This window comes from Myotis nattereri (assembly GCF_964212035.1).
Source record: "Myotis nattereri genome assembly, chromosome: 10".
In the NCBI taxonomy this organism is placed as follows: domain Eukaryota; kingdom Metazoa; phylum Chordata; class Mammalia; order Chiroptera; family Vespertilionidae; genus Myotis; species Myotis nattereri.
In genome coordinates this window covers 65,516,305-65,588,393 of record NC_138085.1, presented here as the reverse complement: position 1 = coordinate 65,588,393, position 72,089 = coordinate 65,516,305, and the positions used below count along the sequence as shown (strand labels likewise).

The following is a 72,089-nucleotide window of genomic DNA, read 5'->3' as shown; positions in this document are numbered from 1 at the left end:
CATTATTTGTGAGGGTGTATTTTTTTTTTTTTCACCCCTGTATCTGACTGGTTACTTCACTATTGTTTTGGTGTTAGAGGCAATTTTTAATTTTAAGTAGATTGCTTGGTTTTGCTGAATGTAGACACTTGGAGGAAAAGCTGACGAATGGGCCTGCAGAATCACGGGGGTGGGTGTTGACAGATTTGACTGACATTTGCATGGCATTTCCCAGTATCCTTTTCCCCAACCCCGCACCCTAGTGGCAATAGCTTAATGGTACAAAGGTCCTGGAAAATAGCATTTCTTAACAAATTTCTTTCAAAGTGAAACCCATAGAGAAAGGAGTCATTTTATCTGAGCAAATAACAAATTCTTACAGGAGCTTGTAATCGCTGTCAACTCTTCCTCCTCTATCCCCCAAAATAGACTTTGTGGTGTGAAATGAGGACAGCAAATGATTCATATGTAAGTGAGTTTATAATTCATTTTAGAAATAAAGCTGAACTCATAAAGTAGAATCCAGGAAAAATAAGAAAGAATGAATAGGCTTAAGGGCACATCAGGCTACTTAGGACCAAAATAAAAATATTTGGTATAACTTAAAATAAGTCTCTATTTATTTTGTGAAAAGGTTAGGTGCAGTTAAAGTTTCCTCTGTCTATTGAACAGTCACTTGAAAATAGTTTTGTAACATTCATATAGTGACTTCCAACTTATGGAGGGACTGTGCGCCTTGAACTCGTCAATGGTTCCGTGGCAGTGGTTCTCAGCCTTCCTAATGCCGCGACCCTTGAATACAGTTCCTCATGTTGTGGTGACCCCCAACCATAAAATTATTTTCGTTGCTACTGCATAACTGTAATTTTTCTACTGTTATGAATCGTAATGTAAATATCTGATATGCTATATGTGTTTTCCGATGGTTGTGACCCACAGGTTGGGAACCGCTGTGTGAAGGTTTCTCATGTAACGTTGTTGACAGATAACAAAACAGGCTGAGAGGTTTTATCACTTTCCTAAGGTCACATGGATCGTAAGTGACAGAACCAGGCGTTGAACTTGGATATTCTTGGCTACTCTAGCTCTAAAGCTCATTCTTGTTCCATTAAATTGTTCTGAATCTCACTGTCCAGTGCTTTGTAACTATGGTAGCCATGAGCCTGCTCACCTATACTCTGGGTGATGGAAAGAGTTTTGGATTTAGAAGTAGGAGAGCTAGCTAAATTAGAATCTTACCTGATATTACTTAGCTGAGTGACTTGAAACACATCACTAAAACTCTCCATGCCTCAATGTTATCATCTGTAAATTCGGGGGAGATATTTCTCTACAAGGTTGTTGTGAATGCAGAAATTCTTCAAAGATGGTGACGTGCTCTACAAAGGCATGCTCTTGTTATTTATTAAGTACCGACTATATATCTAGCAATAGGCCAGGAGCTATGAGAAATTCAGAAGGCTTTTTATAGTCTGTTCTAACAACCTGTCCTTCCTTCTTTCCCACCCATTCTAGAGGCTCCATGCTCTAGTCACAGTGAACTTTTTAGTTTTTCCACATATAACATGCCTTTCCTATCTCTGTGCCTTTACATATTTTAGTCTTCCTGTCTGGAATGCCCTTTGCCTAAGAACTCTTATGCATGCTACAGAGGCCTTTTCCAACTCTCTTGGGTAGAGTTAATTTTTCCTCTTTTGGGCTCCCATACACTGTGTTCACACCTCTATTAGGGTACTATAATTCATCTGTTTATATATCTACTTCTGCCCCTTCCTAAGCCATGAGCTCCTTGAGAGCAGCTGCTGCCATCTGTATTAACCGTGCGTGTCTGGCACATGAGAAACACCCAAAGACTTGGTTGCTGGATAATTAGACGTGTAAGAATTACTGTCCTGACTGGCAGATACATCATAACCTAATTTAGGAGCAAGACAAAGACTTGGAACACTAGAAAGGTATGAGCAGCACATAAATTCAGATGATAGCAAGATCACTGAAAGCCAAAGTAACTAGACAAGTAAGTGTGTGGAATTAGTTAATAATAAGAAATGAGTAAGGAAAACATTAAATCCACCAGAATTTATCTAGGAGGGATTCCTATTGGTTTGGAAGCCCTCCTGTGATAGATACTAAAGACTGGTAAGTACTCAAGGGATCTGCTTAGGGACAGAACTGTTGGGTAAGAGGAAGGGGGTTTATCTAATGTCCTAGGGAGATAAGGAATGAGGAAGAGGATTAAGGGTGGTTGAAGACCACATGCCCAACCAATCCTAATGAAGTTGCCTAAATCCTGAAGATATTAAACTGAGTAGATGTTCCTTGGTGGTTTGTTTTTTAATGGAAGCAATGAGTAGACTTACACCAGAGACATTCTATGTGAATACTGGAGCAGGGAGGCAAAGAGATAAGCTAGGCACAGGCACTCCTAGAGAGAATGGAAAGAACCCTTCTGAGGGTCCAAAGAGCTAGATTAGGGTTTGGGCCAATTTTAACCAAATCTCTAAGGCAAGCATGTCAAACTCGAGGCCTGCGGGCCGCGTGTGGCCCACAACGAATATTTTTGTGGCCCAGCCAATATGGTATGTAAAAAATGTTTTAATAAAAATTTCGTAACTTAATTTTTACAATATCCTGTTATACATAATTATTAATAACAAACTACAATGTTCGCCAATGACTGATTACTATAAACGTGTTGCATTCATTTCCCTTATGTGCAGGCACACCATTTCTCTCCACTAATACTAGCAGCAAATATTTTAGCAGCTGATTGCCATGTCATTAGTCTTGAACTGACTTATTTGGTGTGCGCAACAGGAAATAATTTCGCTTTTGGAGAATAAGAAAAGTAGGTTTATTTGCATTACGCTTATTAATTTGTGATCTTCATAATGCTAAATTCATTAAAGAACTGTCTTTGTTTTGAAATCATATTTTTGCACATCGTTTTGTTATAAATGTCCTTTCTTTTATGAATTGATGGTTTCTTTTTTTCATCCTTACCTGGCAAAGTTAAAATGTGTCAATTTTGAATATAGTCAATAATATTCTAATAACTATGTATGCTGTCAGATGGGGGTGAGATTTATTGGGATGATCATTTAGTAAGTTATGTCATGTCTAATCACCAGGGTGTATAAAACCAATACATTTATGTATGTCAACTATAATTGAAAATTAAAAAATTTAAATGTGTCAATTTTATGTCCATCTCCTACATTTCTTGGGATTTTCACTGGCTTATAAAATCCAAAAGTCTAGGAACCGCCTCTTCATGTGACCACAGTATGATTTCAATTAGCTGGTTTTTCTTAGGTGAAAAGGAAGGAAGAAGACCTAGTTTTAGTTGCTAAATCCACTGTTTCTGGTCTTGGTGGGTGTTGTTTATGGCAATGCCTTTTTGATTCACATCATCCATTGCCTCTTCAAATTAAAATTTGTGAGTGGAAGAATTGCCCTGGGGCCCCACTGAAGACCGTTTGCATATGGATAGGGTTTGGTTCTGTAATCAATATGCTATTCAGCAAAGTAAATCCTGCTCCTAGTATAAACAATACCTTGCATTGTGTTATTACAAAGCAGTGTTTATGTCGTGATTACATATTTTCACTTACATAATTATGAAATGCACAATTATTATGCTGTACAGTAATTGACCACAAATGGCACTCATTTCATATACATGGCTGCAATTCCTGTGACTGTCTGTATCAGGGCCAGCTTCCTGCTCATGCAACCTGTGCAGTCCCCCAGGACCCCACGCTCAGGAGGGCCTACACTTGGTTTAATGCTCTGCAGTTGCTGTCTTGAAATTACTTATAGTTTTTGAACAAGGGGCCCCACATTTTCCCTTTCCACTGAACCCTTCAAATTATGTTGCTGGTCCTCTTCTTTATTATTATTATTATTATTATTATTATTATTTATTTATTTACTTATTTATTTTAATTAAATCTTTATTGTTCAGATTATTACATTTGTTCCTCTTTTTCCCCCCCATAACTCCCCTCCTCCCAGTTCCCGCCTCACCCTCCGCCCTCACTCCCCACCCACTGTCCTCATCCATAGGTGCACGATTTTTGTCCAGTCTCTTCCCACATCTCCCACACCACTTTCCCCCCCAAGAATAGTCAGTCCATTCCCTTTCTATGTCCCTGATTCTATTATGATCACCAGATTATTTATTCACTTGATTCTTAGATTCACTTGTTGATAGATGCATGTTTGTTGTTCATAATTTGTATCTTTACCTTTTTCTTCTTCTTCCTCTTCTTAAAGGATACCGTTCAGCATTTCATATAATACTGGTTTGATGGTGGTGAACTCCTTTAGCTTTTCCTTATCTGTGAAGCTCTCTATCTGACCTTCAGTTCTGAATGATAGCTTTGCTGGATAAAGTAATCTTGGTTGTAGGTTCTTGGTATTCATCACTTTGAATATTTCTTGCCATTCCCTTCTGGCCTGCAAAGTTTCTGTTGAGAAATCAGCTGACAGTCGTATGGGTATTCCCTTGTAGGTAACTGAGTTTCTTTCTCTTGCTGCTTTTAGGATTTTCTCTTTGTCTTTTGCTCTTGGCATTTTAATTATGATGTGTCTTGGTGTGGTCCTCTTTGGATTCCTTTTGTTTGGGGTTCTCTGCGCTTCCTGGACCTGTAAGTCTATTTCTTTCACCAGGTGGGGGAAGTTTTCTGTCATTATTTCTTCAAATAGGTTTTCAATATCTTGCTCTCTCTCATCTTCTGGCACCCCTATAATTCTGATGTTGGTACGCTTGAAGCTGTCCCAGAGGCTCCTTACACTATCTTCGTATTTTCGGATTCTTTTTTCATTTTGCTTTTCTGGTTGGGTGTTTTATGCTTCTTCGCATTTCAAATCTTTGCCTTGATTCTTGCGCTCCTCTGGTCTGCTGTTGGGAGTCTGTATAGTATTCTTTATTTCAGTCTGTGTATGCTTAATTTCTAGTTGGTTCTTTATCATAACATCGAGGGTCTCATTAGATTTCTTGAGGATCTCACTACATTTATCGGCGGCTTCTAGACAGTTCTTAAGAGACCTTAAAAGTGTGGTTCTGAACTCAATATCCTCCATTGACAGTTTTTCCCTGTTTCTTTGTCTCCGCATTTTTTATGCTTTCTTGGTGCACCCCCTAGTGGTCTTTGTGCGCAGTCTTGTTGTAGTTAAGCCTTGATTGGTGTCGGCAATACCGGGTGTGATTTGACCTCCAGGCTAACTGGCTATGAGAGTCCGCTGTGTCTGCAGTGGGAGAGCTTCTGTGCTGGATCTCTAGGGCGGCGCTAATCTAGCCTTTGCCTGAGGCTATCTGGCAAATGGCTCTGCGCAGGGCTTGGGTGGGGCGGGTCCCTGGGGATCTACAGGGCGGGCCGGAGCGAGCAGTTATGGCTGCTCTCAGTTCCATCCCTAGGGGCTCTGCCTCACAGAGTCCCAGCAACCGCTGCAAACCTCGGAGAGAAAGCTGCCTTCGAGTTCCGACCGAAGCCAGACAGTCCTGCTTCTCCCGTTTGAGTCTGGGTCCCTAGAGACTCGCCTGGATCTGGAGCTCAGAGTCTGAAACTCCCTCCCGATTGAAAACAACAACCGCGCCCTCCGCCTCCAGCCCGCTTTGCGTGCACTCCGCACTTTAGTATTTCACTTCAGCACTGCGCCGCCTCTGAGTCTGGGTATGATATTCTCTTTCCTCCTAGTTGTAGAATTTCCACTCAGCCAGCCCTCCTGTGCTTCTGGATGATGTCCGTTCCATCTTTTAGTTGTTTTTGGAAGTGGTTGTTTGAGGCAGCAATCTCCGGCGTTAACCTATGCCGCCATCTTGATTTCTCCTGGTCCTCTTCTTATATCCATCTGCGCTTGTGAGGATGCCAGTCAGGCTGGGAGATAGCAATAGAGAGAAGAGGCAGAGAGAGAAGGAGTGAGATTTGTTCTCCACAGCTCCCTGGATTTTCCTGCCTGCACAGGAGCTCTGCCTCCAATCTAGCCCCTGAGCCCCTGGACACAAAGTATAAGGAGGCCTGGGGAAGGAAATGCCCCAAAGAAAATCCTTCTCCACACTTATCTCTCTCTGGCACAGGCCTCTGCCTTATTCTAAAGGCCGGGCTCAGTTGGCTTTAAGTTCTTTTGAGGATAACTAGCGGAGAGAGGGGCAGAAGAGTCTCTAGGCTGTCTGATTTTTTTGCAGAAAGATTAAGGCCCTAACTATCTCCTCATGGCCTAACATTTCATCTGACAGAGAGCATTTAGGTTAATGCAGACCAATCACCTTGGAAGGTCAGGGGGTGGGGCAGGGGACTCCTCTTCAAATCCTTCTTTGGTGTAACCCTTGCACTGTAGGTGTCTGCAGCAGGAAGTGAGCTCTGCTGGAAGAAGAGCAGAGAGAATAATTTGCACTGGTCAGGTAGCCAAGAAAGAGCCTTCAGGAGAATAGAAGTACTTAATGGGGTAAATTGCTGCTGTAAGATATGCAGCATAACCTGCCTCGCTCTCCCCCACTAGTTTAGAACACGTTCAGTAGACATGATGTTTCTCCTTATGTGTTGTTTTTTTAAAATCAGTTTTTACTTTCTTTTTTTTTTTAAAAAAAATATTTTTATTGATTTCAGAAAGGGAGGGAGAGGAAGAGATAGAAGCATCAATGATGAGAATCATTGATAGGTTGCCTCCTGCACATCCCCTACTGGAAATTGAGCCTGCAACCCGAGCATGTGCCCTTGACTGGAATTGAACCCAGGACCCTTCAGTCTGCAGGCTGATGTTCTATCTACTGAGCCAAACCAGCTAGGGCTGCTCCGTATGGTTTTGTGTTAGTGGATTTCTTTGGGGAACTCAAAAAAGTGCCAAGTTCTAAATTCAAGTTGATTCAACATGAAAATAAGGATTATACATATGGGCTCAGGAACCAAAGACTAGAGGAAGAGTGAGCAACTGCCCTCTGGTTGGTGTGGCCTCTGTGAGAATTTCAGTTCTGCCATGATCTTTCTGGTGAGGTCCTGAGAATGTGGGTATTTGGCCCTGAACTGTGGTGGGGATGGCGGGCATTCTTGTGAGCAGAGTGTAGCCTGTGCAAGTTGTGAACTTGTCAGTTTTGGGGATCAGTCATCTTTGCCCAAATTCTTTACAAAATTGTTGCACCTGTTAGGCTGAGGTTTTGTTTAACTCATATAGTGGACTTCAGATATTATTGAAAATAGTACTTTTGTTACCAGAGAGCTGCCCACGTCTGAGGGGGCTTGGCTTTCCCCTCCTCAGATCATGTCACACTCAAGAGAAAGAATTCAGACAAATGACAGAAAGCAGTGTTGAAGCAAAGCAAGCAGATTTATTAAGGAAGCAAAACAAGTGAATTTATTAAGAATACCCTTGGCATAAAGCACAAGTGGGCAACTCAGCTAGTCTGAGTGTACAGCCTGGTGGGGTTCAAGGGTTTTATACTCACCCAATAAGTTTCAAGGTTCCCCTTATACGTTATTGCTACTTTTCCCAGAATTTATGAGAACATCTGGTGATTTTATTTTGGCTAGTCTCCAGACAGCTGACCTCTTTGTTCAGTGCATGAGATAAACTACCCCTTTCCTCCCCTTCCCCTCTTCCTGCCCTAGCAGCTATTTATCCTGCCACATTCCCCCCTCAGGTGATACTATCCAAATGCTTTTGGGTTTTTGTTATTTGTCCCCGAGACTCCATCTATCCTTGGCTTTGGCTGGCACAAATGGCATTAATTGGATCTTCGTGCTTTATTTTCCCAAGTGAGGGTGATATACTAGTAAGCTATGTATTCTGTGGTTAGGGAGGAGAGGTATAAACCATTTTCTCTCAAATGTCCTTGGTTGGGGAAGATAAGGTCTTGTGATTCACAAGCAGGCTGCAAGCTGCCAAAACTGTTTGGCTTGTTTAATTTTCTTGTCTCAGTTTCCCCATTCCATTTGCCTAGGAATTTTCCTAGCTTCTTACTATCCTGCCACACTTTTGTCATTATGCTGCCTTTTAAGTTTTTCCAAGTTTCTTATATTTTCTTTCCTTTTCTCTCTCTCCTTTTCTCCTCCCCCCCGCTTTTTATTTCTGTACACTTAAAGCTTTACTGATGCCATAAGGTTTATTTAGGACAGTGTATGTTGCCAGCCACAGGTAAGGTCAGAACACTGGTTAGGCTGCAGGAAAGAGATATTTTGGTTGCAATAGAGCTTAGGAAATATATATATATATATATATATATATATATATCCATCCATCCATAGATTACAGTAAATATTGACAAATTCATTTTCATGTGGGTATTCAGATTTTGAGTGAAAGCAATCTCATGCACAGATATTTACTTTGAATATGTTCTCCAGTTTTCAGTAACCATGACTAATTCCCCTTTTCACAGAGAGTAGAGAGCAAGTTGGCTCTCATTCTAGCAACAGACACACACAGAAACACTCAAAAACAAAAAATAATTTACTGTGCACATGCTGGTAGTTAGGCATGCATTTAGAATGCAGAAGTAAGAAAACAAATGCAAACCCTAAAATCATAGTGCCAATTAAAAATGAACTAAGTATCATTGCTAAAGGGGCTGAATCACCATTCCACCAATTCTTAACTCTGGCTTTTGCTAGGAAGGCAAAGAATTGGTAAACTCGGAGTTTGATATAGCTAAAGAACCACATCAAATAAAGACATTTATTGAGTGCTGTTATCGATACCCTGAGAGATGTGAGGATAATATGACAAGACCCTTGCCTTCAAGGAACTTATATTTGTAAAGAAAATATATCAACCAAGTTAAGTAACCATATAAGATGTGAATTGCACTTGAAGGTAACAATAGAAGAGAGGCAGAGATGATCAATTTATAAATGGAATGTATGGAATTGTCTCAAAGAGGTAAATGACTCTGAGGCTGGCAGGAAAGGAAAATCTCCCTGGAAGAGGTAGGTAGATTTGAATATTTAAAAGGGGGCATTCCAGGCAGAAGAAGGTATGAACGGAATCACAGAGGTGGTGAGAGATCCGTGTGCACGGGAGTGAGTTGAGTAAGCCAATCTGGCTGAAATGAAGTTTCGGGATGATGAATAATTGGAGATAGCACTGGAAATAGCTAGTGTATTGGATTAGACAGGGCCTTGACCCTTGGGGGCAGGAGGGTCAACATGCACCACGAGAGACTTGTTCTGACAAGGTAACCATCTCTGAATTTGCCTTTCCTTCAGAGCCATCTCTGCCTGCTTTCCCTTTCTGCTTTCACCTGGAAGCCAAGTGTCCACTCCCACTGGGTAGACCTGCCTTTCCTGGCTCCATTGATCCAAGTCTGACACAAGTCTAGGCCTGGCAGGTAGGTGTGCAAGACTATGCGAAGACTTCCTAAAGCTCATTACTCTTCCAACTTGGACAGGGCCAGTTTTGAAAATGGGGCACTGAAGTCTTCTTGCCTCCGGATGTGGGGAAACACCGTCTGCGTGCACAATGGAAACACAGATGGCTTCCCCCACTCACTGCTCCCAGAACCCACTCATCTGGCCTCCGACCCAAGAACCTGAGAAGTAGGTGTAAAATTGGGCGTTTGCTCAAAGGGCAAGCATTGCATAAAATTTCATCTCCAACCTGAGCAAGCCTCTGTGACTGCAGACCTGATCAGGCATTATTATGAGAAAATGAAAAGCCCAGACTTTGTGGTGTGCCTTCCGAGCTGAGTAATTCTGGGGAGTAATTATGAAGCGGGAGAATGATTATACAAACTGCAGACTAAACATTGAAACCCTGTGTGGGGGGCCGGCTGACAAGCAGAGGTAATTAATAGGCAGTTACCACGTGGAAGATTCTGGAAAATAGGGTTTTGTCGTCTGAAATTCACAGTCTCTGACAGAAGAATATTAGTAAGATGAATGTAGTTGGCTCAAGTAAAATGGAGAGGAAAGGCATTCTCAAGTCACTGTTGGGAAAACTCCCTGGTGGTGTAGGGTTCCCTCTGTCCCCTTATGAAAGAGCCTTCTCCTTGAGTGTTACAGTTGGCGAGCGTCCGGGCAAAGGATGTCACAAGCAAGCGCTACAGCTGTACAAGCAAGCCACTGGGAAGATTAGACACTTGTTAGTTTTTATAAAGTTAGGTGTCTGGTCTCTGTTTCTTTGCCTTCCAAAGGCACTTCCTGGCGGAGAGTTACAACAGTGCCTCACAGAAAACCCAGATCGGCAGCATCTGCTCCATAGCTTGGCAGACTACAGCTGGCCCTGAGCATGGCCGGCTAATTTTCTGGATCGGGTGGGCTTCAGCCAAATAGGACCCTCTAATCCCGGGCCCCTTCTCCTGTCCCAGAGGCACTGAGTATTAGAAGGTGTGACAGGGATTCCTGCCTTCCTTTGTGTCAGGGAAAAAGGAGGGAGCACCATGGGCTTTTTGGAGAGCCAGGAGCCCAATCTCCAGAGCTGGTTTTCCGGAACACTTTGAAGCTTCACTTTTATGATCTCCAACTTTTTTTTCCTCCCATATTCTTTTTGGGGTCCTTTCCTCAGCACCACCGTATCCTCACTACTGACAGATCCCCTTGTTCTTGTCCCTAAATGCCTAATTTAATCTTCCTTTGGAATGCCACCTATGTCTTCTTTCATTACTGTATGTATCCCATGTTCCAAAATGATCTGAACCCCCACCTTTTCAGAGTGTCCATTTCCTTGGGGTGACTCCCAGAACAAGTAAATAGATTGATTAATTCCAACTAAGATGTGAATGACTGGTGCCCTTGGGGAGTTAGAAAATTAAGGTAGTTATTCTGTATAGAAGGTTGTTTGAAGCCAACTGGTTAAGAATATTTTATATCTATCCTTTCACATATATTATCTTGTATATTCCTGTGAAGCAGATAATCTTATTATTTCAATGTTACAGAAGTGGAAAATTGAGGTTCAAAAAATGTAAGTAGCCTATTTAAATAAATAGTCTATGCAGGGCTTAAACCCAGATCTCTGGTTCCAAGAGGCCTTGCTCATTGCCTCACACTCCACTGCATGAACAACAGATGAAAATGTATTTGGATAGTTGATTGTTCTAAACTTTTAGGACAACTAATAGGTTAATCTCTAAAAACCAACTATCTGCTTAAGGCAATGCAGTGGACTAAATCTCCACCAAATCCAAGGTGAAGCCCTAACCAATGTGATGGTATTTGGAGGGGGGGCTTTTGGGAGATAGTTTTAGATAAGGTAACAAGGGTGGGGACCAAATGATGGGATTAGTGCCCTTATAATAACAGACACTAGGTAGCTTACTCTCTATCTCCTTCCTGGCCAAAGCAAGCAAGAAGAGTTCTCACCAGAATCTAATAATGACGGCACCCTGATCTCAGATTTCCAGCCCACAAAACTATGAGAAATAAATTTCTGTTGTTTAAACTATGAAGTCTATGGTATTTTTTTTTATGGTAACCCAAGCTGTCTAATATAGGATAATACAGAGAAAGCTGGGACCATTGTGCCAATGTGTAGCCATATCTGTTTACTTACCAGATGCCCAAATGATGACTCCCAAGAAACCAGAGAAGAACTAGGAAAACACCGAAAAGCAAAAACTGAACCAGAGAAGTCTGCTGCTCCTTTTTCATAAGGTTTCCTAAAATTATGTTTTGCTGCAGAACCTTGAATACAGGCCTATAAGATAGTCCATAATTTCTCTCAGCCCAGTAACAGAAGCTTGAAGTTTTCCTCCAGTCCCCACCCACCCAAATTGGGCACAATGTTCCCAATTGTATTAGTTATAAAAAATAAATGCAGTCCTGGCCGGTGGCTCAGTTGGTTGTGGGTTCAATTCCTGGTCAGGGCACATACCTAGGCAGCCAATTGGTGTTTCACTCTCACATGAATATTTCTCTCTCTCCTTTCCTCTCTCTCTCTCTCAAATCAAGTAAAAGAACACACAGATATATCCTTGGGTGAGGATCAAGAAAAGAAGTAAATGTAGAACCGTGCCTAGTCATTTTAAGTCATTCTCTTTTTGACTTAGTTGGTTCCATCTGGTGTTCCGGATGAAAGAAGTGCCCTTGAAAGAGCTTTATTTAGTCTTTGGAAGTTACTTTCTATGATATCAAAGCTACACATCTGGTGAGTGGCAGACTGTAAAGTTTCTCTTGGGATAAGCCAAGTGGGATGATTCGCATCACCCAAGGGTGATGTCATAGTCCAAGATCAACTAAAATGTGCTTAGGCAAAGGAGGAATTCATTATCTCTCATAACCAAACCATGAGAGAATTTGGGGAGATTTTAGGGGTAATGCAGATGAGAACTCAATCATCATAAGCCTCTGTCAACCCACCACTGGCCTCTGCTGTTCTCTACTCTGTTGCATTCTATCTAACAAACATTTCCCCAACAGCTGGAAATAAGACCAGCAAACAACTCTTGCAGCTCACAGCTGGGCTCCTTTTCTCATCCCCAAGACCAGTTGACATTGATGATAGCAGTTTTAAACTACAGGAATGGAGTGGGGAAAGGGATCGTCTCCCAAAGATAAAAAATTGCAGGAAGGGACAGCATAGATTCCAAATAAACAATACCATAAATGGTTATCGGAATCAATGGATGATGATAAAGCCCATTATTTATGCATTACATGTATTCTTGAAATGTAGGTTTTAAAGAAAAACTTGATTTGTAACATCTAAAATTCCCACTATCTATAATAATAAAAGTGTAATATGCTAATTACACTGGACAGCTGAACGACCTTCTGGGTGTCATTCCAGACATCCTTCTGGACGACCATCCCGATGAAGCTACAGTGGCGGGGGCCGAGGCAGAGGTGGTTAGGGACTATCAGGCAGACAGGCAAGTGGTTAGGGGTGATTAGGCAGGCAGGCAGGCAGGCAGGCAGGCGAGCAGTTAGGACCAGTGATCCTGAATTGTGAGAGGGATGTCTGACTGCCACAGGGATTGGGCCTAAGCCGGCAGTCAGACATCTCCTGAGGGGTCCCGGATTGCAAGAGAGTGCAGGCTGGACTGAGAGACACCCTCTCCCACCCCCCGTGCATGAATTTTGTGCACCGGGCCTCTAGTTTTATAATATTACTGAAATAGAATTATAAATGAATGGAAAATTTCATTTTAAATACATGGTAAAGCTATACTTGACCAACACCAGCTCCTTCTGACTCACATATTTCAAAGACAATGACAGTTTCAGATGAAAAGTAACTCTAAAAGGGCTTTGAAAAATAATGAGAAAGAGAAAGAATTCAAGTAATGAGACATTTATTCACCCATTATTTTACCTTAAGTATGTATACTGTAACTGGAAAATAATGATACCAAAAAATTTAAAAAGTGGCAGACACACCAAAGCCTTAAGCCAACAATTTTAAAATGTAGTCATTTCATTGATATAATAACAGCTAACACTATTGGAATATTTACTAAGTACAGGTAACTATTATAAAACTTTTATTGGCATTTTCTGAATTAATACTCAAACTCATAGTCCAACTAATCAGGCCTGTGGCCAACTCCAGCCCACCATCTGTTTTCATATGAAGTTTTATTGGAACCACAGCAACGCCCATTCTTTTATGCATTGTCTATAGCTACTTTCACACCATAGTATTAACTAGTTGCAACAGAGACTGTATGGAATTTATTATCTGGTCCTTTATATAAAAAGTTAGCTGATCCCTGCAAAACAATCCTATGAAGTAAGGACATACTTATCTGTACTTGATCCCAAGGTTACATACTGGCATTGAGAGGGTGGTGAGTCAAACCCAAGTCTGTCTGAAAATAAAGTCTATAATATTTTTATATATTTTTTCACAACGGGGAACACGGGTCAAGAGCCAGACTGTATGGGTTCAAATCAGACTCCACCACTTAGAAGCTGTGTATGGGACATTTTTCTTAATTTCCCCATGTCTCAGATTTCTCCACAACTCTTCCAGTTAGTACTTAATGTTGTTGGTCATCCTTGACATCAGTACAGCCTTTGGACCCAAGGGTATCTGTCCCAGGCCCTACATCTCAGGGCCTCCCACATTTTGAAGTACCTTCCTTAAACATTTCAAAGTTCCCTCATGTACCTGGGAACAACTGGAGTGGCAGGCTTATCTAGGTAGGGTCCCAGGACCAATATCCTTGGGGACCCTGGTTCCCATTTCTCTCCTTTGGGGTATTCTTTGCTCTCTACTCCCTATCTACCAGTGGGGGTCAACCAGATGTCCCCCAAAACTCCAGGACTCATATCTATGGGATCATTCTGGGGCCCTTGGCCTGGCCTTGATTCCAGGAGGGTGGCCTGACCAGCAATTGCTCCCCAATACAGCCCAGTCATTCCTTGTTGAGATTTCAGGAGATTGAGCCACCTTACCGGTGCAGACACACTGATTTTGATGATTCTTAGGTAGGAGACACAAGTTCGGAGTTCTGGGGTACCCATAGCCCACTGCCAACCCTCACTCTGCCACATGTTGGGTCCATGTGTCAGCTATCACCCCTCCATGTTCCATTATATGGTAGTCCCTGGCCTATAGCACCCCAAGGCAGCAAAAGTGGCATCAAACACCCTTTATCCTACTCACCATCCATCACTGGCACCAGAATGGTCAAACCCCCTACCTAAGCAGTCCTCCAGAGGTGGTCATACACTTCTCCTCAGAGAGCTTTTGAGCATGACTCTGTGAATGCCAGCAGACCCTTCTGACTGATGCTTTGTGTAGGTGCCAATCTATGTGTTGACACTGAACTCCATGTTTAAGACATGTGGGTGAGAGATGGACATTCCTTGCATAATGGGGCCACTCTTCTTTGTTTGCACCCCTCCCTGTGGTGGGGTGTGTGGAAGGCAGAGGTGCTGTCAGTGTTGAAAGAAATCACATTCTAGGAATTCAGTGGTTACCCAAAGGAGTTCTACAGAAGATATGGTTGGAAAATGTGCTGTTCTGTGTTTATTCTCCAAAATTTCAGACAGTGCATTTCACATAATCAGAAAGTGAATTAATATTCACTTTTCCCTTCATGCTCTGGGTAAGGCTTGACTTTCTGACCATCATCCATGATGCCAGTAACAAGCCTGGAGAGAGTCATTGGAAGCTGGGACTCATGGTGGCAGGATGGATAATGAGGCATCATGAGCGATGATATAACCAACATTAAGTAAATGGTGTTAGGAAAACGCTGAGGCAAGGTCTATGTTGTTTCAATATACAAATATTCTGAAGAGCCATAGTGTTGTGAGTGTTCATTATAGTGTTGTCATCTGTTTCTCGCAGTGGGAAAGGTGAAATTGACAATCTAACAGTAGAAAACACAGATGGTTTTGACACCTGCACAGGAAACGATGGTGCCTAGACACTATGAAGAATCTTCACGTACACTGATTGGACAATGAACAAATATGAAAATACTTCTTCCCTACTTATTATCCTAAATCTTCATTAATAAATCATTATGCCTCATGTAGGCCAATAAATTTTGTAAAACATTTGTTTATATTGTCAGGGGCCCTGCAAAAAATATTTGCCCAGTACACACCCCAGGGACAGTCCTACTTGTGGTCATCTTGTTTTCTTTCCTCGTAAGTTACTCTTACTTTCATTTGTAGTTTCTCCTATCTGCTTTCAGGTTTTACTTCCCCGTACATTTTCCACTCATTTAGGTTGCTCTTTGTTGTCTCCTTTTCAAAAGTCAATATATGCTTTGTAATATTGTGTACTCCTATTCAAGCAGATAATTGCCATGCTTTCTCTCTGTCTCTTTGATCATCTGCCTGTCTTAGTCAGCCAGGCATTCTCTCTCTCTCTCTCTCTCTCTCTCTCTCTCTCTCTCTCTCTCTCTTTCTCTCTCTCTCTCTTTCTCTCTCTCTCTCTCTCTCTCTCTCTCTCTCTCTCTCTCTCTCTCACACACACACACACACACACACACATCACTATGCACGCATACACACAACCAATGCACATAATGTCTTAATATATAGGCAACATGTTGGCATAGAATTTGTTCCTTGCTTTAGGACCTATGAAACTCATGATATAAAGAGCCCCATACTTAACACAGAAAAGAGAGTCAGGATCATTCTCAGACCTGGCATCTGGACAATCAGGTCATAGTATGCTGAGAATGCCAAGATGCCCAGGATGGCACAAGTGGAAATTCTTTGAGATGTCCTGTTGTGTGCGCTCCTGTCTGTGGTTAGAACTTGGCTCTTTAAATCTTTGGTTGCCTGTTGGATCAAGTGTCCTGAGACTGGTGACAGCTGCCGTGTTGGATGAGATAATGGGGTGTTATGTGTAACTCATGCCTATGTGTCTATATTTTTACCATAGAAAGCTAGTAAAGTAAAATCACATTTAAAAATATTTGGATAGCCTAAGATGCAATTTTTGCCTTCAACCAGGAGCCAGTTATAGGCAATTTTTATGTGTTGTTCCTCTTTGTTATTATGAATAATTTACATGTCATTATTCCTGATACTATTTGGCTATCCTAGAAGTGACCAATGCCACCATTTAGGACATAAAATCAGTTGCTGCCAACGTACTGCCTTCGTGTGTGTTCTTGTAGCAGCGGGGTAGGGCGTTTGAAACACATTTGGTTTAGCTCATTTAGATAATGTCTGGTAAAGGTGACAGGCTTGGGTGTTGTTGTTATTTTTGTTTTTTTGCCAACTTTTACATTAGTGTCTCTTAAGTGGCAGATTAAAAATTTCATAAAGCACTAACGCTGATTAAAAATGTGTGTTTAGGCTTGTTCAGGACTCTAAGTGCTTACAGGCTCCAAAGCACATTCTTGTCCTTTATTAAACCAACAGCATTTTTAAAGCTGTCATGGCTCTACCTTATTTAGCAAACAATAATACGTTCCTACAGGGCTATATTCTTTTATAAGGCAAATAACAAAACGTGTAAACACGAAAAGCAATCAGACCCATGGAAACATTTGCAAGTATATACATGTATATATTTAAAAGGATTCGGTCTTATTAGTCTCAATATCCGTTCAGTACATTGGAGACATGCTTTGTACCTTGTTTTCTTTTCCTCAAAAATTCTTTCTCAGCATTTATGGCATCTCTTGCATCTGGTCAAGGCTCCTGAGATGTCTTATCTTCTTGTGGACTTAATATGTTGTGGGCCAATAAAGCAATTCTTTGGTGAGTATTAATTTTATTTTATTTTTTATTTTTATTTATTTATTTATTTAAAAAATATATATTTTATTGATTTTTTACAGAGAGGAAGGGAGAGGGCTAGAGAGTTAAAAACATCGATGAGAGAGAAACATCGATCAGCTGCCTCCTGCACACCTCCTACTGGGGATGTGCCTGCAACCAAGGTACATGCCCTTGACTGGAATCGAACCCGGGACCCTTGAGTCCGAACCGACGCTCCCAGCCGTGGGCAAACTATGGCCCGTGGGCCGGATCCGGCCCGTTTGAAATGAATAAAACTAAAAAAAGGAGACCGTACCCTTTTATGTAATGATGTTTACTTTGAATTTATATTAGTTCACACAAACACTCCATCCATGCTTTTGCTCCGGCCCTCCAGTCCATTTTAAGAACCCATTGTGGCCCTCGAGTCAAAAAGTTTGCCCACCCCTTATCCACTGACTCAAACCGGTTAGGGCGTGAGTATTAATTTTAGTGTCTACTCTTTATCCATTGATTCATTCTTTCATCCCTTCCTTCATTCAACAACAACTCTGCCTGGCTGAGAGCCGAGTGTGAGGACTGTGCTGTGGCATTAGGAGGGTGGACGCGGTTGTAACACCATGGGACAGTCACTGTGTCAAGTGTGTTGGGGCCAAAAAGGAGATAACAACTGATTCAAATGCAGGCTTCCCAGAGGAGACAGTAGTGGGTTCGGAATAGAGAAGCTCCTGCAGAGACATACAGAGAACTGGAGACAGTGTAAACTACTCTGTCAAGGTTGAGCGTGGGCCAGGGGTTCGAGGCAGAGCTCGATGGGTTTCAGTGGGAGAGACTGGAGCGTGTTCTCCACCCCACGTTCTCCAATAGTCGCTGACATTGATAGACTGTTTTAGCCACGGTGGTCAGAGGCCAAGTCACAGCTCTGCCCTTCCTGTCCAATGGAAGATTTTGGCCACTTTGTTATTTCTTAACTCATTAGGTGGCTCCTGGGCCTCCCAGGCTCCCTGTCCTGGGTGTGCCTCCTGCCCACTGTCACAAGTGATGGGTTTTCCCTGCCCTGCGGCTGCTGCCACCACTGCCACATGGCACTCAGGCCTCGCCTGGTGGGTATCACTTTCTCCAAAGGAATCCTTTTCTCCTTCACCCATTTGTGTCACATTGGGTTGCAGGCCTCTGGGTCCTATGAAGACCGCGGGAGGGTCCCATAAATGTTAGGGGGCCAGTGAGATGATGAGTGTTCTGGGTGCGACTTCCCACAATGCAATGGTTGGACATTGAATGCCTAAAAAGGGCCTTGAGGTATTGAACCCTTGGCCCTGGGGGCGGGTAGGTGGGGCCATGTCAGCCATAACAGCCCTTTCATTTCCCCAGGTGTCCTCCAAATATCTCTCTTCCCTTCGGCTGGCTCCGCCTTCAGCACCCTGGCTGCTCCTGGGACGCAGTGAGCCCTCTGGCCTCTTCTTTGATTTGCCCTCCGCATCCTGGGCAGGTGGTTTCACTGTGCCCGGCACTGGTGTGGGAAGGGACACTTCTGGGGCAAAAGCTGCAGAAGAATATCCCCCGCTACCGCCCAGGGCCCCAGCAGTCTTCGCGGCTTTCCTCTGGTTGCTATCTGGATGACAGGGCTAATCCGGCCCCTGCCCACATCAAATGCTGCCCGGGGCTGGAAACAAGCCTCAAAACATGTTTTAAGTTTTTTATTTCCCTCCATCTCCCCCAAGGTGGCCCACCACGGACACACTTGACTTGCATTACACCAGCAACAATCAGTTGTGAGTGACAGTGACAGGTCAGCCTGGAGGGAGCCGACTCAGCTCCCACGGGCTAAGGTATCACACCTGTGTCTGATTAGACACTGCATTGCCCGCTTTGAACATGAGGCACATGGAAGCCGCTCTCTCTTGTGCACTTGTAGGGGGCGCTTTCTGGAAAAGCTACTGCAGGGCTAGACGTTGCTCCTGCCTGCAATGTTCTCTCCTACCTCAACACCAGCCAGAGCACCCCTGAATCAGTGTCAACTCCTCATCTAACAGGGAAGGCTGAGGTCCAGGGAGGTGGACCATCCTGGTCTTATCTCCTTAAAGAACCCAACTCTTAAAGGAGGTGTTCTTAATGAACTCTCTGTATTGGCCTGCTGGAGCTGCCATAACAAAATACCACAGGCTGGCTGGCACCTTCGTGCTGTGTACTCATGGCCTTTTCTCTGTGTATGTGGAGAGAGAGAGAGAGAGAGAGAGAGAGAGAGAAAGAGAAAGAGAAAAAGAGAGATTGTTCTCTTTCTCTTCTTTTAAGGTCCCCAGTCCTACTGGATTAGGGTCTACTCTTATGATCTGATCTTATTTAACCTTAATTACATCTTTAAAGGCCCTGTCTCCAGATACAGTCACACTGGGGGTTGTCTTCAACAGATGAATAGAACATAAGGAGAACATAATTCAACCCATAGCATTTTCCATCCTTAAAATATTCCATTTTTTCTGATTTCTCTCCATTCTCTCCAATGCTTAGGTATTGCATTAGTTTCTTATGGCTGCTTTAACAAATGCCTACAAATTTGGTGGCTTAAAAGAACAGGAATTTATTCTCTCACAGTTCTAAGGCCAGAAGCCCCAAGTCAGCTGATGTCAGGCTGTCAACAGGGTCACACTCCCTCTGGAAGCTCTAAGCGCTAAGGGAGAATCTATCTGTTCCTTCTGTCTTTCAGCATGACCTGTGGCCACATCACAGCAACTTCTGCCTCTGCAGTTTGTTTCCTCCTCTTCTGTGTGTCGACTTTTTCTTTACCTCTCTTGTAAGGACAACTGCCATTGCATTTAAGGACCACGCAGATAATCCAGAATAACTCCCCATCTCAGGGTCCTTAATTATGTCTGTAAAGATACTTTTTCCCAAATCACGTAACATGTTTAAATTCCAGGGATCAGGACCTGATAGTTTTGGAGATCATGATACAGCCTATCGCAGGTACACTGTTCAAATGCTATCATACAGTGCTATAATAGTGACCCCAAACTTTGAGAGGAGCCCTTGTTGGAAGGGCAAGAGACCCAGAGGAGTCTTTCCTGGTCATGTCCAGGCAGGATCATACCCTCCAAGCCATTCTCCAGATGGGCTGGCTCCTTCCTCTCCCATGACCTTCTCCTAGGACTTGCAGGGAGGAGTGAGGGCTGGGAAGCCAAGGAGTCTCCTGGGGAGGAGACACTCAGATGGTCAGGGACAGGAAGAAAGGAGAGTGTCTCTATGCATTCCTATTTGGTGGCTGGTTAGAGGGCTGGGTACCTCACTCCTGAAAGCCATTTCACTGGCACTCCTTTGAGCAACATCCAGGAGTGGGGTCTTGGAGAGGAAAACTTGCATCCCCTTCTCTCATACAATAAGCCTGACCCTCGCTGTGTTCTCTTATCATGACACAATCTTTTCTCTCAGCTACCTAGAACACCTAATCAATTTTAATGTGCTTATGAAGTCCAGAGAGTCAACTGTGTTGAAAATGAGCAACTTAAACCAACAGTGAAACCACCACTTGAAGAAGAAGAAGAAGTTACTGCAGAGTGAATCTTCACAAGCAGTGCTTTATTAGGTCAGAGAGGCCGTGGTCCGCTTCGAGAACGGGAGAACTTTATTGGATCCTAATCTAATATCTCAGATTGTGTTCGTCTGCTCTTCCTTCTTGCCATTTATGGTGGAAAATGTGAGGCCAGAGCACCATAAAGTGTTTTGCTTCTCATTTCTAGTCCCATCCCAATTTTATTTACGTGCCATGAGAGTAGAGTTTAAGAGATAATTAGCCAATTTCTTCTCCCACAGTGAGCGACGCCTCTGCTTACTTTACAAAGATAGGCCTGAACATTACTGCTTACCCTAAAAGACTCAATATGTAGTATTAACGCTGTCTCAGGCTTTTCAAAGTTTCATGTGTTTCTGGGACACGGTTATTTACCTTAGAATGCAGAAAAAATTATTAGAAAAATGACTTCAGGATAAAGTCATAATCTCTTCAAGGAAACGGTGTCACTCAGATACCGCTGTTAAGGGGTGGGGTGGGGGAGCTGGAGGGAAGGTTAGACAGAGATTTAAAAATTCCAGCACTTGGCATGGAGCCATGCTTAATGCCTTGAATACCTTGTGGCCTGAAGGGAGAGTGGAATCAAGTCAATCACTGAGGGTTGGACATTAACCCTCTCCTGTACTATCTAATTGGTGTTGATGCAAAAGTAGATTTGATTTCACTGGTTGCATGGACTCCTCTGGCACCAGGAAGACCAGCCAACTACAACCTTTCTTATCTCCTCTGGTGAAGGCCAGCTTTGGTGACAGGTAAATCTCCTAGCAAAGCCTTTCTTCCCACCCCCTCTTATTTTGGGTCCCTGGCAAAATTTGGCATGAAGTGAATGCACTCTTCAAGCTCTTCCTGGTCTCTCTTACTCTCTGTGCCTCCCTCGTTCCAGTCCCCTAGCTAGAGGCTGTGCTCTCAGAGTAGACATCTGGTGAGTTCACATTCTGTTGTTGATGGCTTTAAGATGCTGCTACTCCCGGGAGTATTCTAAGGGGACTCCATCCAAAGGAGCCCACCTCTGAGGGTGGGTTTTTGGCTCGGGGGCAGCTACACAGAGAAAAAGCTGTTCTCAGCAGGTTTGTTTTTTTAGGGTCCCAGTTCTTTCAGACCTGGAACCGAGGCGCTGCCTACTTCACTTGTAAATAGGGCTGTGCACGATATGGGACATCCTTTGGGGGTTTTAAGGTGCATTTATTGTGACTCATATTAACCACAGAATTTTCCATGGAAGTGGTACCTCAAGGAAGTCTTTGTTCAAGGCCCAAATGTAATGAAAGGACCTTCCCACTTCTCGCGGTGGGTATTTGCAGTGTAAATGTTGGGGACTCTGTGCCTTTGTGCTGAATGACCGTTTTCCTGATGTCCTTGTAGGGTTAGGGCTCAGCCTAAGAGTGAACGTGGTCTTCCCTGAAGGGTGAGTGGCCCAGAAGTCACCCCTGGGAGGAGGCAGATCCTCATAGAGGAAACCGGACCCTGGAAGGGGGGTGGGGGGCTTCTAAATCTCTCTGGGCTCTTGCTTTGTGAGTTTGGACTTTAAGGAGTTTGAGAGAATGTCAGGGGCTCTTTGCTTCTACTTCACTGAGTCAGTTTTCCTGAGATTCATCTGTGACATTTTGACTTTCTTTTCTGTGTCCTAGGGTGCTTTCTCCTTTAATCCTGGGAATGCTCAGTCAGAAATTACAACCCAGCCTGGGGTTTAGGTAGGGGAGTGGTTTGAGAGGGCGTGTGAGGAAACCACTGGTAGGACAGCTGTCCAAGGGTGTTCAGTCCGGACTGTAATATGAACTTGTTTCATCCAGGGCTGTTTCAGGAGATACCTGTCCCTCTCACTTCTTTCATCATCATAAATGACTGTCCCCGCACACCCCCCAGCCTCACTGCTGCAGTGTCCCCAGTCTGCCTTCAGGCTACACTGCAGGCACCATTGAATAGGCATGAGCCTTCACAACATGGTGGCTTATTGTATACCCATCTCTAACCTGGGAACCACCAATTGAGCAGCCTCAGATTCCAGTCTCTTACTCCACTGAGAGAGCCTTCTCAGGCATGGGCCCAATTCTTTCAGACCTGGAACCCAGCCTTTTCTACTTTAATTCCTGTTCCCAGACAATTTTGAGTAGAAACCCTACTAGGATGCAATGTAATCTTCTTCCCCCTGAGTATGCCCCTCTCCCTAAAAGAATTTTACCTCACCAGCCCTCTGAGCTCCCTGTTGGGTCCTCCTCTTTCATGAAGCCACCCCAAATCTTTCCCTCCCCAGAACGAAAAGCACTCCCTCCCCCACCCCCGATGAATTTTTGGTAATGAATCACACATGCCTCATGACTTACTCCAATAATCATTTCATGGTGAGGGTAATACCCACTTCACTTAGCCTTTCGGGGCAGAAATCTCTGTCTGAAGATAAGTGTCTGGAATATTAATTCTATTCTGTAGAGTGGCTTTGACTTGGGCAGATATTTTTATCTATCTATCACCCATGTCAAATGCTTCCCATGAGGCAATCTGGCTGACCTTCAAAGGATGGAGAGTACAGACCTCCCTTGGAAGCCAATGGAAGTGAATTCACTATCAGATTTTTTTAAAGTAAAAATGGGAGATAATTAAATACAGTGTAGTTGTAAAACATATTTCATTGTGTTCTACATCACTTCATAAAATAAGCATAGTTCCTATTCTTCCATATGAATTTGTAACATTTTTGACTCCCTGATAACTCAAGTAAGAATGTTCAGGCCGACTTCTTAATAAGCACTTGTTCTAAGAATAAGGTAAAAATGAAACTCCCTCAGATGAAAGGCTGATTGGATGAAATGCTGTGCCATCAGAATAAAGCATGTGACACTCCAGGTACCATCAGATGAAACAAACATGCAAAAAAATCTGTCAGGGAGACCATCTTCTCTTTGAGAAAACAGATGCATTGCCTGCCCAGAACCAGCAAGTTAGTGTGTGAATATAGTTTTGAATATTGTGGCATTATTGAGTCCTGTACAACCAAACAAACCAGAAGTCTATGCATCTGAATAGATGGTAGCTTATCATTTGGTATCTGGAAAATTCTTACTTTGCTGAATCTGATCCCAAAGTATGGGAGGAGACACAGGGCAGCACCCAATAACCCTATTTATATAGCTTATTGACTTATCTAAGTAAAAACAAGCCGTTATTCATTCATATTAGTCTGGACTAATTCTAAAATCTGAGGATTTTGTTTATTAGAACTATTATATTTGGAACAAGGCTGGTAATATAATTTCCAAAAGAGAAACTCTTATTGGAGAGAAATAGAATGCATCATGTTTATGCATTCTATCGTTTATATAATTTATAGTAAAAATGATTGTCTCTCTAGGTTCCGTATTAGGAGCATCAGAACCATCACCTAATAGGTAATTTTATTTTGTCTGATTTAAAGTATTTATCAAGTTAATTCACAGACTGATGGACTTCCTCCACTCCATGTGTTTCATGGGGAGACTTGAGAAAAAAATGGTACATTTCAGCTACATAAAAAAGGAATAGACTGTGATTCCAGAGCCCTGGGTTCTCTTTTCAGTTCAACCAGGTGGTCTTTTGTGTTGACAGTGACTTTCTGATGCACTAAAATGTGATCATTAATGACACCGTATTTGTGAAGAGCAACGTACTCTGATGTCTTTATCTTTTTAAGCAGATGATTTTAGCTGGAACATGAAGGGTCTCGACTTACACAAATTGCATGGTCTCTTTCCTGGTCACTGGGTCACAGGTGGCTTGCCATTTTGAGTTTGCAAATAAAGTGCATCTTGATAAATTAGGTTAAAAGTAGACTGCAGGCTGAGAGCACCAATTCACCTCTCAGCAGGTGCCAGGCAAGAGTGCCCTTTGGCAGGAGAAAGCCACCAGTTCTGCACCTGCTCCCCGAAGAGGAACCAGGTATTTGAAAGGCTGCCATAGAACTGACTCAACAAAATCGTTCATAAACCGGATGTGGCTTTGTTTCCTCTCTGTTAGGGGCGTGTACGTTGCCATCTCAACTGTACCTAACCTAACAGTAGAGACTGTATGTGAAAGGGCTCAGCGGAGCCCTTCTTAATGGCCAAGTACCTGAAAGGATGCATGATTGCTTGAATTCTATCAAGCAGACCCAATGCTGGCAGGACTGTTCTCCATATGTCACAGAGGGAGCAGAGGAAATGCAGACATCCCTCATCATTTTACCTAATAGTTTAATCTTTTCCTTGAGGTAATGCTGCACTTGAGAAGTAAAATGAGAGAATGACTATAATCAATCATAATTAAGATGGGACATGTTGAGAGTCTGGCTAAAAATTATGAGATACATCAGACTCTTCCTCATTCACAAAATTGAGACATGGCTGGGAAGTCTATTTGGAACTGGGAACTGTGAGTGGGGTGTGGTCGACAGAAGAACACTGAAAATCATGGGACAGAAATACAACTGGGAAATTAAGGCAGGCACTCAGTGCACTAAACGAACAGGTTTCCTCTTCTCCTTAGTCATCCTGCTGTGGTTGGCCTGCAGTGCAAAGATTCTTTCCGATGATCAGATGATAGAATTGCAACAACTCCAAACCCTGAGAATTACTGAAGGATTTGGGAGAGGAAGTGATTTCAGGATTAGAAATGCAAGTTATTGTGTGCAAGGGTTGGTCTTTGAAGGGGAAAGGTTGGTTAACAAAGGGACCGGAATTGGTGTGTGGATTTCCTGTTCTTACTTCCTTAAGTGACACCCTCAGGGCATCTCTGGCTGCTGGGGGAGGGCAAGTGCTCTCTGCTGCTCTCTTTTTAGCCTCCTTAATCTTGTCTAAGTGGCATCTGCCCCATGGGAACACCTGTCCTGTAGGGATGGGATTGGGTTGTAAGGGTTTGCTGTGGCGTGTGTTAAAGTGAGGGAGAAGAACCAACGAAATGAGTTTTGAGAGGTTGGCATCAGTGGGGCCCATTTGGGGATCTGAAACCTTTAGGGAATAATTAAAATTACAGAGTGAACGGAAGTCACCTCTTACCTTATGTTAAAGACTCATGTACACTTTAGCGAAGCAATTTTTCTAGCTCTGGACTATATAATAATAAAATATTATTACTCTTTTGTTTGTTTATTACTATAAGCATGCAAGGTCATTTTAACATTTACTCTTTATTGTGTTGTATGAAGTACCTATGTAATGCAGGTATGTACTGTACTAACATCCCCATTATTTCCAAAGATCATTACGTGGTGTAGCCCACAGTCTCTGCAGAAGCGCCATGAGCAACCTGTGCCTTTACACTTGACAATCCATGGTTGGCTGCTATGAGAAGTTTAACAGGGGAAGAAAAGAGAAAAATAAAGCTACAGTATGAATACACTTTTCCAAACATACACATATGCAGCTTACAATGGAAACAAGTCAAATGACAACATTCGATGTAGTATCTATAAAATGCAGACTCTGCAATAAAAAAGCCAAAGGCACATAAAAATATATTTTAACTTTAAAAATAACTTAGTTACAGTAATACTTTGCTTGTCCTACCAACATGTAGCTGACAGTCAAAATTCTGCAATATTGACATAATACATAGGTGTATATATAAGAGCTACAAGAAAATCCCACAAACCCATAAAGTTGTTCAATTGTGAAAACAGAACAGTTTTAACACTGAAGAATCGCTACGGTGAGCCCAAACAACATAATATTGAAAAGAGTCCAGAAAAAAAAGGTTTAGGTGTGAAATAAAATTTTGACTTCTTCTTGCTCAGAAAATGCCGAGTGCTGTGAAGTTCCTCCCTGTGACCTTGCAGCCCTTTGTGGCTAGTGCCATCCTGGCCGAGCCAGATTCCTGTGTCTACAAACAAAACCTGTGAGCTGAACATCAGCCATGCCTGCCGAAACGGGTTCTCACTGACTCACTTCCTCTTTTTGCTAGGACGGGTCTTTTTTTTTTTTTTAAACTGTTTTTGCAAACAAGGCCTAACAAGTAAAAAAATACTCTGTAGGAACATTATCTTAGAAAACCCATCACGTAACTTGCAAATCTAGCCAGTGAAGCTCTTCTCGACTGTGGTTGGTTGTTGTTTTATTGTTGTTTTTTGATACCTTTCATCCCAAAGGCATCGCTGGAGGTGTCCTGCTACTTATTTTTGTCCATGACATTCAGCACCTCATCCAAAAACGAGGGCCCGAGATCGAGCTGCAGGGAGAGGAGGGAGCCCGTGAGATCCGAGAGGGACTCCTCTGACTTAGTCTTTTCCTTGACCAGCTGGCTCGGGGCGGGATGGTCAAACATGTCCTCGGCCGGCCAGTCGGGGTACTGTTCGGAGAGGCTGGAGGAGTGGCTGTCCCTGCCCTGGCTGGACTGCGAGACGGACGCGGACCCGCTGGAGCCCCAGGAGACATCCCCCTGGTGGACCGTCCCGTTCTCCAACAGACGGCTTTTCTCCGGGGCCTTCTCCTCGGCGACGGGCTCGCAGTGGAGCCTGGGCAGCTTGGCCGGCCCAAAGGACTCCTGTTTGGAATTAAATGTCACCGGGGACAGCAGGGGCAGCATGAGCGCTTGGGACCCTCCGATGGTCGGGAGGGAGATGGCGTTCTTGAGCACAGGGGAGGGCGTTTCTGTGAACATGGAGTCGGAGGTGCTGTTGGCCCGGAAGAACTCGCTGTGCCCCGGGAACGGGCCCAAGGGGGCTTTCTCCCGGTTTCCAGGCAAAAGCTCGTAGTTCCCTTGGAGAAAGGAAATATCTCCGAAGACGTCGTGCTGGCCCTCCTTGCCGATGTGAATGGTGTGGCGAAAGTCTCCGAGGGGCGGGCTGATCATATCAGGAGACAGAATGTCCCTCAGTTTAAATTTCTTTCCTTTCTTGTTGTTGGCCGCCTTCAGGTAAATGGGGGTCTTGGCTGGCATTTTGGAATTTGAGAATGTCTCTCCTGCGAGTGGGGAAAAGGGCCACTTTCTTCACGGGGGTTCCGTGTGCCCGACAATCCTGCTTGATAGGAAACGGTCACACCATCTTCCTCCAGTGGCTTCGGCGGGGGCCGTGAGAGGGGACGGAGGTCGAAGAGAACTTCCTGGAGCTACAGCCAAGTGGGGCTCCCTGGAGCGCCGGTCCCAACCTCCAAGCCCGTCCGCAACATGGGAGCCTGGAAGAGAAAGCAGCGCAGGTTTCACAAGAGCCTGGGAGTAAGGGCGGGACGAGTTCCCATCTGAAGCCGTTTTGCTGTTTCCCTCCATGAAATAGGATAAAAACTTAAAACTTAACAAGGGTCCACTAACCTTAAGTCTTACTTCTGGGGGGGGGGGGGGCGGGGAGAAGAGGAAGAGAGATATTAAAAAACCCCAAACCGGTGACATCAGCACTTTTGAAACATGGCCGTGGGCAGAATTCTCTAGACATGCCTCAGATTTTAGTCCTTTCATGACCAGAGTGAGTTCAGCTCCTTACATACAACTGGATTTATTTTAAAATACATTTTCTCTTTTGCTTTGGCACTCACACTAGCAAGACTAATATTCTGTTGTTGAGTCTTATGGGTTAATACAATGAATGGATAAAATAAATAGTCCTACAAGAAAGGGGCTGGAAATACCATTTACTAAGTGACAGCAAGGTGCCTCGTTAGCGCAGTAGGTAGCGCTTCAGTCTCATACTAAGTGACAGCGGCTATTATACGCTAGTGTCCAACCAAATCTTAATGACGTGAATTCTTCCAGGTGAGAAAACCCTAAGATTCAAAGTCAAAAAGACAACCATTAAAAAAAGCAGAACAACAAAGCACCTTTTCTCAAGAACAGAGAGCCAAGAAATGGAAGAGCAGGAGCCGGAATCAAGTGGAGAAAGGACACGGTTGGCCTGTGTGTCGGGACTTGGAGGCTTTCTGAGCTGGGAGAAAAGAACAAACCTGCGTCCTTGCAAAGAAAATCGTGTGATCCTACAGAATAGGTTGGGCCTTCACTTGGAAATACTTTGGGAACATTTACTGATAAGCATGTATCCTCTCCCTGAGGCAGGCAGAATTCCAAGGTAATCTCGTGATCTGCCTCCCGGTGTTAAGGGCTCTGTGGGCGGAAGCTGTGACTTGCTTCTCACCAACAGGATATGGCAAAGCTGATGGATGTCACAGCTCGATTAGGTTACATTATAAAAGAGCCCACCTCTGCAGGCTGGAGGTGGGGACCCCCTTTAGTGGTTTGAACCCTGCTGAGAGAGGGCCTCTGGAGGTGAATTTTGCCAACAACCAGAGGGAACCAGAAAGTGGATCTTTCCCCAGTCGAGCCTTGAGCCTCGGATGAGTCTACAGCTCTGACACTTGGTTCACAGCCACAGCCCTGCCCGCATTCCTGACCCGCAAAAATGGAGTCATTAAATGGGTAGTCATTACACGAGTATCATTGTAAGCCACTAAGGGTTGGCGGTAATTATAACGAACAGAGCCTCCCTGAACACAGCCTCCCTGCTCGAGGCTACATGAGGGAATTAGAGGTGATGTGCTACAAGAAGGCTTGGGGGCTTGGGGGCGCTCATTTTACAGATCATCACCCGTGAAAAACACCCTCCAACTCTTCAGCCACATCAGCTGCCAAGGAAAAGCTCCAGCCTCTCTCGCTGCGGGAATTCCTGCAATGGCTCCACAGCCACCTCTCCCTGGCCACAGAGCAAGCAAACAAATAAATATTGGGAAGAGTGGGTGGTGGCTTGAAGAGAGCCACACCTGCTCTGTAGCAGCTGGAGGCTGGCTGACATCTGCCCCATATTTTTCTTTTCAGCAAGAGTTTTACATTCACTTGCCTGTGGCAGGTGGTGAGAACTCTGCTCCAGCCCCCACTGGCAAGGTGACAACTGGCTCCACTGGGGAAGCTACTTGCAGCCAGGCCCTAGGAGGCAGAGAATGACCGGCAGGAGAGGCCCATTGCCACCGGCTGAGGGCGTGGGGAGGAGCGAGGCAGCAGGACCGGCTTCGCACCCAGACTGGGCTCACCTGGAAGCTGCCCAGTAGAACCCTGCAGGCATTGGCTCTTGATTTCTCTTTAGTCCCAACGAAGGCACTGGCTCAACCTCCCTGAGGTGCTATTTTATGGCCACAAGGACAGGCCCTAGGGGTCTGCTTTCTCACGGCAGGTTAGTAATGCCTAGAGGCTGTCATTGAAAGAGATGCTCAAGCAAGAATACGGGGAACCAATCATAGGAAGACATTCTCTCTGTCTTACCTCTCAACTGGGTCTTGCAGCAGTTACCAGTTTAAACACTGGGTCTTCCTGCTTAGACCTCAGAAGTTCCTTCCCCTGTAAGTGCACCACAGCCTAGGGCCTTGTCCCCTAGGGGCCTGGCGCTGCCCTCCTGCCCACTGGGCCCAGTGCCACGACTGCCTGCAAGAGCAGCTGGGGCGCCTCCTGCAGAAGGTGGGGGCAGCCCTGAGGGACAGCTGCCCACACACGGCTAGGAGGCAGCTTCCATGGAAAAAGATACAGTGTGTCCACCACCCCTCAAGGGCATGCCAGGGCTGCTGTGGTCAGCTGGTGGTGCCAGGGTTTTGCAAAGCCAGAAACTGAGGCAGGCCATGTCACATTATTTAGGAAAATACTATAGTAAGAGGCCAGAAAGTTGCAGCAGCCAGAGTACAATTCTCTGTCTCTCATGCACTCACTCACATTCACCCCTTCCTTGAACAGCTGGGGGCGTGGAGGAGGAGCGGTGAGGAGGGGGAGAGAATGCCCCCTCCAAGGTCCCTGCCTGGCCATGGGCACTGCAGGCCCCACGACAGAGGCTGGCTCAGCCTGGAGAAGCTGGGTTTTTAGGTCATTGGCATGGACCCAAAGATGGCAGGGCAGTGACAACATATAGAGAAAAAAGTAAGAAAGGGGCTGGTGAGTAGCTCGATCAGCTGCCGGCAATGAGATGCTGGAGAGTGGGAGAGGAAAGAAGATACCGTAAAAGGCATTTTTCTTCCTCCTGGAAATATTTACACTGTATCTACTGCATAGCAGGAACATGGGCTTCTAAGCCTCAGTAATTGGTATTGAACGTCTGCTCTGCGCCAGTGCTAAGAGCTCCCAAATAAATTGGATGTTTTTGTGTGTTTTTGAAAGGAATTGGGGCAAAATGTCAGTTTTACAAGTTTAGACGAGTTGATGTTTTCAATGCGATAGGAGGAAGATACCTGAGAGCTCAGATACCACCTGTCTATCTTATCTGTTATCTTCCTCCTCCAGCTCAGGGCCAACCACGCTTACCCCTCCACTCTGAGAATGCTGGGCTCCCTCACGTATCAGCCAGGGACATCCTGCCCTGCTTCCTTCCCAGGCTGATTCCTCTTTCAGGATCTCCCCTGCCGTCGCTAATGCAGAAACCCAGTGGGCAGTGTCCTCACAGGTAACTAAGCAGCTGGTCCCGAAGAGGGTCTGTGTGTGTCTCCTGGAAATCACCAACCCTGAATACAACAGTGAGTGTTTTTATGTACCGGGCACTGCTCCAACCTTTGCCATGGACTAGCTCACTCACAGGAACCCAGGAGCCGGCTGCTGTTAATATCCCCATTTTACAGCTGATGCACTGAGGCACATACTTCGTGCACGGCAACCAGGCACTAAGCCAAGTGGCCAGGCTCTAGAATTTGAGGTCTTGACACTTAGTAAGCACACTTCTTAGGAATTCAGTCAGCTCCCAAATTCTGAAGGGGAGGCATTGCAAAGCCTGTTTAAGAGACAAGTGTGTGATAAGGCATTGGGGCTGGTAAGGGTGGGGAACAGGCCCTGCAGACACTGATAGCATAAGCTCAAACAGGTCTACCCTCCTTGGAAGTCAGTTTAGCAATTATCTATCAAAACTGCAAATCTCATGCCTTTGGCCCTGGAGTTCCACTTACAGACATTTCTGGAGATTTATCCAACTTGCGTATATGTGTACAAGGTTACCAATCCAGCACCATTTGTTACAGCCTTGAGCTGGAAAGAACCTAACTGTCACAGATATAAAAAGTGAATCCATACAAAAGGAAATAACACAGGTCTAAAAAATGATGAAGCAGCTCTTTATATGCTGATATGGAAAGGGCTTCAAAGATACATATCTTCAAAGGAAAAAGAGATCGGTGCAAAGTGTGTTGATACATTTGTATTGGCTTGTATGTCTGGAAGCTCACACAAGTAATGTGACTGCCCACAGGGACAGGAGGTAGATGGAAGGGGATGAAAGTGAGAAACATTGATTGGCTGCCTCCTGGGATCAAATCCGAAACCCTGGTATGTGCCCTGACCGGCTAAGTTCACAGGGCTTACAGGCCAGCAGTGAACTGTTGGAGCAGAACTGATGAGCGAGCCCTCATGGGTGTCTCCCAGTCAAACGAAGAGAATGTCTAGCCTTCGTGTTTCAGTCAGGACTCTACCCCATCACTAACTACCAGGTCCCGAACCATTCTAGGTGCTGCCTGCCCACTCGGACCTTTCCTGTTCCCCATCTTTCCTTTCATGCCATTAGTCCTCTACCCCTACTACCTTCCTCAAATTAAAAGAAAAAAAAGAAAAGAGGAAGGAAGGGAGGGAAGAAGGAAAGAGAGAGAAATCAAGAAACTTTCTAATGTGTAGCCCTTTCTCAAAAAACCCTCCCCATGACCTTGAAATCTGAACTCTCCACAATCAATCGATAATCCCTTTCCCTGAGTTCTTGGATCACGGTTGCTCCGCTTTCCCCCTCGTAGGTGACACTCAAGATAATATTCACCCGCAGGCCTCTGAAAACACAGGCCCCGGTTCCTGGGCACTGGAGAGAACAGATCCGCCAACAAAAGGGTTCAACTCCCCAGTCAGTTGCTTGTCACTGCCTAACAAGGCCAGAGAGAATGTCTGGCAGATGTGCAGGCATGGAAGTCCAGCTGCAAATGTGAGCACAGGCTCCCACTTACTTACAGGTATTTGTGAGAAATCCAAGGCACAAAAGGCCTGGAGAGGAAGTGAAAGCCACAGGTTTGATAAGAAAGACAAGTGCCCAGTGGCCATTCCTGCAGTAGGCTAGCCAACTCTAGTTTCTCACCGCTGCCCGATTTAAGCCTAAGTGACAATGTTCCTCAGAGGAATCACCACAGCAATAGTAATTCAATGAAGGGAAAACGGAAGTGGCCCCTTGCTTCCTTTCCTTGCCATCCTTTTGGTAAACAGAGTGTTGCTGAGAAGACCAAAACAAGGCAGTGGCCAGGGGGAGGGCTAAAACAAGGGGATGTGACGAAGTGGCCCACCAGGAAATCAGTTCCGCAGTTAGAGCTGACTGCTTTGGCAACGCACAGGGCTCTGAAAAGGAACAAAGAGGTTGGCGCTTTCTTTAAAATTCCATTTATTTTAAGAAAGGAATGTTTGGTTTGTCTGCTATTTGTTTTTAGATCAATTCTTAGTGGAGAGAGAGTTGTGAAAAATGCCTTGCCTCCTGCAAAATAGGTTGCAACGTTAATTTAAAACACACATGTATAAAACCAGGGGCAGGTGGAGGGAGGGGGCAGGGCCATCCCGAGGGAGCTGCAGGCCTCTGCCTTCTACTTGCGGGCAGTGAGCCTGCACCAGACGTCCCTTTTCTTGCTTCGTTGTCACATCCTTCAAGGACATCCTAGCTCCTGCTCCCGTTTCCCTGTCTCAGCGTTGTACAGTGTGCCCTTCTTCCTGGCACCCAGACACAGCACTACGGCACCACCTGGGCCCCCAGCAAAACTACTAAATGATTCCTCAGGGAAGGATAAGGCCGCGGCAGGACCCCCCCACCCCCAAGCGTCCGTGAAGTATTTCTCTCCGCTGCCAACAAGAAGACGATTCCTCCGTGATACCTCCGGGAAAACTGCCTTTGACCCCCAGGCTCCCCACTTTAGAAGGGACAAAGGCTACCTGGAATGCCTCCCTACATGCTCTGAGGGGACCAGCAGAAGACACATAAGCTAGGTGTGACACATGAGAAGCAGCTGAAGGAGTGTAGCAGCTCAAGAAAACCCAAAATATGGAGGGGCCACAAGATGCTTCAGGGATCTGAAGGATTCCTTTCTCTGTCATGGAAAAGGCCCCAGGGTTAGTAAGGAGAAGCTACAGGGAAACAGATCTTGGCTCCTTGTCCTTGCTCCTCGTCCTTACTCAGGTTTCACAGGGGGCAGCAGCCCAGGCTCCAGGCCCACCCGATGGTACCCTAGGGCGGTATTTGCATACCTGTTCATTCTGAGTCTCCTGTAAGGGAACACTGTCACTGCTTATTTCCTATGTCACATTCGCCTATAAAAACACTCACAGACTTTCCCCGGAGGTCTTTCCACTTGAAGATAGCTGTGTTTTCACTAATATAAGGATGACCAGCCACCCTTCGGTATCAGAAACAGTAAAATATTACTTCAACCAGGGCACTCACGCCGACCCTTTTGCCAAACCCTCTTCTCTCAGTCACACAAAGAATTTTAAAATTCAAGGGAGAAAAAATCAGAGTATTAGAAATTCAACATTGAACTTCAGTGAAAATCTAAGACCGAAATAAATGTAATGGGAGAAGACCCAGTGAACACCATCCTGAAGATGCTTTTCATAGTTTCAGTCTGTCACTCCCCCCATGAGAAGATAAGAAGATGCCTTTTCTATTTTTAGATTCTCATCCTCTCCTCACATCAGCTAAACTGAAGACAGAGCTATATGCTCTGAAACTGTAAAACTCCATTAGCCCAGGTCCCAGCTGCCTAGACGTCATGCAAATGAACTTGCAGGCGGACGGGCCAGGCTATATTTTATAGAACCACTCAGAAAGTCTATGACATGTCTCACTTTCAATTATTTATAAATGGACTTCTCACTTATGATTCAGCTACAGCTTGTATTTACTTTTCTTTTGTAACACTGATTATATAGAAACCCACAAATACCATATGAGAGACTCACTACTAGTTTGTGTACACCCTTTACATTTATAGGGTCTGACTGTACTATTTCAAAGACTTCTTAGACGCAAAATTGGAAGACAGAACATCCACCTCACAAAATACCAAGTCTGTACTTTTGAAGAGAGGCCATCAGACCCCTTCTCCCCATTAAAGTGAGTGATTGGGGAAGGACTCGATATGGACATTAATCCCTGGCAGTTGCCTGGCTCACTCATCATGACTCGTTTTACACGGGACTCAGTCCAAAGGACCCAGGCAGGCACTTGAATTTGGTGGGTATGAATCAAATAAGGCCACAACTGTAAACTGCCCCCAGCTTCCACAGTCAATGGATCCCACTTGATTTGTGAAGCACCAAGGACTCTATCAATACAGGAAGAGAACCTGAAGTTTTGAGCAATATTCAGCCAGGATATTCCTTCTAAACTCTGCTCAAAAGGAAGTACCTTGTGAAGTTGCTTAGTTGCTCACAAAATAATACCCCTTAATATTTAAGTCAGCAATTATGCTCTGAAAACTCCTGTCCAGCGGTGGTAGTATCAAATGATCCAAAATAACAGGTTTGACAGGCGTCCAGAAATTCAGGCTATGGTCATTCGGCCCATACCACCATAGAAAGCAAAGTTCTCTGTGCTTTGCCTTTATAGCATGTCCTCATGTTTAGGCTCCTCGAACAGTGATTCCCTAGTGGGGTGAAGGGACACACCTGGGACTTCCATGCTATTCTCCCATCCTGCTAGAGCCCTTGACAGTCATCCATGTTCATTCGATGGGCTGAAATATGGCTTCTCCGCATCAAACCAGCACTGAATATATTCGGAAATATGGTGGCCAATCCCCTCTCCGCCCACCTTCATGGCAGGCTCTTCTGTGTCATTTATACATAAATATTTGTCCAATGATTGAAAGAACGTCCCCTCAGACGAGGCTGAGAGCTTCCACTATGAACATGAACTGGGTCTGACCCATTTTTTTTGGCCTCCCACAACACATGGCACACAGTGAACTTCAAGTGAAGGAGTGCTTGAACCCACAACCCCTGCTAGGCCTTCCATCATGAGAGAGGAGCTGGTTTGCCCCCAGGTGCCAACTCCCAGTCCAAGTCCACAGAAAGTAGCAAATTTGAAATGCCTAGTTCTCTGAGGAATTTATGCTTGTGAAGAGTAATGGCTAACCTTTGAGTAGTTGCTGTGGGCCAGGCAGCAAGTATTAGAACATAGTCCTTAGGAACCAGTCTTAGATGAAGCCTTAGGTCAATCGGCCCAAAGGTGGAGGAGCTAGGATTTCAGCCATGACTGGCTGGCCTCCAGTCTGTGCTCTTAATTGCCGCTGCCTGGATAACGTGAGGACTGCCGCGGAGCTGGTTGAGAATAGAATGGCCGTTCCAGACTACGTGTCTAGAAGTCTGACAGCACCAAGAGGAAATAACGCACTATAATCTCAACAGTAATGAGAGGCAGAGGTGGTAAGTTGGCCTTGTCAGAAACCAAGAATGAGTAAAATGGTCCCAAACACCAGCTCCTCCAACTCTAACTCACAAAATCTTTTCAATATTTGTACTCCTGTCAGAAAGAATCTCAAAAGGAATTTGACTTTACGAAAAGAAAAGCCAAAGGATTAAAAATTTGAAGCAACAAAAGCCCCCTGAGTCTTAAGGAGAAGAACAAACATCCTGCTCTTAGAAAAGAGTGTTACTGCTGTTCATTCTTTTCCCAGAGGAAGCCGGGGCATTGGGCTGTGCACAACACGGGACTCTCACAGGGGACAATAGCTCCCTTTCCTCGCTATGGACACTTCACTTCCCTCCTACCTTTCTGAAACTCAGAACCCTGTGTTCCTTACATGGACTGTACTTCCACCTTTTTACCATTGACCACTGTTCATAACATCCTCCACGACTGTTTCAGTCACTTCCTTCCTGAAGGAATTCTCTAGCTCACCTCATGTAACCCAGGCTCCGTACTGCCTGCTTGCAGGTTTTCTTAGGGCTCCTGTAGAGCTTTCCCTGGATGTTATTCTGTTATTTCCCTATTCTTCTTTTTTGTGTGATTGTATGTCTGGTATCTCCAGGTAGGTGGTGAGCGCAGTGAGAATAAGTGGGCAAAGGAACTATACGTAAGACCTATGGATAAAAATCACTTCCAGAGCCTCCTCTTGGACGGGGAACACCAGAGGCCCTCAAATGTTATTGAAGAAGCCTGTTTAGTTTTCCCTTTTGTCCATCCCTTAGAACAAAGGTCTGAAAATTATGGTAGGTGGGCCTCATTTCCTTCCACTTTATCTTCCACGCTGTATCAGAGGGGGCCATCTAGATTGCTCTAGTGATCTTGTCACTTTTCAATGGCAGGCCCACCCTTAGGGAAATAAGATAGCTAATGAGGTCCACTTCAGCAATCTGGGTGCCATCCACCCCTGTGGCTATATCTCCTGCCAGTTCCCCCAATGCCTCTCAAACTTGTTTACACCTCGAACCTACTATCACACTAACTACCACACTATACTGCAATCACTTCTTGCCTCCTGGAGTAGACTGCCTTCCTCAGGGGAGAGACACGATCTTTAATTCACAGTAGGTACTGAATAAATGTTTGCTGAATGAATGAACAAGTGAGAAAGTTTGAATGTGATGGCCTTAACTTCCTTCCTTTTCAACCCAGCCTGCCCGCCTGGGAATGCAAGATGGAATCTTTCTACGACTCCTACAAGAAAAAATGAACTCAATACAGTCATTTAACAAGGAGTTGTAGCCTCTTTTCTTGTAACAAAGGCTTTCTCTAATTTTTCCATCTGTAAGACATTTTAACCTTTCTCTATCCATGTAGGCTTAAGAATTTAACAGCCTATCAATGCAAGCCACAGTAATTCTACAGGCTCTTACAGATCTTTCATATTAAGACAAAGAATATTTGATTTGAAAGGGAAATAACTTCTATCCATAACTGCAATATGTAAAGAGTGTCTGAGCAAGACAGGCAAGCCTTAAGGAAAAATTCACAACACATTCCCCTGACTCACTAGTATATGGAAGTCACTCTTAAAGAATGAGGCCCTGGAGAAACAATAAGCTTGCTCTCTTGACCTTTCCTTTCAAAAGGAAATGAGTTAAGGGGAGAACTTGCATTATTTGGCACAAGATGTACAAGGGAAACTCAAGAAACTCTAATGAACATTCTATGGAAAAGGGTTGTTTTGAATCAAGTCTGACTAGCATAGATCAGGTACTTAAAGAAAAACACCTATCAAATGAATGACTGCATGAGCAAACAAAACCATCCATAGAACTCTCATTGCTGTTGTAAGCCTTAGGGAGGAGAGGCCTGGGCCAAAACTTTGACCAGCCTGGTAGGACCCTTGTAGAACTCCAGACACATAGGGATTCTAGTTACCTCCTGTGCAAATGGAGATAATTCCCCCAATCCTGCCCTATCTCACAGGTGATTGTAAGAGCTGAGAGTGAAAATCTTCATACCAATAAAGCACGATGCAAACACAAAGCATTATCTTCATCCCAAATGAAAAACCAGAACATCTACTGAAATACAATATGAAGAAGGGGGAGCCATTCTAATTGCCCAAATAACCACTTCCATTTTCTCCTTAAATGTTGTCCATCAGTACAATGCTTGTAGGTGTGTCTGCCCTGTGAACAATCTCCACAATTAGAAGGGATTCCTACCCTCCAGCTTGATCAGAAGAGAATTCCTTCTGTCAACAGAACTCAGTTAGGCTAACTTCTATACACATACATGCATCCTTTATCTCCAGGTGCAATTCTTCCAGCCTTGAGAACAAATGGGATTTCTTTGAGTTTGAAAAATTACAATCAACCATTATTGGCTAGCTAGATAAAGAAAAGTTTAAGGGCATTTGGTTAAGGTTCATGGGGAGGCCAGATAGGGCTAGATATGAAAAACAAGTCTAAAGCAACTCAGTTAACGGCGTGCGGACCATTGCAGGAAGTTTTCCCCACTGAATGTGAGATTGGTATGGGGATTCCATAGGCAAGGGAATGATGGAGAAAAGCAGGCAAGCATCTCTGCACTAGGAGAGAAGTTAGGGTAATAAATATCCTCTATTCCATGTTCCTAATTTAATGTAGTATCCCCTGGTATGTCCATGTAACCTACACATACACACAGAGAGGTGATAAAATCATAGATTTGTGCTTAAGATTTATTTTAACTTAATATTACAAAGTGTTTTAGGACAGTGGTTACTCATACTGTGTTCCCCGTTATCCTAAGGGGTCAACATAGGCACCTCTGGGACACCGGAAACCTAGAGAAGTAATGCCACCCTCCCTATCTGTCCCCTCCCTCCTTTTTAACCAAAGAAATTCTGTTATTATGTTAGTATATTGGAATTAAATTTTTCTTTCTTGTACTTGGCTAAAAATTAATAATTTGAAAAGGAACTGGGCCAAGAAGGGAAATATCATACGTGCGCTCTCTCTCTCTCAAGGAAATATCATTCATTCTCTCTCTCTCTCTCTCTCTCTCTCTCTCTCTCCCTCTCTCTCTCTCTCTCTCTCTCTCGTCACTCAGTCTTAGGGCCTCAGTTTTATTGTGTCAGAATGAGTGGGGCTGAGGTAAGGACCCGTCCATCAGGAAATGTTAGGGTTCTATGACTGTACATGTTTGCAGAAAAATCAGCTTCTAGGGAATTTTAAGAAAAAAATGTACTTTTAAATAGAATTAAGACTATCCTTAGACTCAAAATACCTTTGCCAGCTTTTTTTCCATCATCGTTGCTCATCCTTCCTGGTATTAAATTAAGGGCTCAGTGCAATGCCAGTGACTCTCTGGGAGCCTCAGTTTCCCCATCTGCAGAGCGAGTAATGGTGTCATCTTAGGAGTAGACACCACACATAAAGTCCTGTTGGGCACTGAGCTCACAATCAAGAGAAGGGGCCCTAACTGGTTTGGCTCAGTGGATAGAGCGTTGGCCTGCAGACTCAAGGATCCCAGGTTCAATTCCGGTCAAAGGCTTGTACCTTGGTTGCAGGCACATACCCAGTAGGGAGTGTGCAGGAGGCAGCTGATCGATGTTTCACTCTCATCAATTTTTCTAACTCTCTATCCCTCTCCCTTCCTCTCTGTAAAAAATCAATAAAATATATTTTTTAAAAAAAAGAGAGAGAAGGGGCACTATTGCTAATTACTCTAAAAAACTAGAGCTGCATAAGGAACAAGACAGGCTGAAAGTTCACAGTGGGTATTTCTTCCAACCTTATTTCTTTTAGACCTTATGATCTGAACATGTGAACTAATCGTTATAAATATAGTGTGAATATCCCCCAAGATGTTCTGGTTCCAGGCATGATTTCCCATTCTGAGAAAAACTGGAATTGGAACAAAGTCACTGTTTAATTCCACATGCCACCCCTGAGATATGAGGCCACAGAACTCCACCTAGCTGGCCCCTCAGGTAAGCCCATAGCTTAAGGGCTTCTTCAAGAGGAAGACAGAACAAAATCCACCCACGAGCATAAACTTACACTAAACTTAAATAAGGCCAAAAAATCAATATTATTTCGGAAACCATTTCACTCAAGTCATCTGAGAGCAAGAAAAGTTCAGTTTGGTACTAAGACATGCCCACCATGGGACATGTGGCTTAATAAGAAGCAGGCTTTGGAGAAAAGCCTTCCATGTGCCTTCATCTGGCCCCTGGATAGTCACTCACCTTCAACACCTACTGAGGGTCTGCTAAGGACCAGACAGTATTCTAGGAACTGAGGCTACAGCTATGATGCACTTACAGAGCTCACATCCAGTGTAGACAAATGGTCAAACAGCACACCAATGAATGGCTCATACAGTCGTGGCGGAGGATCCTAGGCAAGCATTAGGAAACACAATGACCCTTATTCTCTTCAGCATCTGGGCTGCCCAGACTGTGCTCACAGTGGACTCATGGTGCCACGCCGCCACAATCAGACCTGGGCACGAGAGAGCTGCTGTGGAAGTTGCAACTGTCCAGCAAAGACTTTGAGGGAGTCACGGTGGTGGCCTGGTTTTCAGAAAACCCTTGGATGAGCATCAGGAACGTCAAACCACTGGAGGGCCCCTTTGAACCTGAATGGCCTGTAGCCCAGGAAGGAGTAATTTTACTGTGACAGGACTTAAATAAGCTAGGTAAGTGATAACAATTTCTGGCTTGACAACACTAAGATGTTGCCACAGGCAGAATCAGATAATATGGCTAGGACTGGATTGTCCGCTTTTTCATTAGGTCCTACTGTAGAACAGATGAGTGCCCAAGTTTACTAGGTTTAGTCCCTACTCTCAAGGAGCCAGTAGTTTAACTAGGCAGCTACAAGTGTCAATAAACCATAATTTAAATGCAGTTAAGTGTTATAATAGGAGAAGGTATAAGGCACCATAGAAAATGCCTTGGATACAAGGAAACAGTAGTGGAATTAAAGCAGCTCAGAGCCAGGAGAAAACCCATCCCTTTCTCTGCATCCTCAATCCCCCTGCTCCCCCCACTTCTTTACCAAGGAGGGATTTGCCTGGTGACATGGCTGGCAGGTTAAGGCCTCAGAGCCTCATCTCCTGCTGTGTTAAAATCACTGTTATATGTCTGAACTGACCCTTGGCAGAAAAAGTTATAAAAAATAAATAAAAAGGAAAAGAAAGCAAATATGTTCCAAAATGGCAAACCCACATTACAGCAAAAATGCCTTTGCTTGTTTAAAAAATGTGTGTCGCCTAAGTGATTATAATGGATTTGAACAGAATAGGTCTTTTTCAGCTAAACACACAGTGATCTATCACTGGCCTGATGTGTCTACAAATAGGACCTTCAAGTTGTCACCAGAACATGACGGATTCCCAAACATGTAAGCTGACTAAATAGAGGCCTTGCCTTCCATACTGGCTCAGGCTGCTCTGCGCTGGTCTGTATTTTCAACCCAGGGTTTTACATTATTATTTTTTTAAATATATTTTATTGATTTTTTACAGAGAAGAAGGGAGAGGGATAGAGTTAGAAACATTGATGAGAGAGAAACATCGATCAGCTGCCTCCTGCACACCTCCTACTGGGGATGTGCCCGCAACCAAGGTACATGCCCTTGACCGGAATCGAACCTGGGACCTTTCAGTCCGCAGGCCGATGCTCTATCTACTGAGCCAAACTGGTTAGGGCTACCTTATTATTAATAAAATTGCTATGCTAATAGGTGCCACTGACCCTGGCTCACCGGATTCTAAAGCGGAAGATTATCTGAAATCATCTGCTGTCAAATGCCTCATCTTAGGAATGACAGAGTGACCCTGAGAGGTCAGTTACAACTTGGGTCAGAGCTATGGCCATTCCCTCAGTGACCGTCTCCATTTAATTCTGCCTTAATTGTACCAAATAGCAAATGACGGGGTGTTTGCTGGCATCTTCTAGTGTGTTCTTGTGGCCCTATTCCTGCATACCCGGTGGTTCTCTAAAATGTCCTTGGGGCCTTCTGCTCTGTAGGGCAGACTGCAGTGTGTGACTACTGCCTCGGGGTCGGGGGTTCCCAGAGGGTTTCTTGTCAGACTAGTCCTGCCAGCTGCTCTGGGGGCAAAAGGACTTGGACACTATCTCCCTGTGAGTCACTGCACACAGTGACATACTAAGTGCTCTGCAAAGCCCGGCACAAAGGGGCCTCAATCAAACTGGCTTCCCAAAGAGTCCGTTTCTGACGTTTCAGGCCACACATTGGGTGGTGCTGTATTAGCTAATTGCAGGTGTGTTGTCTAACCAACCATCAAAGGCTAGAAGGCCAATGATGACTTTTTCAAATATGCAAGTAAAACCAAATCACTGAACATCCGGGTGTTTTTAAATGTGCAGTTTCAGGATTCTGCTATTAATTCATGACTTAGAAAAGCAATGAGGATCAAGCAAATATTAATTTGAAACTTATCAGCTTTCAAATTCATCAGTTTGCTTGACTACTCAGAAATCATGCTTTGTATTATAAAACTCTGTGGCTCAAAATTTAAAAACTGCTTTTGTGCCCTAGCTGGTTTGGCTCACTGGATAGAGCGTCGGCCTGGGGACTGAAGGGTCCCAGGTTCGAGTCCAGTCAAGGCCATGTACCTTGATTGCAGGCACATCCCCAATAGGGGGTGTGCAGGAGGCAGCTGATCGATGCTTCTCTCTCATCGATGTTTCTAACTCTCTATCCCCCTCCCTTCCTCTCTGTAAAAAATCAATAAAATATATTTTAAATAAATAAATACAAACTGCTTTTGTATTTATTACAAAATACAAAATTACAAATACAAACGGCGATACTGTCCATCATCATGAGACTGGTACAGCTTGGCAATGAAGAAGTTATCAAGGTCAGGAAGGCTTTTCTTTTTTTTTTTTAGTAAAGAAACATACGATTCCTGCTGAATTATTCAGCTACTTATTTTATTCTGGTTTGTGGGGTGTTATTTCGTCTTGTAGCCTTTATTTTCAAGGGCGAAGGCAGAAGGGAGGTGTCTGACTGGAGGGCGGACAGCACTGAGGCTATAGCCCTTAGTTTTGAGGCGCCTGGGTTATTTCAAGCCATCCTTTCCAGAACCCCAACTTCAGTCTGAACACAGGCTCCCGAGCAGCTCCCACGGCTGATCGCAAACCCACAGTATCAAAGGCAGCGGAGGCCAGGCAGGTCCCCTGCGGGTTCCTGGGGCATCCCTCTAGGTTCCAAAGACCTCCCTCCTCTATCTCTCACACCAGAAGCTTATCTGGCAGGGCCTGGGGCAGAGCTGTCATGAGGCCTGGCTTCTGCCCAGGACAGAGCCTTCCTCCCCAGCTCACTTGGGGCTTCTGCCTCTTGCTTTAGCTCTTTTGAAGCAACATCATTATGAAGCATATATAACATGCCACCGAATGCAAGGGACCGAAGGGTCATGCACTGTGGATGTGGCCACTAGGCTCAAGAAGGTAGCCATCCAGACTGCTGACTGAGCCCTGCCACCCCTGACTTTCTAGAAATTTGAAGCAAGGATACAGTCTGTAATAAGCTCCACTTCATCCCTGGCCCCTGAAATCCACTGCTCTTGGCTGTGGCCGGGCTTTCTTATGTGTTCCAGAGTCCTACATGTTTACCTAGTAACCCTCCTGATACAAATTAAACTGTGTTAACTCTAGCAGTTTGATGCTGGATCCCCTGCAGAAGACTGTTGCCACGCCCAATGGGACTGAACCAGCGTCAGTAGTAAAATATCCTAATGGTACTCCCTTAAGGTTTGCAATTACTGTTACCTTCCTTTGGACCTCTTGGAATACTGTGTATTGCAAGATACACAGTACTACGAAAGAAGTTCTCTGCCAGAGACGAAAAACCCTAACATGAGTCAGATGTAACAGCTTCCCGGCCCCTCCGTGAGCTTTGGTATTTTGCACAAGCTCAAACAGACCTGAATTCAAACCTGAATCCTCTACTTTGTTAGCTGGGTGACCTTGGCCAAGTTGCACGACCTTTCTGAGCCTGTGTTGTCATCTGAAAATAAGACAATACTGTCTATCTCAAAGAGTAGTGATGAATATTAATGATAGAACCAGCATTAAGCACCAAGGAAAACAACAAAAGCATCAATGAAAGAAAGCATCAACTGTTTATTGTGCCTACTCTGGGCCAGGTACTTTTCTGAGTGCATTATATTTGAACTCAATACTCAGAGTCATGCTATTATCTTCATTTTATAATTGCTAAACTGAGGAACACAGGCTAAGGGACTTGCCCAAAGTCACACAAGTAGTGAGCGCCTGCGCTAGGACATGAGCCCAGGCAGCCTGACTCGGAGGTTGCTTAACCTCAGGATGTTCTTCCTTCTCCTTGCCCCAAGGGGGTGCTGACTTTCATGCAGGATTAGCAACTCATATATGCACCTATTGGGTTGTTAAATTGCATACAAGTTGGGGCAAAAGTAGGTTTACAGTTGTGGGTATGTGAAATAGTTTATGCTTGTTATTATTCATTAATTTCTTTGTTATTTCCTACTAGAGGCCTGATGCAAGAAATCGTGCACAGGTGGGGTCCCCTCCTCTGGCCGATCAGGCCTTCTCGCCAAGTCCCAATTGGGGCTGGCGGGGGGGGGTGGGGGGGGGGTGGGGGTGGGGGGTGGTGGTGGTGGTGGTGAGTAGGGACCACAGGAGGTTGGCCAGCCACAGGAGCACACTGATCACCAAGGGGAAGCTTCAGTGTTGAGCATCTTCTCCCTGGTGGTCAGTGCGCGTCTTAGCTACTGGCTGGTCGTCCGGTTATCCAGTTGTAACTGTCACTTAGGCTTTTATATATATAGATATTAACAACTGTAAGCCTACTTTTGCCCCACCCCGTATTTGTGTTTGGTATGTTCCTTACTGCAAGTTATATAACAGGTCTGCCCTCAGTTTCCACATCTGTAAAATGTCCTTCCTACATAGAACTGTCAAAAATAAACGAGTTCATCAAAATAAAGGGATGAGAAGAATTCTTGGCACTTAGGACAAGCTCCATATAGGAAGGACCTTTAATGTCCAAAGTCAAGAATCCTGGGCATCAGTGCTTGGTAAAGAAGGTTTTGTGGCCGGCGGAATACAGTAATTTCAAATGACCCTACTTGTTCTCCAGCAAACATAGTGCACTTAGAAATAGATTTAAGTTCTGATTCAACCAATGAGTAAACAGGTCCACAGGATTCTCGTTGGAAAGAAATTAGGCCAGGCCTAAGTGAAATCAGACCGAAAGCAAGAATTTTAGTAATTAAAATAGAACAGTCTGGACATCTGCTGGAGCTTTTCTAGGTTATGAATTGTATTCCACCTATTGGATAAATGTTATGGCTCCTAGCCAAGGAGCTCAAAAAAAATTTTTTTTTGGCCTGGTAAAAATCTTTGAGTGACATAGGTGAAAACCACTTTATTCTGAAGACAGTTGAATACCACAGATTTTTAGAAGTGAAAAGGGAAGCTTTTGTGAACGTGCTGGATATAAAACACCACATTAAAGGAAACGCTGTAGAGCAGATAGAACACACTAGCTCATGTAAGCACTTCGGCAATAAATGTTACTTACGGCTTTGTATTTACTCATCTCGCATTTAAATTTACACTAAAATGCAAAAAAAAAAAAGGTGCAATACTCATTATTCTAGCTGTCTTTACATGTTCCATTGGAATATAAAACAGAATTGCACTGCTCAGATTTTGAGGGAAGGGGGAGCTACTTATTTCCCGTCGGTAGCTGCTGCCACAGCCACAGCACCATGTTCCAATCATGGGATTCATAATATAAATCTCTTGTAGATGATACCCACAAAAAAAGCTGAAACTGCCATGGATCCCAAAATGCTTCTGAAGTTCTGATGTGTGAGTCCAGAGGCTGGTACTGGGTGTTTCATTCAATGAATGGAACCTATTGGGAAACCTACATTCTTTGGCAGACTTAATGAAGAACTTTCAACCCTTCCTTGACTATACAGTCTTTACCACTGATTTCACATGTGACAATGCCAAACATTGCACAACTGCCCCAACTTATATCTGAGTGTTTAAATCTATTCTGGCCCGGCCGGCATGACTCGGTGGTTGAGCATCGAACCTATGGACCAGGAGGTCACAGTTTGATTCCCGGTCAGGGCACATGCCAGGGTTGCAGGCTTGATCCCCAGTAAATGTGCAGGAGGCAGCCCATCAGTGATTCTCATCATTGATGTTTCTATCTCTCTCTTTCCCTCTCCTTTCCTCTCTAAAATAAAACATAAATAAAAATAAATCTATTCTGAAAAGGATTTGTCACACAATACTTGGGTAGCTTACTCTTAATGCCAGTAAGGACTCAAAGAGAAGACCTCGGGAACTGTCCAGAAAAGAAGTTGTGTCTTCTAGTTGTCAGACAAAAGAACATTATAGGAGTCTTTTAAATTACTGTAGGGATACCCTAGGGCAGCGGTTCTCAACCTGTGGGTCGCGACCCCTTTGGGGGTCATCGACCCTTTCACAGGGGTCGCCTAAGACCATCGGAAAACACATATATAATTACATATTGTTTTTGTGATTAATCACTATGCTTTAATTATGTTCAATTTGTAACAATGAAAATACATCCTGCATATCAGATATTTACATTATGATTCATAACAGTAGCAAAATTACAGCTATGAGTAGCAACGAAAATAATTTTATGGCTGGGGGGTCACCACAACATGAGGAACTGTATTAAAGGGTCGCGGCATTAGGAAGGTTGAGAACCACTGCCCTAGGGCATCATCAGCACGAAGTTAAGGGAAGTGCCCCAACCTGGCTTTGCTATTCAAATCGGGACAATCTGCTGCTCACCTAATTTTTGTCTTCTTTTAAAGGCAACCCTGCCAAGAAACTGTGATATGGTGAGGCCTAAGAGTTGGGGGCGGGGGCAAATCTTAAGTCTCCTTAACATATTAATCAGTTCCCTCCCCCACCCAGCACCGCCCTCCAGGAATTGCCTTTCACCCTCAGCACACACCAGGAGCCCCTTTCCCAAATAAACCAGGACTGGAACGATTCCTACTGCAATACTCTCCTGACATTCCTACTCCCGCCCTCATTTTAATTCACTCACTCTTTTTTTTTTTTTTTTTTTTAAACAAAATGTAATTACTTGACTGTCAGCCTGGGTTGCACTCTGGGGCTTTTACTCCTTTCAACACAGCTGCGCTGCCGGCTTTGATGCTGCTGTCCACGCAGCTTGTCCCAGCCACAGCCTGGCTCTCGGTAGTGTAACATTCAAGTGCATATTTATTTTTAAACTGACCTCTCCTAGACTGTGCAGTATTAGAGGAGGTCCTGCCAAAAAAATATGCTACTTTCTATTTATAAGATGAAACACATGCCTTCCAAAGTCGAGGGGAGGGGAATGGAGTATAATAATTCATAACAAAAAACGGACTGACCAGATCCATTCGTCCTCACATATCTGATACTTGTCTGTGTCAAGGCACTTAAGTTTCCAGAAGAAAAACATCTTGAAAAAGCTTCAGCTGTTCAAAAACCACGGGCCAAAAAACTCCCCAAACCCACGGCCAGACCTATAGGTTGGACCTCTGCTCACAATGCCCGCCCCCGGTGGCCCCCGCCACCGTAAAAGTGAGGAAAGGGCACCCGGAGGGTACTGCCACCGCAGGTCTGCAGGGCGCACCCGTGCGCGGCCCTGGTGCCAGCCCACGATGGGAGGCGAGCGGTAGCCATGTGCGGCTTGTTCTCAGCTGGAAAAACGCAGTACGCGCCCAGAATGGCTGTCAGTAGCTCGAAGGGCGCAGTAAACGTGCAGCCCCACCCTGAGAAGTGATGGGCACAGACGGTGGATGTCTGCGCCCGGGTACTGGCGCCCCTCCCGGCGTACTTGATGTCCCCTTTTGTCCGTTGGATGCCAGCTGGAAGGTAATGCCCTGGGATCCTCGTTCCCTAGGGGTTTCCCAGCCTAGTACCCCGTGCACGCGGGAAGCGGCCGCGGCCGCGGGTCGGACAGACTCACAAACAGGAGGGTGGAACCGTGGGCTCGCAGCGAGCAGCAACTCACCAGCAGCCCCGGAGGATCGCAGCAGCCGTCCGGGACCAGACGCCTCGCACCGACGCCTCGCACCGACGCCTCCGAAGGCGCACGCAGTCCCTGCCGGCTACGTGCAGATCCGGCGGGTGGGCTGGCGCGGCGCCGCGTCACCGCGTTATCCGCTCCCCGACAGCGATCAGGCGCCGAGGCCGCTGGTCTCCAGGATCGCCTGCTGCTCGGACCCGCCACCCAACGGCCGCCCGCGGCTGCCACACCAGAGGGTGAAGGTGCGAGCGAGACTGAGCGCGCGGCGGCCGGACTCCGGGACTGAGCCTGCTCCGGGCGGGGCGGGGCGGGGCGGGGCGGGGCCGCTGCTCGGGGCGGGGCGGGGCGGAGGGCGCGGGCGGCCGAGCTGACCCACCCCAAGGTGGTACCTGCTCAGCGCCTTGGGGCGGGTGGACGGGCAAGGGGTCACCGGCGGCAGGGCCTGCGAGCCCACGGAGGACAAAGGGCACCCATTTTTACCTGCCCATCGCTACCTCGAGGGAGGTGGCTCCCCTCGGAGAAGGTGCGTTCAGCTCCCTCCGCACAAGGAGAGGTCGCGGGACGCCCGGTTCAAAAAGGGACCCCGGGGTGCTAGCGCCTAGGTACCCAAGGACAAAGGGATTCCGCCTGCAACCCAGACACCTGCACGAACCCTCCTGCGCCCACCTCTCCTCGTCCCAAGGAGCCGACCTGGCCCAGCGAGGCTCCGGCACGGCGGGCGGGTGACTAGCACAGGAGGAGCGCCCCACCCCGACCGCACCGCCCTGGCCCGGCCGCGGGTCCCCGCACCCCTGGGATCCCGGGCTCGGGGGAGGGTCGCGGGCTGTCAGTTTGCAGCTCGCTCCCCTCGGAGCTGTCGCCAAAACCCGGAGAGTGGATTCCGTACACCGGAGACGCCGAAGCTGCAGGCGGAGGAAGCGGGCACGCGAGCAGCCAGCACCGCAGGTTTTCCCAGTCCACAAGGAGGTGTTTCTTCCTCCCGCGGGTCCCCAGAGACTTGCCTCAAGCCGGGGCGAGCGGGTGGCGGTTGCTCGCGACGCACGACCGGGCGCCAGTGGCGCAGCCGCCGGCTGGGAGCGTGAAATGCCGCCCTTCGCGACACCTGCGCCCGCCGGTCACTCGGGCGACCGCCGCTGCCGCCCCGCCCCTCCCCTCCGCCCGGAGGCCGAGCCGGGACCTGGTTAATTAATTTTCTTAATCCGCCTTGGTCCCTTCCTCCTCCAGTCGTCCGCCTGGGGATGGAGGAGGCGACAGGAAAGGGCGGCGTTTTCCGGCTGCGCGGTCCCAGCCTCACCGTGGGCCCGTGCAGGGGACTGGGACCTGGGAAAAGGAGGGCGCTCCGGGCCAGGGACTCCGAGGCTGGATGGAAATCCTGGCACAAAGCGCAGCCCCTCCGGGACCTTGACTTTCCAGAGCGGTATCAGCTGTGGGTCATCGCCGCAACGCCCTGGGGTCCGTCTGAAACCTTAGAGTTTGCCGGTTGAGCCAACGTTGTAAACCACCGCTGACGTTAGGTGAAGTGAAAAGGAAACGGACACAACTGCTCTGGAAAACAAAATACTAGGGTGGAGCGTTAAAAGCCTCAAAGAAAATAATAGTTGGCAGGTCAAACGGCCACGAGGTTGGAAGTCAAATACAAAACTCAGCCGAAGTGATGTTAGAAATCTGACAAGCACAACAGTCCCTGAAGATAAGAGACCAGGCATTGTTTCCCCTCTGCCAATGGCAATTGCTCCCACGTTTCCTTTGGCAGATACCTGGGTTTTTACTCCAGATTCCTGAGAGTTTTACTTGGGGTTCATATTTCAAAATATATGTTCCACTTGGCACTAATGTATATGTTTTATGTATGAATTTATTGGAAAATATTAAATGTTACTGGCCCACTTACAGGTATTTTTATAAATATGCATAGCTTTCATTGCATGTGGCATTTTCATAAGTACAAATAGTATATATATATACATATATATTAAATACCACATGAAAAATTCCTTTTGCACATGTTTTGTGTGTAGAATTGTTTTCATTTGCTCTATTGTTCACTGCTGTTAACAACACTTTATTTCCACGTGACTACATAAGTAACTGCTTTTACAGCTTCTGCAAGCATAAAGTGGCAGGTTCTTTGAGGCAGCCATTTAATTCCAAAACCTAATTTTTCACTTTTCTGTACTGTTCCTCACTTTCTGGAGACTTTCCCTCTCTGCCTGTCCTTCATGAGGTTTCCCATCTGGGCTCCAAACAGTTTATCCAGAACCTGCCCCTTCAAGGGCCTGGTGATGCTGATTTGATTTATCCGGGCTTCTTTGATGCTCTACATTATTTATTTGTAAGGAACATCTTTCTTGGTACCGAAGATCGCCAGCGAGGGAGAATGCCCTTATATAGTGAATGATCCTTTCAGAGGAATGCATTTCCTGTGCTATGATGGCTTTTAGGTTTAATGGATTTTCAATACAGAAGAGAGAGAAAAGCTTGGCTTTGGGAAAATTTTCAGGGTTCTGAGATGCTGCTCTGAATTACGGAGAGGCCTAGCCTGAAAAATTGGTGGTAACCTTAGAAGCCTAAGTGAGACTAAGACAGTGGACCTAGAGAAGATATTTTAATCAGGTTCAGCCAATGCACTAATGTCTGTGGAGCAAGCAGCTGTCAGGCCCAAAGGCGGGCTGTTTTTCTATTAGTTCCAACTGTGGGAGAAGTGCCAAGAAGCGTCAGCATTAAGCACCCTTGCTGTTCAGAAACCTGCAATCTACTTAAGGGGCAGAGAGAACATGCCAGCGAAGGCAAGCAAGTGCTGACTAGAAATATTCTAGTCTCTTGCCACCAAATGTGGTCCTGGGGCAAGCAACACCCAAACTCCCTCCAGCGCTACTGCTTTGGAACCTTCATTTTAATGAAACGTATGTGGATGGTTCCTGCGCACGGTTGACGTCTGAGAGTAGCGCTTCTCAATCTCTTAAAATCACAGACTCGTTTTAAAATCTCACGGGACTATGAACACAGGAGAGCACACACAGAGAATTACACATAAACTCTTTCGCATTCAGTTTCAGAGTTTTCCCGAACACCAATCTATTGATGGCGAGAAAGTCCTTAGACTGGATTTAGGGGAGGATTCATACAGGAGGCAGAGCTTCAATTAAGCTTTGAAATACGGGAGAAATGGAATGGGGAGAGAGGTCCAGAAGGGCAGGAGAAATGCATCCGTAGGTGGGCTCAGGAGACGAAACAACAAATATGCATTTTTATCTGGAGTCAGGTGGCTGTAGCTTGATAGCAGGCGTTCCTTGCAATTTGTTACCATCCTTTGAACCTCCAAAAAATGAAGCTGAACTGTAGACTCGGTGGTCCTTCCACTTCAGGGGCAAGGGCCCCTTTGACAGATGGTTTTATGGAGGACTCATTTCCGATTGCTTTCCGTCTCTCATTCTGCCCTGGCCACAAGGCCTTCAGGCCTTTCCAGAACCCCAACAGTGCCTGGGGCACTCCATCTGCCTGGCCACTTCTTCCCCAGGTAACCAAAAAGAATCCATTGTCTTTATTCAAATGAGACTTCTGGCTAGAGGCTGTTCCTCAAATAGCAGCCCTTCCCACATTCTCTTTCCCAGCCTAAAGCAGGAAGAATACAATGTACCTGACATTATATTTATTAATAAATTCATTTATGGCCTGTTTTCTATATAATGTGGATTTGGTGTACTGTTGTATTTTCCATAACTAAAGTGGGGCCTAGCACATAGTAGGTAATCAATAAATATTTATTGAATAAACAGACCCCTTGACTACAACTTGCAACGAGTATAAAAGCTGTGTTCACAAACTCCATTGCTCCAGAAGTAATAATATATTAAACATTCCTGAAATATACCACATGTATGCTGAGACTGAATTTTCAGCCACTTTTCTTTAGTCTCTAGCTGAACAAGAAATACTAAACACATGGAACATTTTAAGTTATAAAATTCAAACATTTTTAAGTAAGGCTTACAAAAAATGCCTTTAGAGTCCATGTATAATGCATAACTATTTCTCTTCTGGCAAAGCTGAAGCACACTCATGTGTACTCAGCTGGGGTTTTCCTCCAAAATGCCACAGTCAGACTGAATTTGTGTGTGCATGTTCTCGATGACCCCCTGAAGTTAGCTTTAAGGAAAAACGTTAGAGAAAGCTGGAAGTTTAGAGCACTTTGAATGAGAATGTCCTTGTAACTGGAGGATTCCCTTCTTTGCCACCCCAATTAGAATGTCACCAATCCTGAAAATAATGAATTTGGTTGAACAATTGCCAAAATCTAAGGAATTTCTAAGCACTGACTTCCTTATAGATAAAGGACTTCAGGTCACATCTTGGTTAGGAGATCAGTTCCGCCTAATCAAATGTAGCAGTTGATACACACTGAGTGGCCAGATTATTACGACCACCTGACATTTATAGGAAAATTAGCCGTACACTGCATCGTATGGGATATGGAAGCCACAGGCCTGTTCGAACACCTTTGCTGTCTGCAGTTACCAAGAGAAAACATCTCCAATTCGCACAGAAACACAAGGATTGGACAGTCGAGCACTGGAAAAAAGTCATTTGGTCCGATGAATCACGTTTCCAGTTGCATCATGCAGATGGCAGAGTGAGAATTTGGCAGAAACAGCATGAAAACATGCACCCCACATGCATGAGTACAACCCTTCAAGCTGGTGGGGGCAGTGTTGTGGTTTGGGGCATGTTTTCCTGGCATGATTTGGGCCCTTTAATTCGTGTGGAACAACATCTGAATAGCACAACATACCTAAGTGTCGTTGCTGACCAAGTTCATCCTATCATGTTGATGGCATATCCCAATGGAGATGGCTTCTTCCAACAAGACAATGCGCCATGCCACGGTGCTCATATTGTGCAGGAGTGGTTTCAAGAACATGAGGGAGACTTTACCTTGCTTAGGTGGCCCCACAATCACCAGATCTCAATCCATTTGAGTATTTATGGGACCAAGTTAAAAGAGCCATCAGGCAGCTGGTTCCACAACCATCAAATCTCACAGAACTGGACAGTGCTATTCATCAGGCATGGTGTCAGATTCCTCGCATCGCCTTTCAACATCTCGTGGAATCAATGCCAAGAAGAATCGCCGCAGTATGAAAGGCAAAAGGTGGCCCAGCGAAGTACTGATGGGGTGGTCATAATAATCTGGCCACTTGGTGTATATGAGACTCTGTGAGCAGGCGGAGCGCAGGCTCAGCATAGAGTTCTGAGCAGGTTAGCCAGGAGCTCACAGTAACCACCAAATCCTAGGACTCTTGGCACTTGAATTAGCCTTTGAACTCAGGCTGCACCAATTTCATTTGTGGAGAAGGCCTTCAAATGTGATGCATGCTGGATGCTGATTGTTGACTGGAAACCAGGGACAGAAGTCCCTGTGCACAAAGGACAGGCCATCTCCTCAGAAGTTTATTACAGGTCACTTAATTTGGACTCCCACAAAGAAAACCAGCAAAAACAACAAGGAAGGACACCCAGAACTGTCCTTGCTTTTTACTTCACTGAGAACATTCCATAGGGGATGTTTGAAAACCACAGTTGGTAATAGTCTGCCCAAGGTCACTTAGGCTCAGGCCCAGGACCTTTTGCTGCCCCTCACCCTGCTGATGTGCCGCGCTCTCCAGCTTGCCTCTCCCAGCAGGTGTAGTAGATGCTTCCAAGCCCATTTATTTGCCTTTGTTGTCCACTCTCTCGAAACTATGACTATGGTATTTTCCTCACGAAACAATGGCTATGGTATTTTCCTCACGAAGAAGAATAGGTTGGTAGGTGTGTGGCCTTGAGAGTGCTTTGAGCTGCCTCATTACTGACTGAACAGGTTGGAGCAGGAAGGGGGAGGAGCCATTTCACACATTCAATACATATTTATTGAATGCCCATTCTGTGCCAGGGAATTGGGTCAATCCGATTGGCACTCCTCTTGGGCTAGCCTACATTTCTCTTATTTCCAAACCTGCTTGACTGAATGTGGAAACTGTGTTCCAACGGCCTTCATCTTAACCCTCCAGGCAGGACATCTAGGTGCCCCTGATTGTGCACAGTCTGGTCACTTGTCTGAGCAGAAGAACATGTTATGCAAATGAAGCATACACACAAGAGGCAACACTTTTTTTTTTAAATATATTTTATTGATATTTTACAGAGAGGAAGGGAGAGGGACAGAGAGTCAGAAACATCGATGAGAGAGAAACATCGATCAGCTGCCTCCTATACACCCCCCACTGGGGATGTGCCCGCAACCAAGGTACATGCCCTTGACCAGAATCGAACCCGGGACCCTTCAGTCCGCAGGCCGACGCTCTATGTATTGAGCCAAACCGGTTAGGGCAAGGCAACACTTGGTAACCCTAAGCTTTGCACCTTCACCCAGAAATGCTGTGAGATTTACATAAATTAATACTGAAAGCTGAGCTTGTGCAAAGACAATTGTCTTCTTTGTGGCTCTATATTAAAATCTCTGTTTCTAGGCTAACCTAAGACTTCCTTGTTGGTTTGTAAAGTCCTGTCTTTAAGTTGTTCCTCATTATGGGGTCTGCCTAGAAAGCAAAGAATTTTGCACATCCATTCCATTATGTTGTAAATCTTAGGACCTGCTGCACAAATCTGCTTGCTAGTGAATAGGTCCTAATATTCTTATTGTTATTCAGCTTAGGTTTGTTGAACAGCAGAGTATAAAGCACTGTGATAGATACTCAAAACATGCAAAAATGAATATGCTTCCTACATGGAAACAGCTTAAATTTTTTAGAGACCATTAAATGAGTGCACAAATATTATTATAAGACAGTATATGATAAATATCATCAACTCCATGATATTTTCCAAATGTCAAATAGGGACACATATTTTGATATGTTCTCTGACAATGAAACATGTATCTAAATTGAGACCATCTGGATTATCTGGGTTAGATGGTCCAGTAATAGTGATATTTCACTATACATTAGTGGTTTTGAAGTTTTTCCCTTTTTAAATGGAATTTTAGGAAGGTTCCTGATGTATGTTAGGGGTGAAGGCATAGCTGTTCTGGCTGAGCTATAGTGGGAATCCTTTCTCCTCTTAGCCCTCCACCCGTTCACCAAGGAGTTTCTTGAAACTCCTTTCTAACTCTAATGGGCTCCAAGAGACACATCATCATGGTGAGATGATCAGTAAGTAGAGAAATTGCTTCTGGTTAGGGTGATCAGGATGGCCTGGTGGAGGAAGCAGCATTTGAAGAAGGTATAGGGTGATCTTTGGACTTTTTATTGCATAGGGCTGGAGCATGTGGTCTAAGTCCACCTATATCAGGCACAGATCTTCATAACCGGTAAAGGCCTCTATAGAGGATCAACACTCGATTTGTGAGACTCACGGTAGTGAAGGATCTGAGGTTTATTTCTGGCCTCCTCTGTCTTTCCTCACTCCTCCTCCTCTTCTTCTCTATCCCACTATAAGGAACTTCCTGCTGTCTATTTGTCATCTCAGAGCCCCAGCAACTCTGGACATTTGTTCTCTGCCAGAAGCAGCACATACAGGGGATTCTAGCATTTATTTCTTTAGCAATGGGCCCAAGACACACACCCCCAAGGCACTGCCACAATGGATGAGCACCACCAGCCTTGGGGAATAATGTACCTCCTTTCAAGGAGGGCACAATTGTCTGAAGGAAGTGCAGGATGACAGGGAAAGTAACTTCTCTGCACACCAAGTAGTTGAAGGACTTTCTCTTGGTTTAAATACTGACCCTGGCTCTACCTCCCTCTTCCCTTCCCCCACACAAATCTGTGTTTTCTGCTCATTTAATACATATATTTGGAGAATGGTTAATATGTGTAAGACCTGTACTAGAAAGTGTAACACGAAGTTGAATTAGACATACATCTCTCTGATCTTCTCTCAAGGAACTGACAACCTAGTAGAGGAGGTAACCTTTGCACATTAATAATGCAGCAAGGTAGAGCGTGATCATTGGAAAGAAGTATTACTGAGTAGATAGGAGAATTACTCCATTTTTTCCCTCCTGCCTCGTAAAACCTATGAGTTCATTTGCCTGTCATTCATACTTTTTGTTTAAGGTCTCATCCTGTCTCACCTGGATCTTTCATCTATAACCTCTCCCCAGCTCCAATTTGACTAGTCACCTAGTCAAATAGATTGGACCTCATGCAGCTTCTCATAGCCATCAGGATAAAACAGCTGGCTACAAAAACAAATGAACAAACAGAACCCCAAAACTTTCATGCCCTGGCCCTTGCCTATTTCTCCAACCTCATCTTCTAAGCCATCCTCAGGTCCCAAACATACTGAGTTACTTGTGGTATTTAAAACATGTCCTTTCACCTCTTTGTGTGGGCAGTGCTGCCTCCTCTTTCTAGAATGTTCTCTTCTCTGCCTTCCATCTGACTGCCACCTCTGTATTCTTCAAGGCTCACCTTTCCTGTGAGGAAGTGAGGTCCTGTTGGCTGGGCTACTGTCTCTATTCTATTATAGCTCCTCGACTATGGCTCCGTGACACTTTTTATTTTCTGGAATGTACCCCCTTGCCCCCACCCCCCATCTTTTGTATACTCTTACTCATCATCCAAGACTCCCCTTTGACACCCCTCCTCCCTATAGTCAGAGTAAATCTTTCCTCTATGTATCTCTCTGTTATAGTTCTGAGTTGCATCTGACTTGTGTTAGTTGCTAGCATGTTTTGGCTGGCTTTTGGCCTGATTGTTAACCATTTCAGAATAGGCAGCTAATCTTCATCTTTTATTTGAGCACAAGGTCTGGCACAACACCTGTTGATTGTTAATTACCCTTTCCGTGGTTACTTGGGCCTCTAGGCAACCAAACATCTCAAGGCAGATGCAGAGGCAGCCCAGTTGGCCCCATTTCTGGACATTCTAGCAGGCAGGCTGTGCCAGTGTTTATGTGACTTAATGAGCCTCACACAACCAGGAAGTGTAACATACGGCGTGTTTATTTCTCCTCTCTAGATACCTGTTCTGCAATCATGGGCAAACAGAAAGAAAGAATCCGAAGCAGAATCTGAAACGTAAAAAGGCTGCTTGTCAGCGGCACCATTGTTTTCTGCTGGAGCTAGCCGGGCAGCCTGGGCCGCACATTCCTGGGACGTGAATAACATCAGTTGTGATTACACTTCAGTATCTCATCCATCACCAGCCTGCGAACATCGAATATAGCCTAATTAGGAAATGTGAAGGTCCCTTTGCCGGGGATGAGTGCTGGGGAAGCGCAGGTCCCCGTGTGTTTCCCGAGGTGGGGGCTTGTTGAGGTTCACACTCAGGCTTGCATCCTGCAGTGCTCAAGGGTGGCCCTCACCAGTCTAGTTCACATTCCTGTCATAATCGCCAGTAAGCCACGATCAGACACCTTGGATTCCATCCTCTATTACACTCTTCCATAAAGGCATCGCAAAGGAGATATATCAGGACTGATAAGTCAGTCATTTAAGGTAAGTGATGAACTAAGTGACGAACGCTCAGCCTAACACATTTTTTGTTTTTTGTTTACTAGTTTTGAGTGGCCTCAAATAGGAACTCTGGATTTGTTGACAATTGGCTTCTCATCTTTTATTGGCTTGTAAATGTGTCTTTTCATGCACAGCTCTTAAAAGGCAGTTGAGGGCTGCATTCTACCTTCCAAAGTGTGGAGAGCACAGGACTAAGTAAGGATGTCTGCAGGCCCAGCCATACAGAACGAGACACCCTTACGGTTCCTTTGCATGGAAAAAAAACTCCTGGCTCTTCTCTGTACAAAATGCTACTGCGTTGGAATCCCCACTTGTCACACATGGCCTTTAACTTGTTGTGTTCATTATTCAGTCCTCATCTGACATTTGTACCTGCTGTGTGCTGACATCCCTCACCCCTATGGTGCCCTGGCATTTACATGGTGACTGGCCGGAGCAAAGAAGGCTGTGTCCCTGAAGCAGTGAGAAGGATTCAGCTGCTCTGGGGGTGAGCACCTGGTTGAGGGCACAGAGGCCCCAACAGACTGAGCTAACCTTAACTCTATTGGAAAAGGTTTTGTTTTTTTGGTCAAACCACCCTCTGCCAACTCAGTAAACATTCCTATAACCCAGGGGTGGGCAAACTTTTTGACTCGAGGGCCACAATGGGTTCTTAAAATGGACTGGAGGGCCGGAACAAAAGCATGGATGGAGTGTTTGTGTGAACTAATATAAATTCAAAGTAAACATCATTACATAAAAGGGTATGGTCTTTTTTTTTTTTTAGTTTTATTCATTTCAAACGGGCCGGATGTGGCCCGTGGGCCGTAGTTTGCCCACGGCTGCTATAACCCATAACCTGCCTTGATGATGTGTGAGCTTCAATGACATGCTCCATGGTTTTTTGCTGCTGGGCATGGGGGTCTCAGATGATCATTAGAATTATTGATTTGTCTTGGATCATGGTTAAGTCACCCTAGAGTGTCATGATAGTTGGCCACCTGTTTCCAAGTGTCCTCTGTCCTCATTTCATAGACCAGGGCTTCTCTGGACTCCTAGGCATGTGGTCTGTCTTCTGATCATGTTTAATTCTGTTCCTGAGGGCTGGCAAATGGCTTTGGCAAAGATCCTCATGAAATATTGGGATAATGAATACCACCCACTGCGTTCTGTTCACCGGGCTCGGACCATGATTGGGGTATCCGGCTACTTCTGCCTTTTAACCTGATGTTTGCCTGCTCTATGACTGGACACTACTTAATTCCCTTGGTTACCATGCCCTACCTGCTTGTTGGAATTTCTATTGTCACCCTAACCTCAACCTGTCTCCACAGCTCCACCTTGCTCTTGCCTCACTGAGGAATCATGAAATTTTTTTTTTTAAATATATTTTATTGATTTTTTACAGAGAGGAAGGGAGAGAGATAGAGAGTTAGAAACATCGATGAGAGAGAAACATCGATCAGCTGCCTCCTGCACATCACCCACTGGGGATGTGCCCGCAACCCAGGTACATGCCCTTGACCGGAATCGAACCTGGGACCTTTCAGTCCACAGGCCGACGCTCTATCCACTGAGCCAAACCGGTTTCGGCGGAATCATGAAATTTGATAAGGGAAGATATTGTCATTGTTACTACTCTTGCCTTACTCTTAGGGAAACTGAAGTCCAGAAGGATGAAGTGACTTGGCCAACCAGATATCTAATACCCAGTAGAACCAGGCCTTAACCCAGGTACCCTGTCTCTAAATAGTTTGCTCCTTGCCCAAATCTATGCTATTTACTCTAAAAATCTTAAGGGAGGTTTTGAAACTTAGATGTGATTTAAAAAAAAAAAAAAAGTAAAAATATACGGAAATAAATCTTTCACTGTCACTCTGATCAGCAAGTGGGCTTCCATTGTTTGTAGCCATGCATTTCTTCTGCGTCTATCCAGGTCTTTGAAACAGACAAGCTGCTGCTTCCTGCATCCGATGCAGCTTGTATGTGGGTGGGAAATCATGACAAGGTCTACAGATGCCAGGTGTGAACCAATTACCTTTCAAAAATTTTTGTGGTTCTTTAGAATGGAGACTTCATATTCCCAAATAAAGAATGATATAAATGATGGTTAGACTCGTGGGTTACCCCACAAAGGTTGCTTGATGAATGAGGCAGCTGGAGTACATATTTCTAGTTCATGAGGTAGCAGAAGTAATGCATAGGTTTTGCCATTGCAACATGGCCATCAAGGCCCTGATCAATGAAGCCCACGGAACTGTCTCCCGACAACAGTGATGCTGTCACTATTGGCTCTAGCGTGCGTAGGGGTGGTTGGGAAATATCTCGAATTTTAATAGCTGAGAGCTGGTTTGTTAGATAAGAAGTGAGAAAGTATTCTAAATAGAGGTCAGGTGGTTTGAAAAAAAAAATGTGGAGATGTGGAGTAGAAAAGGGGCAAGAAAAGAGAAATTCCAAAAACAACAAAAAGGTGTGAGCAGAGGAGTTGGCAAAAGTCCGAGTTATCCAATGGTGGGAAATAAAATCTGACAAGGAAATGGGAACTAATAAAGGGACTTAGAGAATGTGGATTTAGAAGGTTAAGGATTTATAATGTGAGAGACAGAAGACGATTTGGCAGAAGAATTTTGAATGGCTTTGGATAGAGCAAGCTCAGCTTTAGAGAAACGTATTAAAGAAAAGTCTATATAATAAAGCCTAGGTGACCTAACTAGGGATAACCAAAGGGCTGCCAGGTCAGCCATGGATTCTCACCAATGGGGGCCAGGGTACATCCCAGGAGCGGCATAGGATCTGGGGAAAGGGCCCTGTGGGGAAGCTAATCCCGGGAAAGTAAGGAAAAAAGCCATTCTGCAGAGAATGGCTTTGGTGGAATATGCCTCTCTTAGTCCGTGCCCTATTTCCAACATTAGAATGGGAGGAAAGTTTGACTAGAATAGGATTTGGTCCAAGATAAAGAAAAGCATGTTAAAGAGTAGCAATTAAGTTGATGGCACAGCTTATTCTCAAAGATGTCATAATGGACTCCTTTGTTGGTTTGTTTGTTTGCAAAAACCTGGGCAGGGTCTGGAAGTAAAAGAATAGGAAAGGGAGATTGATATCTCTCTGTCAAGAGTGTAAAACTGCTATTTCCGTTGTGACCCGGAGCAAGCTCTGTAGATCATGGTGCCTTTAGGGAAATGTTTCTCTTCTTTAAAAGGGATTTTGAGTGTATTTGTTTTGCGAGGGTTGAGTGTCCCTGTTGTTTAGATGAAAGTCTAAAGTGTTGTTTCACATTGAACAACTCAGTCTTTGGAGGAAAATACCTCTGTGAGCTATGTCTCCTGGATTTCTCTACTTGGAGGTAGAGGATTATATTTTAGGATAACACCAACCCCTTAAATGGAAGGATAAAGCTTCCTAGAGGAAGGTAGAAATTTGCAACACAAGGAATTGAAGAATGTTTTTTCTCTATTTCAGAGGAGGGACAGGGCAGCAAGGCTAGGAACCAGGGGACCCAATGACAGGATCTATGTAAAGGATTTAATTTGCTTTTTAATTTTTTTTTCATAGAACCTGGGCACAGTGATGTTTAGGGTCATGGTTAATATTAAAAATTAAAGTGATTGCCCTGCTCGTGTGGCTCAGTTGTTGAGCACCGACTTATGAACCAGGAGGTCACGGTTTGATTCCTGGTCAGGGCACATGCCCAGGTTGGTTGTGGTGTTGGTCCCCAGTGTGTGTATGGGGGGCGGGGGGAGGGGGAAGGGCGTGCAGGCAGCAGCCGATCCATGAAGGCTTTTCCATCTGCCTTTCCATTAACATATTGGAAGAATAGATTTCTCAGGATCCTAGAGTGTTGAGCACATATGTGGCTGAGGCTTTCTTGGAAATGCAATACATGTGTTCTAGAAGAGTTGAAGAGGAATGGAGAAGGTGGGAGCCAGGAGGGATCCACCAGAGGGACCCTCACAGAAGTCAGGGAGGAAGCCAAGTCAGGAAATCTTTTCTCCTCCTCGGTCACTATAAGGAGGTGGGAAAAAATGTATCTATGAAGATGTAGAATTTCAGCAGGACTAGGTATTGCCATTTCCATTCGCCATTTATGGATATTATTTATTGTGTGTTGCTTCCTATTAATTAAACTTGCATTAAAATAACCTTGCGGTGAGAGAGTTGGCAAGAAAAACATCTTTTCTTTATTTCATTACTAGGCAAGTTGGGGCTGTTGGCAGAATATCCCAGCCAAAGCAGTATTTTATTAAACTAATTACCTGGAGAACTTGCGACAGGATTTACTGTGGTGGGTGTTACACGTAGATGAGGAATTTTCAGTGGCTGTGGAGGTCTCAGAGGATTTACTTTTGAGATGGGCTATCTGAAGAAGTAAGAGTTAACAGTTTGGGGTGTGGGGAGAGGAAACGGAGCCTGAGATAGTGTTGTCGCTGCAAAGTTAGAAGAAGGTTTTGGCAATGCTTCTAATCATGTCATATAATAACAGGAGGCTTGATGAAGGGAACAGCTGATAATTTGGCCTTAATTTGATTCCATTTGAAATGTTGATTTACATTTCTGTTGGGTTTGCTCCATCTACTCCTCTAGCCTTTGAAAATGGTGTCATTTAACTTCACACGTGAGTTCAGCTCCACCAAAACCTCCTCTTCTTGTTGGATAGGTGGGGCAGGACCCTAATCCAGTCTCACAGACCCCGTATCTGGAATGATGAGTATTGCTTTGGACAGCTTGTCCTTGCTTGTAGCATCCACTAACACCACTGCTTAAGTGACTTTTATCCTCATACCCTCTTTCTAATCCTACATCTCTATTTGTCTGTAGGACAATGTTATTTGAATGTGTTTATATATATTGTATTTAATTTATTAAATAAACTCAAATAGTTCCCTCCTAATAGTCACATTTATCTATCTATCTATCTATCTATCTATCTATCTATCTATCTATCTATCCTGGACAAAAGGGGCCACATGCTGACCTGACAAGCTCAGGGGAGGCCTGCATGGCAGTCTTGCAAACTCAGAGACCTAAAGTAACCACAAAGTATGGCCTGAAATTAAACTTTAACAAAAGCAGTTATGGTGGGCAGTTACATCCTAGGCCAGTATCTTCACTGACAAGGTCAATCTTTACCTTAATTGAGCCTATCTATCTGTCTTTTTGCATCTATTTTATCATACCCTTGAAATGTTTGGGTAACTTGTAACTTCCCTTTTTCTGGAGCCCCTGGGGCACAACCAAATGTGCTGGGCACCAGGACAGATACCACAAATTCCTTCATTATCATGTTAATTGATCCTGCACCCACCTAAGTATGTGTCCATCATTTTACTTTTTATCCAATCCCAGGGGTTTCCCCTGCTTTGCTTTATCCCTCCTCCTTAATCTATCACCAATGAATTTCATGTGACTGACCTATGTCCCTCCTTTGATTGCAAATGTATAAATACAGATGTAACCCCGCCATTCTCCGGAGCATTATCTCAATTCGTTGAGGTTCTGCTTTCCGGCATATGTCGACAGTTTGGCTCAAATAAACTCACAAAAATTTTTTACAGGTTCCAGTGGTTTTTACATTAACTCTATCTATCTATCTATCTATCTATCTATCTATCTATCTATCTATTTATTTTTGTTGAGAGAACTACTTGGCTTTTTCCAATTCCCTGAATAAAAACGTAGCACCTTTCTGACATTCAGCATCCAAACATTTATCAATTTTGCTAATTCCTTTTAACATAATTTCCTGTTCTTATATCCTAGCTCAGATTTTGTAGTTCAGTCAAGCAAATGACTTACTGTTTTCTCAATAGAGCTTTTATCCTCTTTTGTTTGCTCATGTTATTTCTTTAACTAGAAATAGCATTTTCCTCCTCTTTAAGTCACTCATGTTCTCTGCGTCTCTACATTAAAGACCTTAACTTCTGTAGCCAGTTCTTTTTTTAAATTCACCCAGTTCTGACCTTTTTTCTCTCTGAGTTCTCTAGACATTTAGGTATTCAGTTTATGTGTTATTAATTTGCATTTGCTGAAAGGTTTTTAAAAATGCTGTACAGTATTGCCAAATATTGCAGATGTATATAGTCAGGTCAGATTGTAAATTCATGGGGACACGGGCTACCCTAGCTTTGCTTCTTCCCAGATCACCTATATCAGTTATTTTGCACAAGCCAGATTCTGTAGTTCAGAAGACAGTGCTGAGTGAAACTGAATTTGAGGCATTTCAAGAAGTTACAATATATCTAAACAGCAGAGAGGTCACGAATGCCAGATAAATAGGATATAAATATTTAGTAGGTGTTCTATTATCGAATGAGTAAATGAATGCCTACACGCCTGAAGGCCACTAGGACTTGGTAAATCCATTTTCAGTGGAAATTATTCTGATGCATCAAATATTTATTAAGCACCTAATATGTTCCTGTCACATTGCTAGACCCACAGATGGAAATGTGTGTGTGTGGGAGGGGGAGGGGGAGTGGAAAGTAAAAAATCCAGAGTCTCTGACCTCTAAGAAAATAGGTACAGAGAAAGATACACACATACTCATATGGTTATTACAAACCAAGCAGGGGATACTGGGAGAGCACAAGGAAGGCTACTGAGCTTGGCGTAATCCCTTAGGAAATGGTTCCTAGATAAGAGGGCAACCAATCAAAGCTTAATGTGTGAGAGACAGCCAGACAAAGAATGGGGTAAAGTTAGAAAGGCCATTTCAGGCAAGGGGAGCTACATGAAGAAAAGCACAAGAGTGGTTAGCACGAGGAGTGCAGTGAGGGACAGGTTGTTTACAGTATAAAGTGGGAGGCAGCAATTTGGGGGAGGTAAGAATGACAATAAGAATAATTTCCCCTGAAAGGGAGCTTAGCCAGGCTTGGGAGAGTCACTGAACCAGTATAGGCAGAGGAATAACATGGTCAGCTCTGTGTTGGTGAGGTCCCTCCGACAGCCAGGCAGAAGATGGACTTCCTGAGTGGGTTAAAGCAGAATAAGGGATGACCATCTGGAGAGGAGATAACTGAAGCCTTGAGCTACACGTAGAAGCATAGGAGTAGAAATGGGCTGGAGACGTAACTAGCAGGACCACTGCGCACAGCTTGGTGAGTGACAGAACGTAAAAGACGGAAGAGAACAGTGACTTTAGGTTGACCCTCAGAGTCCTAGTTTGGGTGACTGGGTAATTTCCATGTCATTGCCTCATGGAGGTAGGGGAAAGAGAATGAGTGATAGAGGGTCAATGACAGTTTCAGTTTTGTTCTTGCTGAGTTTGAGGCACCCATTCGGATTCAAGTGGATACAGGAATTTCTTCAATTAGAGAAGGATGCTTGGGAGAGCCATGTCCTCAAGGGAGAGCCCAGTTTCAGTTAAGATCAGGAAGTAGAGGGAGCATCTCTGAAGGGGCTGAAGACATAGGATGGTTGAGTTTCATGGAAATGGAGTTCCAAAAGAGTTGATACACACACACACACACACACACACACACACACACACTCCTAGTCTATAACTCCACAATTCTACTATGATTAACTCTAAAGTTCATTCCCAGAGTTTCTGAGAATCACACAAGTAGGCAGTAGAGAGAGAGTAGCCAAATGAGCTGTATTTGCTTAAGCTCATTCAAAAATGTTATACTTTATCTCTGTCAGATATGGGGGCGTCTTGTCATTAGGAACCTAATATATGAAAATTAAATCTTACAAATCAGACAAATAAAGGAACAATTATTCAGTTCAGAAAACCTGATTTTTCATTTCTTTTAAATTATCTGTTGCCTAATTCATAAGACATGGAGTTGTATAAGGGAAATGTTTTGAACTGGAAATCAGGAAACCTGAATACAAATACTAACTCTATTCCTATGGAATTGTCAATTAACTTTTATGTTTCTTCTTAAAAAATATGTTTTTATTGATTTCAGAGAGGAAGGGAGAGAGAGAGAGAGAGAAACATCAACAATGAGAGAGAATCGCTGATCAGCTGCCTCCTGCATGCCCCACACTGCGGGATCGATCTTGCAACCTGGGCATGTGCCAATGAATCCTTCAGGATTTCGCATGCTTGCAGTGGCTCCACCCCTTTTAGTGAATTATCTTTTTCCCAGGTTAGACTGCTAAGCAAGCACCTTCCCTGCGTCACCCTGACTTCACTGCACGTGCACCCATCTTCCCGTTTGTTGGATCTCTTCCCCCAGTGATTTGCAGGAAATAAACTGGGGATTCCCTGGGGAGTGTAAAGTTGCAGCTTCCTGGTGAAGCTGCCCAGATGACCATGCTTATAATGTCTGGCTTCCCCTTTGCTTTCTTCCTATTATTAATATTAATAATTAGCTAGTTATAATGGTAACAAAGAGAACAAATAAATGCTAAGGAGCACACAAATTAAATGGAATCAACTCCTGCTTTGTTACCAGAAATTATTTTTGTCAAAAAAAAGAAGAAATGATTTTTGAAGTCATTGGCAGTAGAAAAAATGAGTTTCTAAAAGTTTTTTCTCATACACTCCAACTTCTCATAACTTCACAAGCCTTCTGACTTTTTTTCTGAGTGGTTCTTCTGATATGGATCTTGCAGCTGGTCATTTGACTAATTAAAAATATCAACAACAGATAAATGTTCCAAAATAGAAATCCATCTTTAGCACAGGAGTAATGTGTTTGGAAGAACCAAGGCACAAGGCATAAGAAGTAAATCTTCTTAAATGTTCACATAGCTTTCTCACAGGTTTAACCTCTTACCGTGACCGCCTATAACCCTTACATCAAAGTTTCAGCATTTCTTCCTTTCTTTCAGAGACTTCAATAATCTGGTTTCACCCTCATCTATCAAATAAGAATAATAGTTACCCTACTTATCCCACAGGTTTTTAGTCAAGACAAGAAATTATTCCTATGTATTATTTCCATGTGAAAGTGAATTGAGAGATGTAAATGCTATATAAATTTAAAAAGTATTTTCTTTGTGGCTATGCTTTTTCTTTATCCTCCTTTCTTTAGTGCCAGGACTTTCTTTTCCTAAACCCCAGGCTCCCTAATATTTGGTAACTCCAAACTGCCTAGTCAAGCTCCACTGATGACCAGCACCACCTCTGCTGGAATATTCCCTTTCCATCCTCGACCTCAAAACATGGTTCTTAAAAACCAGCGTATCCTTTTCTTTATAAACTGGCTTAACTACTTCAGACCTATCTTCAACCTCCTCTCCTATTTTTCTGAGCCTAGAGTAGCAAATCCACAGTCTCTTTAAGAATAAAAGAAAAACAATAATCTCTGTTGGCCTTTCCTGGCCTGACTTATTTGACTTCCACAAGAGTTGTGTGTCTGAACCATTTTCTCCTGTGAAACAGCCTTGCTTGTGATGGTACTAGGGATCTGAGTCTCACAGAAAAGCCATCTCACCCAAAGCTGCTAAAATACTGTCCTCAAGTCCTATGCAAGAGTAAAAGTCTAGGTGGAAGCAGGGACCAGAGAAAGTTGTCCAGGTAAAACTTCAAGATAAAGAGAGACAAGACAGATAATGACAGCTGGAGTGTGAGGACTGAATTGGGAGGCCTGGTAGATCAGGATAAAGAATAGAGAGTGGATCACCACCTGGAACAGGCATTGTTGGCCAGCTGCTTCTACACATCTGCATGGTACTTGAGTGTACTCTAGCCTCAGTACCAGGGCCAGGGATGGGGCAGAATCCTGGTTTGAGGGTGACAGTCTCCTACTCCAAAAAGCCTTCAATGGCTTCCACTGTCTTTGGAGAAAGTCCAAACTTTTCAACCTGGTGTAACCATTGTGTTCAGGTCTCATTAGCTTGGAGATTAAAATGCTCACATTTTAGTTAATGATCAATGATCAATGATGATGACATGCTTAACGACAGGCTGTTCTGCTTGCTCTCAGGTCTTCACCCTTTTGGGACAAAACCCTCTCTTCTCTCAATTTCTGACCTTCTATTCAAATCCTCATTTTCCATCTCTACCTCTTCTCAGAATAAATCATGGGGGGATGGCCTCAAAAGATACAGTCCTGCTTTCCCTTGGATTCAGTTTCATTCCAGGGATGCTTTGCTTTACAATTTAGCTCCAATTTGGCCATGGAGCTGAACACTTTATGGCAATGCTTTCTGCCTCTCTCATACTCATTTCTTTAAACCCACATGTAATCATAGACTCCCAGAACTGGAAAGTACCTTAGAGATTGTTCAGCCAACTTCCTGGTATTTTAAACTAAAGAAACAGAAGCACGGCCAGCATGGCTCAGTGGTTGAGCACTGACCTATGAACCTTGAGGTCACGGTTCAATTCCCGGTCAGGGCATATGCCCAGGTTGCGGGATCGATCCCGCAGTATGGGACATGTAAGAGGCAGCCAATCAATGATTCTCTCTCATTGTTGATGTTTCTCTCTCTCTCTCTCTCTCTCTCTCTCTCTCTCTCTCTTCCTCTCTGAAATAAATAAAAACATATTTTTTTAAAAAGAAGAAACATAAAAGTTAATTGACAATTCTATAGGAATAGAGTTAGTATTTGTATTCAGGTTTCCTGATTTCCAGTTCAAAACACTTCCCTTATACAACTCTGTGTCTTATGAATTAGGCAACAGGTAATTTAAAAGAAATGAAAAATCAGGTTTTCTGAACTGAATAATTATTCCTTCATTTGTCTGACTTGTAAGACTTAATTTTCATATATTAGGTTCCTAATGTCAAGATGCTCCCATATCTGACAGAGATAAAGTGTAATACTTTTGAATGAGCTTAAGCAAATACAGCTCATTTGGCTACTCTCTCTACTGCCTACTTGTGTGATTCTGAGAAACTCTGGGAATGAACTTTAGAGTCAATCATAGAACTATGGAGTTATAGACAGGGAGTGAGAAGTTGTACTTTTTGCACTTGTCTCCTCCACGGACCTGAAGGTCCCAGAAAGCAGGGGCTGTGTTCTAGTCATCCCAAGCTGCCAAAGGCTCACACAGTGCCCAGCTCAGACGGAAGCCTTGGGAGGTATGTGTTGGACAAAGAAGAATGGTTAAATGAGTGCTCCTTTTTTACAAACAGAAATGATGGTATAGGAAACAAGCATAAGAGATGGTCCAGATATACTGCGTTGGTATGGTGGGGAGGCCGGACAGTGAAGGAAGAGGATGCCTCATGTTTTGATTCTCTAGTGCGGTGTAACAAACTACCTTAAGCCTTAGTTGCTTATAACAGCAGCAATTTATTATTTCTAATTCTCCTCTGGGTGGTTGGGCTCAGCGGAGTGGTCCTGTGAGTATAAGGCTGCACTCAGCGGGGAGCCTCTTCCAGGATGGCTCATCCTCCAGGGCCTCTTTTGGTGGGACCTCATACCAACCGATGCTTTCGTCTGAGTTTCTTAAGTAGAGGCCTAAAGGTAGAACTGCGTGCTTTGGGATGCAAGCCTGGAATTGGCAAGGTGTCGCTTCCATCACATTCTGTTGATCAAAGCAAGTCCCAAGGCCAGCCCAGCTCAAAGGGAGAGAAAAATCAGATTCTACCTCTTGAAGGAAGGGGTGGCATGTGAGTACAAGAGTAGAGGAGTTGTTGCAGCTACAATAAACTACAACAGGAAAAAAGAAAGGCTATCTATACTTAGTGCCTTAACTGACTAAGGTACCAGTAGCTACATGCAATGTAGACGCCTAGGCAAGTGTCTATCTTGAAGGCAAATGCAGTTGTCCAAGGTTCTTAAGGAGGCAAATAAGCTTGAAATATGATTTGCTCAAATTACCCATAAGGCTGCTATGCATGCTTTATCACCTCAAGTCTCTGAATCAAGAAATGCCTTATCCTGATCACTATTGTCTGCAGCCAGTAGAGTTTTTCAAGACATTAGCTCTAAGGGTATAATAAAGATATCCAGCTACTGCAACTTTTCTTTAGAGAGTACTAGGGCTTAAATGAAAGCAGTAAATTTTCCTCTTCTGCCATCATGAGAAACCCTCAAACCATTTATGTAGCATAATTCAGAAGTTGTAGGACAGTTTACAATGAGGCATTTTTTATGAGCAATCAAAGGCAGCAGTCAAAAGATTTCCCCCTTTTCAGCTTTAAAATGCTAAGACTGCCAGCCACACTGTGAACCAAGGACAGAAAGGAATGGCACACACAGGGCAAAGAATGGAAGCGTCTGGGTGTCTTTGCAAACTGCTATTCACTAGCTCATGGCCAGGGCTGGTCACCCAGCTGCTCCCTGCCTCTACTTCTTTTTTCAAGTTGGGGAATAAAATGGGACTGCCCTGCCTGGCCTTCTGGACACTGAGAAGATTATTTGATCTCAGTGAATGAATAGGTAAGTATTTATATAATAAAATATCGATGTTGAATATTATTGGTTTCTTTAGAGAGGTATTATTATTATTATTATTATTTTAATTCCAAAAGTCACACATGAGTGTAAGCTAATTGTAAGAAGTTCAGACATCAATAAGGTAAAAAATAATGAAACTGTTCTTACATCCCAATTTTCACCCCATGTCTCTCTCTCTCCTCATAGGTAACCACATTTATATTTGGTGTGTGTCTTTCCAGATCACTCCCATACTTGGCCCAGTGCATGAAATTGGTGCACGGGTAGGGTCCCTAGCCCTTCCTTGTTTCCCCACTGTCCCCAGCCCACCTAAGGCAAACCTGCTCCAGGTCCGTCCCGGAGACCAGTTTCAAAGGATTCAAGTAAGAATTAATAGTAATTTATGAGGATGAACAGACTCTGATAATCTTGAAATGACACAGACATTCTCTTTAAATTCACAAATATTCATTTATCACCCAATCCTCTAAGAGTTAAATCCATTTCAAGCATTAAGTATTTTTTAAGATAAAAATCTGAAAAACCTATTTCTCAATTATGGTGATTCATATTACAACCAGAACATTTTTACTGTTTTTGGTATAAACCTATGATGGTCCTTGCCATGGGCGTGAAGGGGAAGAGGGACTGAGTGAGACAAGCCAGGGCGGGCAGGATACAGTCACTGTCTGTAAGCCCTAAAACTTGATTCATTGCTTTCCTGCTTCTACTGCTCTAGTGTTTCCCAGTTTCATTCAAAGTCATTTATTCATGATCCATATTTTTAAAACAGTCATGCTTATCAATAAATACTCAGGAACCATTTGTTGGGAGGCAGTGATAAAGAAATATCTATGCAGTATGAGCCAGAATCCCTAAGGCATATGATTTGACAATGTCAAAGGCATATAAAAATCAGGAACATATTTCATTCTTGCCTCCAACAAAAGGCTCAACAGAGAAATGTTAACTATCATGGAGACGAGCAGACTCTCACAAACACACATCATCTATTGCCATTTAAGGATCATCTCTGAGGAGAGGATTCTGTGTTCTAAAATTTACTGATGCTGATTTAATCTGCACTTTACAACACTTAAAAATAAACCCCACTGAATAGTAGTGAGACTGGGTGCTGTCATGTGACATTGTTAAAATAAATCTTCATTTTATTAACCTTTGTTTAATGGGATACTGATTTGTATCTTATTTTTAAACTATAGTTTGATATATTTATATTTTCAGCCCTCATTTTTGTTTCCTTTGGATGGTATTTCTGAACATCACCTTCTAGGATGCTTGAATAAGAAGCAGATTTCAAAAATGACCAGAAGATTTTAGGTTGGTGAAGGGGTCTGCTGGGAAACACATCCTCTATTGAGGTAGGAGAATGATAAGAAAAAGTAAAAACACTGAGGAAGTTAAAGCAAGAACCAGAAACAAGACATTATGGATGAGTAGCAAACAGTTTCATTTACAGAGAGAGATGGATAATTTTATGTGCTTTCTGTAGATGTGACCAACTAGGAATTAACCCATTCCTAATCTTCCCAACCACATATGTGACTAGTCCTAACCAGAGGGGAGAAAAAATTAGTTTGAAGCTATTACACACAAGAATTCAGCATCTGAGTTTCTCATTGAAACATGGAACAGGGATGGGAGATGGTGGGGTAAAGAACATTGGCTTTGGATATTAGATTAATAGATTAATAGATATGTACATAACCATCTATCAATCTTAATGAATAAATACATATCTACATAAAATTATCTTTATCTCCATCTCTACATTTATATGACACTCAATGGTTAGATGCCTTTTGTTATTGTGGTTCTCAAGGAAAGATTGATGTAGGGTTGTTGTGGTAGGCTGAATAACTGTCTCCAAAGGTGTCCACATCCTTATCTGTGGAACTTGTGGTTGTTATCTTTATGGCAAAAGGGGCTTTGCAGATCTGATTGAGATGAAGCGTTGGAGATGGGGAGATTATTCTCCATTACCAAGCGGGCTCTATGAAAACATAAGGGTCTTACAAAAGGGATGCAGAAGGAGTCAGAGTTAAATAGCAAGCTATGTGAGAACAGTGCAGAGAGACAGAGAGAAAAGAGTTGAAGGTGCTAGATTTGAAGACGGAGGAAGGGGGCCAGGAGCCAATAGGTGTAGGCCATCTTTGGGAGCTGGAAAGGGCATGGAAACAGATTCTCTCCTGGAGCCTCCAGAAGGAATGCAGCCCTATGGGCTCATTTTAGATTGTGACTTTCAGAACTC

General features: G+C 44.3%; 1 protein-coding gene across 2 annotated transcripts; it reads right to left on the bottom strand.

The window, feature by feature from the left end:
* Positions 1-25,756: 25,756 nt before the first annotated feature.
* On the bottom strand, positions 25,757-48,733 carry CDC42EP3 (CDC42 effector protein 3). Of its 2 annotated transcripts, none has more exons than XM_081101652.1 (2): positions 48,040-48,733; positions 25,757-27,776 (listed from the first exon to the last, which is right to left on the bottom strand). In XM_081101652.1, the coding sequence occupies exon 2, from the start codon at positions 27,538-27,540 to the stop codon at positions 26,770-26,772; it is 771 nt and encodes a 256-aa protein (XP_080957778.1). In that variant the 5' UTR covers positions 27,541-27,776; positions 48,040-48,733; the 3' UTR covers positions 25,757-26,769. The 2 variants fall into 2 exon arrangements, with proteins under 2 accessions (XP_080957778.1, XP_080957779.1); XM_081101653.1 differs by lacking the exon at positions 48,040-48,733 and adding an exon at positions 28,285-29,007 and having other exon boundaries at positions 25,763-28,229.
* Between the last annotated feature and the right edge of the window lie 23,356 nt (positions 48,734-72,089).

Bases quoted from the DNA above. Each gene is read 5' to 3' on its own strand.
- CDC42EP3 (XM_081101652.1), bottom strand. From the start codon at position 27,540: ATGCCAGCCAAGACCCCCATTTACCTGAAGGCGGCCAACAACAAGAAA.